We start from the raw sequence: 72,089 nt of genomic DNA, 5'->3' as shown, positions 1-72,089 counted from the left end.
GCTCTGAAAAACAAAACACACAAAACTTGACAATGTGGCACCTTCCCGTGTGGGTGTGGTCATTTGTGCTTTAGAAAGTAACCACCGTGAAATAATCAGGAAATAACGTTTTATTCCTCTGATTCACGGCTTTGTTCTCGCTGATGGAGCTCCCTCTCTTCATTCAATCTGTAGCTCGCTCGACCACCGCTGCTCTCTCAATCTCTCTCTGGCTCGTTGAGCCGGGTAAGAGAGGCCAACTTTGAACACTGTGTTATAAAAACACCAACCAACATATTATACCTTTAAGTTGTGGCCACTGGTGATTTGGCCAAAGCAGGAAGTGTAAACTGAACACTAGAGCATGGCTCGAGGGTTCAATTCCCACCGAGTCCACACATCATTATATTTTCAGAAAATGTTTCTACTTACAGCACCGGGGGAAGCATTGCATTCATGCCAAATAGTAATAGCATGTAGTTCTGTCATGTTTTCCTCAGACATGATGACGGATATTGCAGCAAAATGCACTTCCTCAAGCTACAGAAATGAGAGCAGACGATATTAAATAAGACACGCATTAGAAACGGCTCTGATATTCCACATTGTAGATTTCTGTGTTTACATTTGATCTTATTGGAATGCTTCTTCTACTCTCATTGTGTCTGTGTGTGTGTTGGCCTGCTTGTATATCTGAGTGTATCCCTCAGGCCTTTTTTCCAGATCAAGGCCTTCAGTATCAGCTCGATGAAGAGGTTGTGACAGCCAATTAGCTCACACTAAATTGATCCAACCATATATGTGTGTGTGTGTGTGTGTGTGTGTGTGTTTGTGTATGTGTGTTTGTGTGGGTGTGTGTGTGTGTGTGTGTGTTTGTGTGTGTGTGTGTGTGTGTGTGTGTGTGTGTGTGTGTGTGTGTGTGTGTGTGTGTGTGTGTGTGTGTGTGTGTGTGTTTCCCAATCAATGCTCATGCTTTATTGGCGAAGCCATTACTCATTTTATTGAGTGATGGTGCATTCAAAAACAGGGAAATGTGTAATGTATGTTGAAGTGAAATCTATCAGAGTATAAACACTTTTTAATTGACACTCAGAAACAGAAGTAAAACAAAATCGGGAATTTTAACTAATAATTGATGTATGTCATGTTTTTATAATGGTTAAAATCTAAATTCCAATGCAAGCTATATTAAATCTAATAGCAGTTGCTCCAGGCATAGATTGCACATTATTGCATACATTATTGGTGATCTACTTTATAACAAAAGAATGTGACCCATTTCTTGGTCAACTTTAATGCAGTGCCCAATTTTTTTTATTGTTTTTTTTTTTTTTTTTTTTCTGTAATTGGTGGAACACATTTTGCTAAACAAATACATTTTAGCTGGGTGGATAATATGGTGGCATCTTTTTTTTTGCTCTTTGGTTTCCTGAGATGTCTGGTCTATATCTGGAGTAAAAGTTAGTGCAATTTATTTAATCAATACAATCTTAAGCCTTAAGTCATTTTATAGAGCCTGTTCATGGAAAGGGTCAAGTTATTTAACAGGGAAGTACGTTTTCTGAGGGAAAGGGTTTGAATCTGACTGGGCCTAGGGCAGCTTCCAAGAGTTTTTTTTCTCCTCAGTAAGTGCACAGACATGTGTTAATCTGCCAAACTCAGGCCTGAATTCCAGATTAGAGGAGGTTCTGTTGATATGGGAAATATACTTGTAGAACTCAAGATGCAGCTGGAATTTAATCCAGAAGGAAAGCTAAATCTCAGGGGAGCAGAGCAAAGTCTTGCCTGAGCACTAACAAACTTATAAAAATATATTGGAATGCCAGCAAAATGAGTGCAAATGTAGTAAAATAATCATGTTGGTAAAGTGAGTTACACTGAGGGTTACAGTATCACTGGATCACTGGATTATGTAAATATCCAAATAGCAAAAAAGGTTCTGGATGTTTAGGTGTCTTTTGTCTGTGATTTCTAAGCGGATTCATGGACGTTTTATTTGTCATTGACTGAGATACTAATATATTATAAAGTGTAAGTCACATTGAATCTGAAAAATACAGAATGTGTCTTGTCTGTGTGCCCAGATATGACTCCAAGAAGGAGTACCATTTTTGACATAAAAAAGTGTGCCAATCAGGCACTAGGGACCTTAACTGCCTCCATAAGCTGTGTTACATAAACTGCTGCTGCTGCAGCAACTGTTGACCATGTTGGTTAGCGGGCCAAACTACAATAACTAATAACTAAGCATCGTTTTTAGAACACCGGCATGCACCTGTCCCTTTCATCTCACGCTGTATCCACCCCTTCAACTCTCTCATGCTCCCTGTTGAGTGCGTCTCACAGTTTCGAAACCTCGGTCTTTATCAATTTCATATTAATTTATCAATTTGAAATTATTGATTATTATGTATTATATTTTTGAGTGGTTGAGATGCAGAAGCAGAAAATAAAAATGTAAATTACAGGCTACAGCCAAATCACACAACACAGTCTCACGGCAGTTCGTGTAAATGTCACGGTATCATCTATTAATACGTGTTCACGGAGACGTTTTTCTCGTTTTTTACGTGTAAATGTCACGTTATTTTCTTGGGGAAAGGACGCCGGGAGACGGCTGAAAAAGACGCTCCATAAGCCGGGAGGCGGCCCGCTGGGGACGTGCCACAATAACGGGTTGGCGGAGGTTGGGTTTAGGAAAAACCTTATGGGAAAAGGGTGCCTTACACGCCGGGAGACAAAGCGCCACTATCCCCGGAAAACAAAGCGCCACACACGGGACGCGATCCCTGCTCGCCCGGGTGAAAGTCCTGTGTTGTTTGACCCATCCACCACCCCGACCAACCTCCCTACGCGGATTTTGGCTTTTTATATTACTCCCTACCATTTTCATGCTGTGGCCACGAAATATGCTTTAAACATTACTTCACATTTTCGTGCTGGCCACCATGTAAAAACCGACAAAAACGTCTCCGTGAACACGTATCAATAGATTAAAATAACGTCACATTTACTCGAACTGCCATGAGACCGGGCTGAATCACAATGCTGAGACTGTGAGAATTATATAATATTTTTTAGCTGCATTGTACGGATGAAAAGCAGATGCTTCATGTATCCCTTCTTTGATTTTTATCTTCATAATCATGGACATACACTGATATATTTTAAACTGTATGCTAGACAGTCTTAATCTCACCTTATTTTTGTGAAAGATTTGGAGTGGAGTTTTCCAATCGTTTTTGTATGCTGTTTATGTCAGATCCGATTCACTTCAGTGATGCTGTTTTAATGCAATCAACATGATCATCATTAGTTAAAAACTCAACTTTGTCCTAAATATGTGTCGGTTAAAAAAAATCTAATGTTTCCCCTGAGGGCAAATAGGTTTTTGCTCCCCTGTGATTTGTATTTCCTTCATAAAATCATGATTTATGGTTTATCTATAACTACTTTCAGCACCAAGGGGTAAAGTGACTCAGAGGTCAGTTTATCATATTGGTAAAATAGTTGGGTGGAGTGAATGACAAATCCATCACCCTTCCTTTATTATGTAGTAAATCCCTTGATTAAGACACTTAACCCAAGCAGAGATGCTCAGCAGCAACACCCCAAAACAAATTGTGATAGTGGAACTTTTAAAGATGATTTGTGAAAAGTGCATTTTTTGGGTCACACGACAAAAATACATGGGACACGGACACAACGCATCACATAGGTGGGGCTGAGTGGGGTTTTTACCTGCTACACAGACTCCGTCTTTGTAGCATGTTGTTGCATGTCAGATTCACTGGTTATCAAGTGACAATCCACGCGTGTAGAGAAGAAAAAATACACCCGCCGTGCAAAAGAGGAGACGATGCCTGCTTCCGTGGTCAGTGTAGCAGCTTCAGTTGATTATTACTATTCACTTTTGATTGACATGTTGGAAAGCAGTGTAGTAAAAACTGGAGTTTTCAGCTGCTCCTTTAACATGGCAAAAAATAAGGTGACAAGCACCATATGCACGTAGGTGGGTTATTTAGTCTAAACATTTCCCCAAAACTCTAGGGCATTAAGTTAGAGCAGACATCTGGCCAATGTTTGCTAAGAATCTGAGACCATGGCACACTATTTTGTTCACTGCCCCAGTTTTTAGTTGTTTTGTGGGGAGTGGTTCCACAGTCTGAGGAAGTGCTCATCCCTTAATTTGTTTATCTTTAAAATGCACTTCCTTTATGTATCTTTGGGGAATTAAAATGACGACATATGTGCGCAAGATGACTGAAGGTTGGCACTTGGCTTTTATGCTACATAAAATGTGTGTGCATGTGTTATTTTCAAAAAGCGTCAACATGTGTGTCTGATTTGTTTCTATCTTGAAGGTGAGATGCTAAGGGATTTTTTAGTTGAATTTTTATAACTTCCCAAACTCCTGTCTTTGTCTCTACATGTCCACCTCATTCTCACTACCCCCCATTTTTCTCTTTCTACCCCCCCAACACAACACACCACACACACACACACACACACACACACACACACACACACACACGTTCCTGTCACTGTTTCATCTTGAACTCCACGATTCAGTTGATGATGCTTTCCACTGAAAGAGCTGCAGTAAATAAAAGTAAAATGAACCACGGGATGAATAAAATATGAGCATAATAATGAATAAATAAAGGTGTGAGTGTATTAATAAAAGCGAGTCAGAGATATCAGACGAATAGAAACCAACACACGCCACCATCGCCTACGCATTCAGCACTGATGAAAGGCTAAGGTGTGTGGGTTAGCAGACAGCCCTTCTACCTACCTCTGTTCTTGCTATCTCTGTTTCTCTACCTTTCATTTACAGTTCTCTCCATAACTTTATCTGCTTAACAGAAAGAGCACTGGTTAAGCAATATATACAGGTGTAGGTTGCAAACTACTTCTAAATTAGTTTATTTCTTCTACTATTTAAAAAAAAAAAGTTTAATAATACAATACAATTCGACATAATGTTCTATTTTGCTTTGCCAACATAGTTTAACACAGGTGATTACCCTACTGAGGACATACCTGTTCTCCTCAATTCCCTGTTATAGTGCTTAATTGCCCATTTGTATGTTCTGTCATTTGGGTAGCTACACCAGTCAGAGGGGTTTAGCTTTTGAAGCTTTCACTGCATCTCACGGTCTTCATTCAGTGAATAAAGCGGGCTCAAATGAAGACTGTAAGATGCAGTTGAAAATACTGGAAACTAGTGTATAATCTTACTTTTTTACACACAGTTCAACAATTAACAATTTAATATCAACAATATTACAATATATGTTTATAAAAATAATAGGTGTGAAATCTTAAGTCCTTTATATCTGTGAAACATTGTTTTTCACCAATTTGTTGATGAAATGAGAGCTATACAGTATATAATGGGGGGGGCTGTAGGCTCTCAAAAGACAGCACACCAGCAGCTCACAGGTTACACTTAGGACTTTAGCCCAAATGTGAAATTAAAGGAAGTCTTCCTCTTTTCAAACTGACTCCGTTCACACAGCTATGTAATGCAAAGCCACTCCTCATAAGCCACTGTGGGCATTCCAAAACAGGCTGATCACCGTGGCAACGGAACAGAGCGGTGGTGATTGGCCACAGTCCTTATCATTCCTGTCAGGACAGGTGCAAGCGCTCTAAGTTAAACTAGCTCTTGATTGGTTCAAACTGCCGGGAGGCCAACAAATCCCTAATCAGACTGTTAGCATATGAAAGAGAGAGGAGAGATAGAGGGAGCAGGGAAATGAGAATGATATCAATGTATTTGCAGTTAGAATGATTGGGAAACATCTCCCATGCCACATCAGCATGCAGACACACACACACACACACACACACACACAAAGATGCAACAGTGATGCAAACCCATGAACTTGTATGCATACATGTACACACATATATTCAAGTACTGCTTTGCCACACAGATGGACGTGTGTGTGTGTGGGTGTGTGTGTTGGTGTGCGTGCGTGTGTCTGTGGGTTGGGACAAAGGCAGATGGTGCTGTTAACACCCTATGGCACCTTTCCATCCCACGCACACAAACAGATGCACATGATGAACAGTTACATAAATAGTTGTGTCTACCTGCACATACTCTCACATAAATAAACTGCAGACAACTCTACATCACACACCACAAATATATAATCATTTATTTATACATCTGCATCAGTCTAATATGAACAACCGATGATTATTTCCATCTAGCTTCCCTTGTGTGTGTAAGGTCTGCACTGGTGTGCGTGTTTATTTTGGGCCATGAGGAGTTTGTGACGCAGCGACGCAGCAGGATTTACATGCAAAAGAGGAAGCAATGTCTGCGGTCTGGACATTGTTCACAGTGAAAAAAACTAAAAGGTGAATTGCAGTAAGCAATACTTGCAAGGTCGAAATAATGCTTCCTTGTCAAATCCTTCAACACCAACAATGATATGAAGACCCGCCATCCAGAAGTTCACAAACAATATCAGGAGCAAGCTACTAGCAGGCAGCCGAAATGCAAATGGCTGCATTCCACACTTTAGCCACTGTGGTGAAGAGAGAGAGAAAAAGAGAGAGGGAGGTGTGTTTATGTCAGTGAACATGAAGTTAGCAGAAACGTTATAGCTGTGAGCGTAGCAGTGCAGTGTGTGCACAATTTATCTGTCAGGGAATAAATGCTACAACTTCTCAAGACCCAAGCCAAGTTCCCAGGGGTCCGTTTCAGGAAGGAGGTTTAACAAACTCTGAGTCTAACCCTGATCTTTGAGTTGATTTACCTTGAGATGGGAAACTCTGAGTTTTTGGTTCCAGAACAGCTGATGGTAGTTGGTTCAATCAACTCAGAGTAGGTTGACTCAAAGTTAAGCGCGTGCACCACCACAATAAAAAGGCAGCATGAATGGAGCCATGATACTACGATTCACCATGGTAACAAGCACAAACAAACTGGTCGGCGGAAATACTCATGCGCACATACAGCGAGTTTGAACATGTATTTCGTTAAAAAGCAACATAGCGGCTGCTGCAAAAGAGAGAATTTGCGTGGGAGAAAATTGCTGCTAAAGTAAATGTGTAAGTTCCAATATAGTGTATTAATATCATATTTAATCCTAAGTATAATATTACTGGTGAAATGGTATTGAACCTATAATCTATTTCATTTAGGTGCAATCCTGCGGGCGAAAAGTACTAGGCCTACTAATCCCATTCTGAGGCTGCAGCACCATCATTAACAGAATTATAATTCATAATCTTTTATTTCAAAGGGTTTACATCATTCACCTGCAATACTGTGGAACTCCTTTTTAATGGCTCTTACTGGTTTGTGTCCAGGGAACACTACAAAAACGTTTAAAACACGTTTCAGAGCGAGTCACACTCTTCTGATGGCGCTTTGCTACAGTGGCTTTACTAAAATGCTCCGCATCACCATTGTTGTGAGGAAAACTGCCTTTTGCAAAAAAACGTAATGCGACACATCTGCTGGGATGTAGAGCATGTCCACAATGGGTGACGTTAGTGATACGAGGACGGATAAGGTTATGTAGGCTACATAATTATGTAACTGATAGACTGGGAAGAAAAACGATACCGCTCAAGTAGGTAGGCTAGTATCTGGAAATGAAAACGCATCTATAGTCGGGGCCTCAATATCATCTCCTGACGTATGTTTAACGCCCTGCAAAGTAATACAGCTTCTTCATCAACGGGATCATTGACAAAAGGAAATGCCATGTTTTGACAAAAAAAAACATGTTATAGTCTGCCTAAGATGGTCAATAAACCAACACTGTTTTTTTATTCATTCAGATGACAAACTGCGCTAAAATGCACCTGATACAGACTGAATGAATGAATGAATGAATAAGGAAATGAAAGAGCGTAAATAGAGATTTATTGAAGAAAACCTGCTCCCGACCAGGTTAGGTTCACAGGCTCAGTTACCATAGTAACTGACTCTGAGGTATAGAGCTCAACAGTCACTGAACAGCGGGTTCCGGAAGTAAAAATACAATGCAATTTCTCCATTGACAATTGGAGTATACAGTGCCTTGCAAAAGTATTCACCCCCCTTGGCATTTTTCGTGTTTTGTTGCCTCACAACCTGGAATCAACATAGATTGTTTGAGGATTTGCATCATTTAATTTACAGAACATGCCCACAACTTTGAAGATGTTTTTTTTTTTTTTTTTATTATTGTGAAGCAAATAACAAATAGGACAAAATAACAGAAAAAGTCAATGTGCATAACTATTCACCCCCCTAAAGTCAATACTTTGTAGAGCCACCTTTTGCGGCAATCACAGCTCCAAGTCGCTTTGGATGAGTCCGTATGAGCTTGCCACATCTTACCACTGGGATTTTTGCCCATTCCTCCTTGCAAAACTGCTCTAGCAGTGTCTTTGGGGTCATTGTCCTGCTGGAAGGTGAACCTCCGTCCTAGCCTCAAATCACGCACAGAGTGGTACAGGTTTTGCTCAAGAATATCCCTGTATTTAGCACCATCCATCTTTCCCTCAACTCTGACCAGTTTCCCAGTCCCGGCTGCTGAAAAACATCCCCACAGCATGATGCTGCCACTACCATGTTTCACTGTGGGGATGGTGTTCTTTTTGTTGATGTGTTGGGTTTGCGCCAGACATAGCGTTTTCTTTGATGGCCGAAAAGTTCAATTTTAGTCTCATCAGACCAGAGCACCTTCCTCCATACATTTTGGGAGTCTCCCACATGTATTTTCGCAAACTCAAAACGTGCCATTTTGTTTTTTGCTGAAAGTAATGGCTTTCTTCTGGCCACTCTGCCATAAAGCGTACGGCTTATTGTCGTCCTATGTACAGATACTCCAGTCTCTGCTGTGGAACTCTGCAGCTCCTCCAGGGTTACCTTAGGTCTCTGTGCTGCCTCTGTGATTAATGCCCTCCTTGCCCAGTCTGTGAGTTTTGGTGGGCGGCCGTCTCTTGGCAGGTTTGCTGTTGTGCCATGTTCTTTCCATTTGGTTATGATAGATTTGATGGTGCTCCTGGGGATCATCAAAGGTTTGGATATTTTTTTATAACCTAACCCTGACTTGTACTTCTCAACAACATTGTCCCTTACTTGTTTGGAGAGTTCCTTGGTCTTCATGGCAGTGTTTGGTTAGTGGTGCCTCTTGCTTAGGTGTTGCAACCTCTGGGGCCTTTCAAAGGTGTGTGTATATGTAATGACAGATCATGTGACACTTAGATTGCACACAGGTGGACATCATTTCACTAATTGTGACTTCTGAAGGTAATTGGTTGCACCAGAGCTTTTTATGGGCTCCATAACAAAGGGGGTGAATACATACGCACATGCCAATTTTCAGTTTTTTATTTCTAAAAAATAGTTTTATGTATATATTTTTCTCATTTCACTTCACCAACTTAGACTATTGTGTTCTGATCCATCACATAAAATTCAGATTAAAAAAACATTGAACTAAAGGCTGTAAATCAGCTGCCTTCAACCTCCTACCTAACAGTCGGCTCTATCGCCTAGTTTTTATTATACTAATAAAGTGTTTTTAAAACCAAAGATACATTTTTACGTGTAAGTAAGTATTAGCCTCACGCTAATTTATCAAGACTAGGCCTACCGGCTAAACTAACGCTAGCTTCATGGCAACCTCTACACCTGGCGAGTCCCCACTCCCCCTCAGGATTTCCTCATTGTTCAATAATACAAACAAAGAAATTGCAGACCTCAGGGAAGATGTTCGTCGGCTTTCCGAGGACTTAAAAACCAAAGATGCTTTGTTAACCGCCTGCTTGGACGTGGCTCATAATCAGTCGCTCCGGATCTCATCTCTCTCGGCGGCCTTCCAGGATACCGCACCATGGGACCCAGCTGCCTGCCCACGCCCATCGTCCTGCTCGACACCGGTTATCAAGCCACCCTGGACTGAGGTGGTTTGCGGCCGAAAGAGAGCCTCGGGTAGGGCTCCATCGCCTCCTGCCCTCAGCCTCTCCAACCGCTTCAATGCTTTGTCGGAGTCGGAGCCGGTGGTGGCCAGTGCGGCTCACCGGGCTCGCCCCGCTTCAAAGCAGACTGACCAGCCGTCGTCACGGAAGACGATTGCTACCGCGCGGCGAAAGCTTCTGAGGGATGCGGTAGTCAGACGGTCCGGTGGCCTACACTGCCTGGATCGGCCAAATGACAACGTTCCTCAAAAACAATCTCCACAACCGAACGGTAAGCAATCTTCCTCTTCTTTTCCCTGCCCATCTGAAACCGACACTGACTGTTTTGCTCCCGTCACCGGCTATCCACACCCCCCCACTCCTCGTCCGCTCTTCCCCCTAACCACAGTAATTATTGGGGACTCCATCACTAGAGACCTACGGTTTCATAATGCTGTCACACACTGTTTTCCCGGAGCCAAAGTTGCAGACATCCTGGCTAAAGTTATGGACCTGATACCCTCATTTCCGACCTCTATCAAACGCATCGTAGTCCATTGTGGACATAACGACATGTCCACTCGGATTCAGGAGTGTGAGCGCACAAGGCGAGACTTTACCACTCTCATTGAGGCTTTAAAAAGCACTGGGAAGTCGGTTTTTATTTCGGGCCCACTTCCATCTCTAGGTCGCGGATCATGCCTCTTTAGTAGACTACTCTCCCTTAACACCTGGCTCCAGCTCACATGCAGCATTCACAAGATAGGTTTTATTGACAACTTCAATCTGTTTAGGGAACGTGGCTCCCTGTTCAGCAGGGATGGGATTCATCCCAATACACGCGGAAGCCAGATGCTACGTGGAAATTTGCACCACGCCCTGCATACCCAGACCTCTGATTGACTGTTTACATCCCGTAAACACTCCCACAAGCACACTGACCAGACACACTCTCCCAAAGTCAATAATCAGAGATACAGCGCTACACGCCCCTCTGTGCTCCCTTCAGAGCAATCACCCATTCATAATCCCATAACCACCGTGTCTGTCCCCCGACTGAGACCGTTTAAACCAAACGCTAACAAAAGAGGTGCTATACTAAACAACCTAATTGGAATTAAAACAACCACTGCAACGATAGAACAGAATAGGAAAATCAAATGTGGACTATTAAATATTAGATCTCTGTCATCGAAAGCATTATTGGTAAACGAATTGATATCAGATAACCACATTGATTTATTCTGCCTCACCGAAACCTGGCTGGACGAATATGTTAGTTTAAACGAAGCCACTCCTCCCAGTCATAATAATACCCAAATTCCACGAGGCTCAGGCCGAGGAGGGGGAGTTGCAGCCATATTTGACTCGAGCCTGTTAATTAATCCTAAACCTAAACTAAATTATAACTCGTTTGAAAGCCTTGTTCTTAATCTTCAACACCCAACATGGAAAACAGTACAGCCTATTATATTTGTTGTTGTTTACCGAGCACCAGGTCCATATTCTGAGTTTTTATCTGAATTCTCAGAGTTTTATCATGCGTAGTCCTTCAATCAGACAAAGTACTTATTGTAGGTGATTTTAATATCCATGTGGACGTTGACAGCAATAGCCTTAGTACTGCTTTCAATTCACTGCTAGATTCTATTGGTTTCAGTCAGAGGGTGCATAAGGCCACGCACTGTTTTAACCACACCCTCGACCTTGTGCTAGAATATGGCATCAAAATTGACGATTTAATAGTATTTCCGCAGAATCCTTTATTATCAGACCATTTTTTAATAACTTTCGAATTCCTACTACCAGACTATACGAAATTAAGTAAAAGTTTCTACACTAGATGCTTATCTGACAGCGCTATAGCTAAATTTAAGGAAGATATTCCAACAGCACTTAACTCAATGTCATGCCTTAATATAACAGAGGACTGTTACGTTAACTCTAGTCCCTCCCAACTTGATAACTTTGTAGACGCTGCTACGGCCTGCCTACGGACTACTTTAGACTTGGTTGCTCCTATCAAAAAGAAGATGATGAAGGAAAGGAAACTAGCACCTTGGTATAACTCCCAAACTCGCAAATTAAAACAAATCTCACGAAAACTTGAAAGTAAATGGCGTTCCACCAAACTGGAAGAATCTCGTGTGGATTGGCAAGATAGTCTAAAAAATTATAGGAGGGCCCTCAGAAATGCCAGATCAGACTATTACTCAATACTAATAGAAGAAAATAAGAACAACCCAAGGTTTCTTTTCAGCACTGTAGCCAGGCTGACAAAGAGTCATAGCTCTGTTGAGCCATCTATTCCTATAGCTCTGAGCAGTGATGACTTCATGACCTTTTTTAATGATAAAATTATAACAATTAGAGAAAAAATTCATCACCTTCTGCCCACAGCTTCTAACGGCTCACCATTGGGCGCAGGAGGGCTAGAGAGAACGATAAGACCTGATACTTATTTAGACGGCTTTTATCCTTTAGACCTCCAACAATTAATGTTAAGGGTCTCTTCAGCTAAGCCAACTACCTGTCTCTTAGACCCCATTCCAACGAGGCTACTTAAAGAAGCACTACCCGTGGTCAATACCACATTACTAGATACGATCAATATGTCCTTATTAACGGGTCACGTACCGCAGTCTTTTAAAGTAGCTGTGATAAAACCTATTCTGAAAAAACCCACCCTCGACCCTGAGGTCTTAGCCAACTATAGACCTATATCTAACCTCCCGTTTCTCTCCAAAATCCTTGAGAAGGTAGTCGCTAATCAATTGTGTGACTTTCTGCATAGAAATAGTCTATTTGAAGACTTTCAGTCAGGATTTAGAAAGCATCATAGCACAGAGACGGCACTGTTGAAAATCACTAACGACCTTCTAACTGCTGCTGACAAAGGACTTGTCTCCGTACTTGTCTTATTAGATCTTAGTGCTGCATTCGACACTATTGACCATACCATCCTCTTACAGAGACTGGAACATTTAGTTGGCATTAAAGGAATCGCACTAAGCTGGTTTAAGTCCTATTTTTCTGAGCGATCCCAATTTGTTAATATTAACGATAAACCATCCAAATACGCTAAAGTTAGCCATGGCGTTCCTCAAGGCTCAGTGCTTGGACCAATTCTACTCTCTTTATATATGCTTCCTCTAGGCAATATTATTAGGAAACACTCAATTAACTTTCACTGTTACGCAGACGACACCCAATTATATCTGTCAATCAAGCCAGACGAAAGCGGTCAGTTAGCTAAACTTCAAGCGTGCATTAAAGATATAAAATCCTGGATGACCCACAATTTTCTGATGTTAAACTCAAACAAAACGGAAGTTATTGTGCTGGGACCCAAGCACCACCGAACTTCATTATCTAAATATATAGCTACCCTAGATGGTATTGCCGTGGCCTCCAGCACTACTGTCAGAAATCTAGGAGTCATTTTTGACCAGGATCTATCCTTTAACGCCCACTTAAAACAAACCTCAAGAACAGCCTTTTTCCATCTTCGTAACATTGCCAAAATCAGGAACATCCTGTCTCAAAACAATGCTGAAAAACTAGTCCATGCATTCGTAACTTCCCGGCTGGACTACTGTAATTCTTTACTATCAGGCTGCTCAAATAAGTCCCTCAAGACCCTCCAGCTGATCCAGAATGCTGCAGCACGTGTTCTGACAAGAACTAACAAAAGAGATCACATTTCTCCTGTATTAGCTTCTCTGCATTGGCTTCCTGTAAAATCCAGGATTGAATTTAAAATCCTTCTCCTGACCTACAAAGCACTAAATGGTCAAGCACCATCATACATAGAAGAGCTCTTAGTACCTTATTGTCCCACTAGAGCACTGCGCTCCCAGAACTCAGAGCTACTTGTGGTTCCTAGAGTCTCTAAAAGTAGAATGGGAGCCAGAGCCTTCAGCTACCAGGCTCCTCTCCTGTGGAACCAGCTCCCAACTTGGGTTCGGGGGGCTGACACCGTCGCCACATTTAAGAATAAACTGAAAACCATCATCTTTGATAAAGCTTATAGTTAGGGAGTGAGGAGTTGCAGCATAGTAGAGTAGAGTAGAGGGAGGCAGGAAGTACAAGCCCGTTCCGGCAGGGGAGAGTACGAGCCCGGTCCAGGGCCCCTCTCTTTAGCCTGCTTCTCTTAGTTATGCTATTATAACTCTAGACTGCTGTGGGAAGCTCCTTCCAAGGACACAATGAGCCGCTCCCTCTTCTCTCTTTTCACTTGTCTCCTTTTGTGTGCATCTTAGTCCCAGAAATGCCTGTTACTAACCTAGCTCTGGGGAGTTTTCTCCCCGGAGTCCCTTTGCTTCTTCTTCACCCAGAACATCGCCTTGGAATTGGGTGGCACCTACACCGGGGTCCTGGGTGCAGCTGACGCTATGGACTTACTATACCCTGCTACGCTCTGCGTTTCCCCGCAGTGTCCGACTGCGTCCTGCCGCGTCCAACCGCGTCCACCCAGGCTGCTGTGCCACACTACACCCCGTAACGCCCTGCTGTGCCCTACTATGACATGAACTACTATGACTACCATTGTGATCACTGTTTCACTATCTTTATTATGACTATTATTGCCACCATTCACCACTCCCCCAACTGGTGCCGTCAGACACCGCCTACCAAGAGTCTGGGTCTGTCCGAGGTTTCTTCCTAACAAAAAAGGGAGTTTTTCCTTGCCACTGTCGCAATAGCTACTGCTAATGCTTGCTCTTGAGGCAACCACTGTAATAGTTGGGGCTTCGTAAAGTACAGAGTTTGGTCTAGACCTACTCTATCTGTAAAGTGTCTCGAGATAACTCTTGTTATGATTTGATACTATAAATAAAATTGAATTGAAATGAATTGAATTGTAATGTAACAAAATAGGTAAATAGCCAAGGGGGTGAATACTTTTGCAAGGCACTGTAAGTCATAAAATCGTAACCGTTGATGGTAGACTTAAAACCAGCTACGACATGACTAAGCGATTGTATATGCTCATATAGGCCTTGCTTTGAGATAAATGTCTTTTATTCGCGATTTCTTGGATAAGTACTCCCTTTACCCACAATCCTGAACAATCCCACAATCCCACAGTGATGCCTCTGATTGGTGGAACTCATGCTGGTGAGGAGCGGGAGCTGCCTGCACGATCCGTCATGCGCAAGATGCTAATCCTGTCTTACGAGGCTTTACGACACTGCACAAATCACGATCTGTTCCACGCTTCTGCCATTAGCCTCCACCGGAAAGCTAACGTTAGTTTAGCTAACAGCTAATTCGGCTAACCGCTAGCTGACAGCTTGATTCAGTCTAAAATAACGTTAACTCAAACTAAACACTGGGAAAAGCAGGCTACAGCTGACATAACAGCTGTTATATATTTTAACGGTGGTTAATGGTTAATGGTTATTTTCAGGTTTTATTTTGAGGGTCTATAAAAGGCTCCATTACCTTGTATCTCACGTTATGGCTCCGTAGCAGACATTTTTGTAAAATTAAGGCTAACAATTGTATCATAACCACACAACTTACTGTCGCATAGTAGAGGAATTACCGTATAGTACAGGAGAAGCTCGCAGGCAGTTTTGTCTTACATTAGCTGTTTAAGTTTAATTACTAATATTAACTAGCATTTTAGTTAGCAATAATTAGCCTGTGCCTATGTTATCTCCTTACATATACCTACTCTCTCCGTCTCTGCAAGATTCGGAATAATTGAGATTTCTCTTGGCACAGCTACCAGAAGACTTCCAACTTTCAGACAGGTTGCTCACGTCACATCTACGTCTTCAAGCTCAGTTGGAGGCTACGCAGTAACACTTAGCCTTCACCGGAAAAGTGCTTCTAATAGACTTCACTGGTCTCCGTCCAGAGCAACGGGATCTGTTGGTCCATTTAATGTCTATGGAAGTAACCCCTCTTTCTCAGGTTTGATTAACCTCCCTTTCTGAAACAGAAAACCCAGAGTTCCCCTCATCTCAATGTTAACAAACTCAGAGTTTTCACTAAACCTGCTTTCTGAAATGCACCCCTGGTCTTGCTTGCTACCTGCTGCTTAAAGAATGTAAAGGTTAGGAGCCACTAGTTAGCAACAACTTCAGCACATGTGGCTCACTTACTTAAGGTAGGCTGGCTTTAAGGTGGACCAGCGATTTATCATTTAGTGACAAGCTGCACTTCCAAGTTTTGCTTAAGCGATCTCTCCCTCGCCAACCCAGGGAAAACCCTGATTAGTCACAAAACCTAAACAGGATATTTTGTTTTATGATCCCTACTTATTGCTTTATAAACCACACTTACTTTTACAGATAAACTGGATTTTCATTAAGTTATATTCTTGCTACAACTTATAAAAGTAGCCTAAAACTAACACTGTTAGTTACTTGTGTTTTTCATGGTGGCCCTTTAACTTGTTGAGAGAAAACAATGTGGTAAATCAATGAATAATTTTTTCCAAACTCCAAACTTTTGCAAATAAAGAAAGACATTACTTTTTCAAATTCACAGTGTTTGCATATGTTTTTGAGTATGTTCAAAATATGATTATCATAGAAACTTGTTTTATACAGATCATATCAACAATGTTAATATTGATTATCAGTATTGGCCAAAATTAATTTAATTATCGGTGCATCCCGACAAATATACAGGGGACAAAGTGAAAATGAAATATAGTTCTTGTCATCAGATAACTTCTCGCATGGATGTCACCGGTTAATGCCTTTCTCTCTATTTCCATTTCTTTCCCCTCTTTCTTCCTCTGTGTCTCTATCTCTGGCTTTCAGGCTGCCAGCGCTGACACCCAGAGTAATATCAAGAAAAACAATTTTTACTTTGATGTGTGTGTTTGTACGCTACCTGTTGTGTGTGTGTGTGTGTGTGTGTGTGTGTGGAGAATTTCTGCGTGGGTGCATGAAAGGTGTGAGGTATGTATGCATATGCTGCGTGTTATGCGAGTACATCAATAAGCAATGCATGTGTTGTATTTGTCCATGCACATATTCCATGTTCACATGTATGCAGATGTGAATTTTTAATATGCCTGAGACAGAAAGCGGGAACCCTCATGGGAACCTGTTATTTGTATCTTGCAGACCCGAAAAACTATTTCTGCAGCAAAAGCTACAAGAAGAACAAGCATAAACTTTGTCTAATTTAGGGGCTGGATCATCAGAAGGATGTGGCCCGTGAAGTCAGGTGTATCTGAGAACCTGAAGGCCATGCTGAACCTATATTTTCTTCCCCAAAAGAGATGGCCGAACCTCACAGGCACCAAAACTAAAGGTAGAGAGAGAGAAATCGGGACAAAAGAGGGGGAAAAGATGGAGATAAATAAATATGGTTCTAAAACGAAGAGCAGAGAACACAACAATAAGAAATATGGGAGAATTTTTTTTTCTTTCTGATTGGCATAAAGATTTACACAGAAACGCAGAGTATGGCTGGTTTCGTTCCTAAATACAGATCCTGAATACATGGCAGACAGATGACATACGAAAGTGTGTGTGTGTGTGTGTGAGAGAGAGAGATACGCTCTTGGTGTCAAAGAAGCCCTTTAAACTGAAATTGTTGTATCGTATGTGTGTCAAACAGTGCGTGTCAGCTGTGTGCTTGTGTGTTTCCCAGTGAGCACAGTGTGTGTGAGCAACAACATCCATCCATCACACTTACCAGCTGGCCCTCTGCATGTCTCTTTTTTTTCACAAAAGCACACACACACAGTTTTGAAAACAGACTTTCATCTATTCCCTGGGTGTCTAACTTCATTTTGGTGTCCCTGTTATTCAACCAGGGTTTCAAAGAATTTGAGCATTGTTTGTTATTTCCTCCAAATTTGGGATGGCAAACTATGTGCCACAGAAAGCAAACAGTCTGCAGGTTGTGGCATACTGAGATTAATCTGTGCGTCTTTGTGAAATAGGTGTTGCGAGAGCCTTAGTGATGCAGGGGCTAATCACAGGGCTAGTTAGTGAACTACTGTACAGTAGCTGGCAAGCTAACGACTAACATGCTAGAAAGTCAGTCACAACACAGCTGCTTCCCAAAGTCTATACTGTGCTGGCATTTGGACGAATCATTTCATTCAATAAATAATCATTTAATGATGAAATAAAGCTCTCAGAACTATCTACACCCTAACTGACACTCAACCTGTTTATATATTCACTGAGTTTATTCAGGAGATCTTGTTTGTGAGGCAGTTTGTACTCCAGCAGAGTATTGTTGAATAAAAGTGGACGGTGCAACACAGCTAATGCGCTACTAAAGCTTCCTGTCTTAGACTTTTGGACTCTCTGGCTGTCTGTTCTCTCAAAGGTCAGCGCTGTCATGACCGTTTGCTATTTGTCAATGGCACACATTTGCATGTTGAAGTTCACCAAAGTGAAAATTTGAAAAATTCATGCCCTCACAAGTAGAATGGGTCGATTTTTGTTTTCACCGGTCCGGTCCAGTGGACGAGGCTCAACCGGTTTGATTTCATACCAGCCGGTTGAAACAGCAAAAGTAGCCTCTATTAGCAACCTGTACCGACGCAGTCACGACGCTGAATCTAACTTGTATTGCAAGCAGTGTTGGGCAGTAGCGGTACTAGTTTAACTAACGTTACTTCTCAATAGAGTTGCTGTTCAAAAAGCTTTTCACTAGCTTAGCTCTTTTACTGATCAAGTAATGTTAGTGCGGTAGTGTCCACACAAGCTACATTTTCCAGAGCATTCTGAAGATCAAGCACAGCAAAGCTTTCTGCTGTAGTCTAAAATAAAACTGCTGAGGATCACTGACGCCACAGCCAAACACAGACAAGTGGTGTACATGGACGTATAACAAAATAGCTCTGATGTAGTAAACTACTTTTGCCATGTTGCTAGTGTAGTGAAGCTTCATTTAATGTGAAGTAACTGGTAGCTTAGCGCTCTACGCTTTACAAAGTAGCTTGCCTTACACTGGTAATAAACAATATGACAACGTAATTAACATAATGTTATGTTTGTTTATAAACAAACTAACGGAGTGTCTGACTGTCTGACAGCACTTTACTGCAGAGAGCCAGAGATCTGTAGGAGGGGAAACAGCGCATGCTCTGTTTGTTTACTAGAAAGGTCATGTGTTTTATTGCGGTGACAAGATGATATATGGCAGAGTGAATCTCAAATAAAATTAAAACTGCACTGCGGATATGGAAACATTTTGGATTTCAAGCCGAGGAAAGAGGTGAGCTGAAAAAGATGAGGCAAAGTGTAAACACCTAAATAAAAGAGGTTATTATAAGTTTACTGCAGGTAAAAAGTCATGGCTTAGAGGCACATTACCGCCGCCATGTGACTGTTGGCTATGGTTATTCATTGCCTTGCAAAAGGTTTTGTTTCCTTTTTATGTAAGCACATGGCTTTGACACTGGACATTGTAATTCACTTCTTGCATCCAATCTGATGCTTAGTTTAGAGGCTTCATGGTCTTGGTTGCATCGTCAACTTATTTGCTAAAGCAAATTAGTTGTCTATGAAAATATTTTTTTTTAATCCCTACCATTTGACACAGATGTGGCTAAGAGAGACCACCTTAAACTCCTCTATACAGTAGGCTACATTGTAACTGTAGATGCCTCATCATCTGTTTCACTGTCACTAACCACTTGGATCTAATTATGTCTTCTATCAGTCACATTCTCAGAGTCTGACATGCTTCAAGTTAGAATTTGTCGCAAGAAATCAGTTTCCAAGATAAATCCAGAATATTGTCAGCAAGCCAAAGACTAATAAGTTTCTTTTTGGTAAAGTCTCATTTAGAAAAACGGGTTCTCTTGCAGGAGTGCACAGACCCACACCTCAGTTATTTATGAAATGTGGCCGTCTATAAGAAACATGTCTGGAATCTCTTTACTGCAAGTTAACCTTCTCTGTCTTCTGTCCCCGACCCTGCAGAATAATTAGGGAGACACCAGTAACTCTGGAGCTGGTGAAAAAGAGACAACACTTGACAGAGGGAAAGTCGGAGAATGAGAGAGAGCGAAAGAAAGAAGGGTGAACGGATAACTCTTCAATAGCTGTGTCACAGCCAGTCAAACCTGTAATTGATGGGATCAGTTTAACTGAGCTAATCAAGCTCTTTTAATCTGGAGATGAATCTCCACACCAGCAATAGTTTCACTGGATGAGAGGACTCATTTGTATAATGCTGAAATGTATTTGGACTTTCAGGAAAAGCTAATTCATTAAATAACAGGAATTACAAAAAAAGGAATCAATGGAAACAGTCAATTACAGCAACTATTGGTAATCATCATTGTTCTTTTAACCTCATTTTATTGCTAATCTGGTGTTGCACTTTGACTCTTTAAGAGAAGATGCATTGAAATATCTACAGTTATGTCAGGTTGACAAATTATAAAATGTCAAAAGGTCATTGGTCAACTTTTAACTCTTTTTTTTTTTTTTCTAATTTCCTCTGAGATAGACGTTTGCAGGCATGAGACACCAACAATACTGTTTGAAATTATTGAAATTGTTATAAATGACCTCATCAGATAAGCATAGTAGTTTAATAATTTGTGGAGGTGTAATAATAGATATGTTAATAATGTAAATTTGGGTCAAGCCAAGTTGGCAAGTGCATGAAAAAGTAGAGATTAATTGAAGTCACTTTGTGTCAGTTGTATTTATTCTCCAGCTTTTTTTAAATAACTATTTGTGAGTTTAGTAGGCATTACATGCTTTTCTGCAACTATTCATTGACGACTAACTATATTCATCTGTCATGCACGCCTGTGTGGCGTTGGCGCTGGTTTCCTATCAATCTCACAGTGACAACAAGACTGGGAAGTCACTCCGCCCAGCTAAGAAATTGTTGCAGCACTCGCTGTTACATTTCTGTTTGTGGATTAAACAAATATGATACAACTTCGCCAACTAGCTGTTTAACCCAGCTTCCAGTCTTTATGCTAAGCTAAGATAATAATCTCCTCTCTCCAGCTCCATACGTACTGTAGAGGTTAAGATTGATTTCCAAAAATATCAAAGTTTCACCTGTAGTGTGTGTGTGTGTGTGTGTGTGTGTGTGTGTGTGTGTGTGTGTGTGTGTGTCTGTGTGTGTGTGTCTGTGTGTGCGTGTAAAATGATGCATTTACAGTATGCAGGAGTGGCACCAGCATGTGCATGTCAATGTTCTTGGCATGTACTTTTACGCTCACTCATTTGTGTGTATGTGCGAGACGCTCACTGGGTATTGGTAGAGGGTTCAAGCTGTGAGTCTGTAGCTTGATCTGCCACAGTGAAGGTGTTTCATTATCATTGGTTAGCACACACAGCAGGTGAGATGGAGATTGAGAGAGGGACAGAAGTGAATGAGATGAATCGTGAAGGATAAGACCAGTATATTATTTAATTTTAATCGTCTCGACCCACCACTTCACTTTCTGGTGATGTCTGCACACAGTCACCAGAGTTGAAGATCATCAGATGTTTTTTTTTTCTTTTTTTCTTTTTTTTTGTTACTGGATAAACATGAAGCCTGTTTTATCATTATGACCAATCATTTTGATATCTGTGTGTGTGTGTGTGTGTGTGTGTGTGTGTGTGCGCGCGTATGTGTGTGTGTTTGTATTATGTTCTCATTGGCAGGAAAAAATTGAAGTTTCCCATGATAAAATTAGATTTTAGCCCATGATACAGTGTGTTTTTACATTGTCAAGGTTTGTTCAAAAAAACTGTGTACAAGCAAAAATAAAAATATCTAAAAACAGACAGAAGTATCGCTCTGGGAATGTGCACTAGTCATGTGCAATACATTTAAATGACAATGGTTTTCCTCCAACACTGTCTTAACATTTAACATTTCACATCAGTATTCAAAATTGCCTGTGGACTGCATGAGGTACCCAATTTCAAAAAGGGAAAAAAACGAACCAAAATAAAAAAGACCAATGGTTGGACACGACAAGTACATTTTAACAGACACTTTTCTCTTGTTTAAATTCCACGCCACATTTGCAAAGTATTGAATACAACTAATGGTTTAGCAGGAATTGTACAAGCTGGCCAAGAAATGTCAATTAGGACGGACCTTTGGATTTGACATCTCTTGCAAGTAGCTGATCCTGATCTTATTCAGAGAGAGAGGCACTGAGCTTTAGTGAAATGCGGATCAAAGACATTAGTTAACATTTTTGGAAAATAGGCGTATTTGCTTTCTTGCCAAGAGATTGATGAGAAGATCGATGCCACCATCATGTCTTTGCATATGGAACTGAAGGCAGTAGGCAATTAGCTTAACTTAGCATAAAGACTGGAAGCTATGGCAAACAGCTAGCCTGTCTCTACAAAGTTTAAAAAAGCACACCTCTAAAGCTCCCTAAATAACATGTCATATATCCTTTGTAAAAATGACAGTATTTGATTTTCAGGGAATAATGCACTGTAACTATTTTTTGGTCAACAACAACCAGATGCAGTGACTTCCATCATTTTATTAACATAGACTGAACATTGTTCTTGGAGGAAAGGTTTAAAAAAGAAAGGGTTGCAGAATTTATTACAGAAGCCCAAATCACATTTTTTAACCTACGTGTGTCCAAGGTTACAGACTTTGCCCTTCATACGGAAATGACCTTGTAGCATTGTGTGTCAAGTGTATTTTAACTGTGAGGTGCCCACACTTGAAAAGGACCAGACTTGGGATTTCACTCAGAAGAATATTTATTTTGATCAGTTGAAGTAGCAATGTAATAGGATCAGGATTCGAAGTAATAGGTGAAAAACCTTTAAAGAGAAAAAAAACAAAAGAAATCACAAAAAGCATTTTAAATAAACAGGTATATTCCCAACACAGGAAAGGTCAAATGCATTTTTTCCTACAGGCAACAGCTTAGTTTTTTACCCTGCATTTTACTAGATTTTCCATATAAACTATACCAATCTAAACATTTGAACTTATCAGTTTAACACCTCTTTAAACCATGCAGTAATAATTTCTTTCAAACTAACATTGTAACATTTAACACATTTACCACATTAAATACAAAACAGACAAAGGATCCAAATGAAAATATATATATGAAACAAAAGTCCACATGAGCTTACCGATAGCCTGTTATAATCAGAATGTCCCAATTCCTCACAGTGAATGCGTTTGTGCCTCTGCTGACCTCTTTGTCCGTCGCACTCCAGTCAAAAGAATGATACGCGTATTTGAAACACTGTTTTAACTGGGCGCGAGCTACTAATCACCCCAATTCAATTCACCTGGTTGAGCCGGCACCAGAGCGCGCACACAGTCACGTGCGGGCTGGCATGCAGAGCGCGCGCAGGGGAGGCGGCACGCAGGAGGAAAAGAAATAGAAGACAGCCACACCTCCACCGAGTTAGCGCGACACCTCCCACTCGATCTTTACGTGGCGATGCCCGGAAAGATCGCACTCTCAAGTGGGCTGGTCTCCAACCTGATCTTCCACCGGTACGAGGACCACAAGGCGCCGGACGTCCCGATGCAAAATGGTACTCGATTCGGGATCTCTGGCACCCGGTTTCGGATCTCTCACCGAAATGCTGGAGCTTACAGAGACCACCCTCACATAAACATCTCGAACAACACTTCTGGAATCAGGATTCACACCGATGACTCTTGCAAGTCTGAACTGCCCTCTCAGTGCGTTTTGGTCGCAGAGCCAAACTATGTCTCCAACGGCAACATTCCTTTCAGCAGTATGCCACTTACTGCGAATGAACAGGTTCGGACCAGCGAGTTGGCTCCAGGATCTCCAGAAGTTGTTGACTATAGTTTGTACTTCTTTGAGTCTTTTGAATGGATAAATGGTGTAGTCAACAGTTTTGAAGTCTCCACTTTGTGTGGCTCGACCAAGCAACAGACTGTTCGGCGTGATGTACTGGATGCGCTCTTCTTGGCTCTGAACTCTGGCGTCAATGGGTCTCTCATTAGCAAGATTGGCAGCTAGCTGGAGCACAGTCAGGAACTCACTGAAGGTAAGGCCTTCTACATTTCCAAGACTTTGGAGAGCTCTCTTAGTGACTGACAGCAGCTTCGGCGGCCCCGTTCCGGTGAGGTGAATCGGCCGGGAGGATTTTCCACGTCCAGGTGGTCTCATTTCTGGCTGCATACTCTTCAAGTGACTCTTTGTTCTGTTGATTCAGGTAAGTGTACATCTCTTTTAAGACAGATTTTGCTCCGACAAAGTTTGTACCAGGATCAGACCAGATTTTCCGGGGATGGCCTCGGACAGCGGTGAACCTCTGGTAGGTAAGCAGAAAGCTTTCTGTTGACAATGTATTTGCTAGCTCGACATGGATGGCTCGGCTGGACATACAGCAAAATACGACGCCCCATACTTTCATAGTTACTCTCTTCTTGACATCGTCCTTGACATGGTAAGGTCCAAACAGGTCAACGGACGTGAACTCGAATGGTGCAGCAGGACTTGACCTTTCTTCAGGTAAGCTTCCCATTATCTGCTTGCAGGTTCTTGCTTTTGCTTTCCTGCAGACGATACACTTGTCAACGACTTTTCGGGCAATAATTCTTCCTCTTATGACCCACGCCTTCTTTCTCATCCGTAGTAGAGTTCCCGCCACTCCATCATGTCCCTCGCTATGTGCTTCTCTGGCTAGCAGGGTGGATAACCAACTTTGGAATGGTAGAAGAGGAACAGCTCTGCGGTCTTCTCCGAAGGTCTGGATTCTGCCACCACAAACCAGAAGTCCACTTATCTGGTCCCTGTAGACGACTAGTCTGTCTATTGTGGCACTTGGGAAGTCGACGCCCTCCTGTGCTGCTAGACAAAGGTCCTGGAACACGTCTCGTCTTTCGCTGACTGTAAGGACACCCGAGGATGGTACTGCCTCCCACTTTTCTTGGTCCCTGATCTTGGCACTCAGGAACTTTTTAGCTGTTCTCCAGATCTACGCCACGGTCCCGACCAGCCTTCTCAGATTGCTGAAGCGCCTTATATCGATGAGCTGTTGAATTGCTGCTCCTGCTGGTGGTCTTCTGGACTCTACCCAGGCTGGATTGTATGCTGGATCGTGTGCAGTCTTCTGGTGACTTCTGGTAAGTACTGCTACAAATGTCTTTTTCTGGATCTTTGTGACTTTGTCTCGAGCTTGGGCTGCAACATCTCTAGCGGATTTCATTGGCCATTCATCGTCAGGAAGTTGGAGGAACTTTGGACCTGACTGCCACTCAGAGTCCTCAATTAGGGCATCTGGATTGGCCCCTCTGGTGATGATGTCTGCGATGTTTACTAGCCCTGGAATCCACCACCAATCCTGAACGTCGGTGCAGCTCTGAATCTCGCCAACACGGTTTGCGAAGAAGGTCTGGTAGCCATAACTCTCACGCTGTATTTCGCCCAGGATGGTTTGACTGTCGACAAGATGGTACCATTTCTCGACCTGGAGTCGGCAGTGTCTCAGGAAGTAGGTCTTGAGGCGGGCTGCAAATATGGCTCCACACATCTCAGCTTTTACAGGATCTCCTCTGTGGTCGAGAGGTGTCAATTTGGCTTTGGATTCGACCAGTCTCACAATGACACCATGGCTACAGCTCCATCGTAGATACATCACCGCGCCGTATGCATGTTCACTGCCATCAGAAAACGTGATGGCGCTGGGCTTTGCGCAGTGATCTGGCGGAGTCAGGGATCTGGCGAAGCGAAGTTGGCTCAAGTCAGCATATTCTTCTAATAGCTTTATGGCGTCTTCTCGGAGGCCTTCAGACAAGGCAGCGTCCCACGTGTCTTCTAAGCAGTACTTTACTTTGGCTTCCTGGAAAGCTCTCCTGACCAGAATGGCACCTTTTTGCTTGACAGGGGTCACAAAGCCGAGTGGGTCGTACAGACCAGAGACTTGGCTTAGCAGCTCTCTTCTAGTAAGTGGATCAGGAGTCTGACTCCTAACTTCTTCTCTTAACAGGTTTTGACCAAGGCGCATCTTCCTCTTCTTCTTTGAAAAGTTCACTGCAACCATGACATGAAGCTTGTCATCATTGATGGTGTAACCAAGGCCAAGGGCTTTGTTGTCGTCTTCCATCAGCTGGTTTGGCAGGATCATAGTCTTTGGCTCTGTTTTGGGTATCTTACTCTTGGGATCTTTCCTCCCATTCCGAAAAGAGTAGACCCAGGGTTTCATGTAGAATCCTTCAGCTTTCAGGATGTGCTTGATGTTGGCTGTGAGGCGTTTCAGATGGTCAAGGTCGTTGTGTGAAGTCAGAATGTCGTCGACGTAGGCATCCTCCTCCAGCACGCGTCTCTCTTCTTTGAAGTGACTGAATGAAGGCAAGTTTGCTGTCTCTCGCATGGCGACTTGGGCTATGCAACCGGCAGGTTTGTCTCCGATGTTGACTCTTGTGATAGCATAATCTTTTATTTCAGTATCTTCACGGTCACGCCACAAGAATCTGTGCAGGTGGACCTCTCGATCTTCCAGCCAGACGGAGTTATACATCTTGCGGATGTCACCAAGGGCAGCATAGACACCGGCTCGGAACCTCAGCAGAACAGCTCTGATTGGGTTCAGGACGTCAGGACCTTTGATGAGGATGTCGTTCAAACTGAGACCTCTGTACTTTTGGCTGCTGTTCCACACTAGTCTGACTGGGGTGGAGACTGAGTGTGGATTCGGCGCAATGAGATGGCTTATGTACCACACTGGCCCGGTCCAACTCTGCAGGACGTCTTCGTATAGCTTTATTGCAGCTCTGTGGTTAACCATCTCATGGACTTGCGCAGTATAAGCCATCTTCCACTCAGATTCTTTCGACAGTTGCTTCTCAGTTCTGAGGAATGTTGCTTCTACTGCTTTCTTGTTGTTTGGCAGAGTTGCTGGGTCTTCTGCCCACGGATACTTAGCGTGCCAGTGTGGTTCTGTGCTGTGATCATCTCCAGTTGTGTACGTCAAGCCATTTCTCACGATCTCCATCTCCCTTTCTTCTGCAAGCGTCATTTCTTTTCCCCCTGGCTGGCAGTTCCCACAGCGACACCCTCCACATCTCGGCTGGCAGGCGGCTCCAATACTTTCCCACCTCCACCACTTCAGAAAGTCTCTGCTGCTGATAGCTGTGCTAGACTGGGCTTCGGTATGGTCTCGATACTGGCAGGAAGCTGAGTTTGTTGCAAGCTCTCGATATTTGACTGCTGCAGTTCTCATAGATCTCGCAAAGTGAGTCTTGGACGTGTGAGCCATCAGGGTGACTTTCTCGAAGAGATCTGGATGCGTGCCCCCGATTGTCTTGCCGAGTGGACCATCCCAGAGCACCAGGTCGCCAATAGAGCGGACTTTTTGGGGCACCAGCTGGCCTTCTTTGTGGCTGATCAGAAGCTGGATCTCTCTGGGTCTAATGAGGTCTTTGAGGGGAACATCAGGGAAGATCTCCTGCAACTTTGTAGGTGGAACATGCCTGTGTACTTCTGCAATTTTGTCAAGTCCGTAGCAGATCAGTTGGTGAGACTTGAGGGTCCCTCTTGAAGTGCTGATACGGATCTTGAGGAGATAGCGCTTGGTTTCAACAGACACCTTCATCCCTCCAACGCCATGGACGACCAATGTGACATCTTCACTGCGGAGGTTCAGTTTGCTTGCAGCTTTATGAGTTATATAATTGGTGTCAGACGCCAGGTCAATAAGTGTCCCTATTCTTCGCCCGTCATTTGCGATGACGTCAAGAAGCATCAGGATCACGGGATACTCGTGCAGACCATCCTCCTCCAGAAGGCCCCTCTTTGCTGCAGTGGAGTTGTATGCTCGGGATGCGGTGTTGCAGAAGGCATCGCGACCCTGCTGCGCTAGCTCAGGAGGAAGTTTAGAGAGGAACTCTTCCTGGGCCTCGGTGCATCTTCTCCCCTCAGCTCTCACCGGGCCGAACTTGGGTCTTTGGGACAGATGTCTGGGCAAGGGACAGAGAAGGTAGTGGTGTTGTTCTCTGCACTCTGGATTTCCGCACAGGTAAGTAGTTTTTCTGCAGGGTTCATCGTGGACTTCGAGGCACCTCTTGCAGGCTCCGAGCTGTTGCACTGCGTCCCTCTTCTCCTGAAGCTTTGTGGTGGTTCTAAACCTTCTGCAAATGTAGAGTTTTCTCTTGTGCTTTGGGTCTCCACAGATAATGCAGCCTGCTGATCCACTGCTGGAGCTGGTTGTCTTTGTTCGGGCGTGCTTTGCTTGAAACCTGATTTTCTCCTTGGCAGGGTCAATGTCTCTCAACTGATCCAACTGCTCATAGATGGACTCTTGGGATTGGAGATATGCGAGTAACTTGTCAAAGCGGTTCTTGTGGTTCACAGCGTTGTTCAGGTCAGCAGTGTGGGTTAGCCAGTCTTTCTTCAGGGACTCCGGCAATTTGCTTTCTATAGATTTTATTACTAGTGGGTTTTTTATGGCATCTGCATTGTTCAATTCATTCAAATCATAGAGGGCTTTTCCAATTGCCTGGATGAGCTCTACGATTCTTCTCGGCTGGTTACCACGGACAGGTGGGATAGCGTTTAGCTCTTCGACAATCTCGATGGCAATAGTGGCTTGGTTCCCATAACGGTTCTCCAGGACTCTGAAGATCTCGTCTGCTGAGGTGTAAGTAGACAGGCGTAGATCTTTGGCCACTCTTTCATCGAGGCTATCAAGCAGTTGGAATTTCTTCACCTCCCTGGACCCGGTTGGTTCGCCTTGCTTCTGCAGAGCCTCCCATTCCTTCCTCCATCTGTAGTACTCACGCTGGCTGCCGGTAAACTTTGGTAAAGCAGTGGCTCTGAGCTTTATGGCAGCGACAGGGGCTGCGCTGTGGGCTGTGACAGGTACTCTGTTGGTGTCCTCTTTAACTTTTTCTGCTCTAATCAGGGTGGCCTTCCCCGACACCAGCTTGGGAAAGAGGGTTTCTAGCTTCGTTAGGCGATGATTGAAGTCTTGCTTCTCGGGTAGTGGTGCCCAACGACTCCAGGTCTGGTGCGCTTTCTTGGCTTTATGTACCAACCCCTCTAAATGGTGGAGCATAAAATCATATGCCTCCAGGGGCATGTCAGGCTGAATGGAAGAGACATTCTCACACTCTGCCTCTGCAGCTTCTAGAGCGATGGTCAGTTCCCTCTCACCAAATGAGGTCCATAGTGTCTCTTGGATTAGGTGCTTTCCCTCTTTTAACTTCTGCTCACACTCTTTCTCCGTCTTCTCGAGGTCGGCTCTCTGCTGGTCGCTTAACTCAGGTGCATCCTCTCCATCAGTCTCCTCGCACTGCGCAATGTAAGCAGCCTCAATCTCCTCATTTACATCCATCACTTTGGTGCCCTCCGCTGTGAGCCTTTTGAAGCTAGTTTGAAGCTCCTCTACAGACATTTCCATGTGGGTCCTCATTATATGGTTGGTAAGTCGGGAAAAAAGTCTCTTTGCTATGGTTCGCTCTGTTTTCAGCTCTTCGAGTGACTTGGACTCGGCCATGTTGCTTTTCTGGCTGTTGGACGAACAGGTGGACGCAGATAGTTAGTTTTCCTCCAGGCCCCCAGATGGAGTCTTCCCCTCTTTGTGGCGGGCTTTTTTGTGGAGTCTTCACTGGTCAAGGCGGTTTTTCACTGTCAAGTGTATTTTAACTGTGAGGTGCCCACACTTGAAAAGGACCAGACTTGGGTTTTCACTCAGAAGAATATTTATTTTGATCAGTTGAAGCAGCAATGTAATAGGATCAGGATTCGAAGTAATAGGTGAAAAACCTTTAAAGAGAAAAAAAAACAAAAGAAATCACAAAAAGCATTTTAAATAAACAGGTATATTCCCCACACAGGAAAGGTCAAATGCATTTTTTCCTACAGGCAACAGCTTAGTTTTTTACCCTGCATTTTACTAGATTTTCCATATAAACTATACCAATCTAAACATTTGAACTTATCAGTTTAACACCTCTTTAAACCATGCAGTAATAATTTCTTTCAAACTAACATTGTAACATTTAACACATTTACCACATTAAATACAAAACAGACAAAGGATCCAAATGAAAATATATATATGAAACAAAAGTCCACATGAGCTTACCGATAGCCTGTTATAATCAGAATGTCCCAATTCCTCACAGTGAATGCGTTTGTGCCTCTGCTGACCTCTTTGTCCGTCGCACTCCAGTCAAAAGAATGATACGCGTATTTGAAACACTGTTTTAACTGGGCGCGAGCTACTAATCACCCCAATTCAATTCACCTGGTTGAGCCGGCACCAGAGCGCGCACACAGTCACGTGCGGGCTGGCATGCAGAGCGCGCGCAGGGGAGGCGGCACGCAGGAGGAAAAGAAAATGACAGATACACGGTAGAAGACAGCCACACCTCCACCGAGTTAGCGCGACATTGTGCGTGTGTGTGTTTTTTGCGTATGTGTGTGTGTGCGCGCACTCACCTTTCTGGTGTACGGCTCCCAGTATCCACGGAGACCTGAGTAACACAGAGGAACACTTTACAATAGGGGTGTGATGATACACTCAGCTCACGAGACATAAGATTGGGTTCACGAGAACGAGACAAGATGAGATTTTGACACTATTTTAAAGAAAAAGTCAATTAAGAAATGTCTTTTATTCAATCGAAAGTCACAAAATGAAAATCGAGCACTGTGAAAGGTTATGCCAAATCCAAATGACTGGCTTCCCTCCTGTATATCTCCTCTTCAGATCCAATAACGGTAGCGTGAGCTTCTAACTTCTAATTGAAGCTGTGTGACCTTCTAACTGAACTACTTTAGTCTCCTCAAATAAAACCAAAAATAAAAACAGTAAAAGATACAAAAATTAATGAATATGTTTTTTTTGTCTTATTGTTAAAAGGGCAAACCATAATCAAAGCAGTACTCTCAATAATCAAAGTGCAAACAGCATGATACACTGCTGAGCCTAAGATACGGTCATGTTCTTTTTCAGGAATATGAGCATGTCCACGTTCTCTATCGTACGTCGTTCCATATGTACAGTGGAGAGATTTCTCTTTACTCAGAGAACCAAGCGTTTCATTGCAGCAGTAAACAAGGAAGTAGTTTTTTTAAGACGAGGGGAGAACATTTCTCTTTGTATAATATCATTAAAAGTAAAGTAAGGTTTTGCTTTCTGCTTCCGACTTATTTTAAAAAAGACAAAGTTCAGAGTTCAGAGTTCTTTATTGTCCCTCGAGGGGAAATTTGATTTGCAGTTGGAGGTACAAAAAACAACAACTCAAACAAGGCACAAAATATCCTAGCAGCTCACAACCAACAGATTAATTGAAAACAATTTTGAACCCTTAATACGTGGACTGTGTCAAATGAAATCCCTTGAGATTGTCTGGAGAACCCTTAGAAATCACTTCAAAAGAGAGTGATCTACACGAGTCAGCGCCACAGTGAACTGCAGTCCGTGTGTCTCGGGCGAGAGAGAGAGAGATTCATCATAAGACCAACCAGGCCAGACTCTGCCTACTGGTTGCTCCTCTGTACTTTTGACCGATATCGCGAGACAACTTTTTACCTCGCCGAGAAGTCCTCACACCATTACTGTACAATATCCTGTTGGCTGCACACAGCTAATATCCAATCTTGAGTGTGTGTGTGTGTGTGTGTGTGTGTGTGTGTGTGTGTGTGTGTGTGTGTAGCTTGGCATCCACCTGTGACTGGATGTAAGCATGCCTTTGTGGCTTTGGATGAGCATCTGTGTGTGTTTGCGTGTACACTCCATATTTGTGAATGTTTGTGCATGTACACACACCATGCGACTTCACTGCCAAATTCATTAAATTTGCATTACTCAGCCCGATTAGAAAATGCGCCCTTTCTACTGTGGAGAGATGAAAAGATGAGCAGAGTACCGCAAAATACCAGTGAGGCATAAGGAAATGAGGATAGAGGATGAAGAGACCTGTCCTACTGGTTAAACATCCATATTCCATACATTTCCTTTCTTTTCTGTAAGTGTACGAGTTTAGTCATTTTGCTTTATGTTTTGTATGTTGTTTGACTACTTACTGCACTAGCAGTACATTATTATTTACCTACAGATAGTCTATATCCACGACATTCTTCTTCCAGGATTGCTCCGGTGCCACAGGAAATTCCGGATGTCACGCTTTTTGGCCGTATGTCCGTTACATTCTGCTTTCTTTGTGTTGTAATGTTAAACTCCGGTGGATTTATGAGGACTATGGATAACTGCTCCTCAGATCTTTGCAGGGTAAATCCAGACAGCTAGCTATACTATCTGTCCAATCTGAGTTTTCTGTTGTACGACTTAAACAACTTTTGAACGTACACGTTCCACCAAAACACCATGGCTCTGTCTGGCGCTTAGCAACACCCAAGACGATTGTGATTGGTTTAAAGAAATGCCAATAAACCAGAGCACATTTCTCCCATCCCGGAATGCTGTGTGGACTAGCGAGACCCTCCTCCGCAGCGCTGGTGAGGAAGGTCTGGCAATGCGAGACTAACCTACAGACAATACTGCACCTGAACGCAGCCTGTGTAGACATTTTGCAACCCTGACCATACCTTCACAATAATTAATTTGCCATAACGATGATCTTTTTCTGACCTTAACCAGTACAATAGTTGCCATGCACAGATATTGTTGAAACATTTTTTTTTAAACATTGGCATCAGACATTCATAAACATCGTCATTAAATGTAATTGGGAGTTTGCAGAATTGTCTCATATTGACATATTGTGGTTGCACGTCATGTGATTGAGAGCAGGGATGTTTTGGAAGATTCTTCTTGTTGGTATGTTCAAATTTGTGAAAAGTTGTCAGTAGTTATGTACAGTATACATGGTTCAAAATGTGCAACAGTATGGCCCTTTAGGTACAGCAATGTTTTGTGTGCAACTCTCTACTCATGTAATTACTTAGAGCACTTTCACACCTGCCTCGTTTAGTTCGGTTGAATCGAACTAGAGTTTGTTTGCAGCGCTGGTGTGGTTTGTTTTGGCAGGTGAGAACGCGGCAATCGAACTCTGGAGCGCGCCAAAAGCGGACCAAACAAGCGTACCGAGACCTTTTAATCGAACTCTGGAGAGGTTCGTTTGTGGTGAGAACGTGATCCGTACTCGAACAGCATCAACTATACTCCGCAAGTCCAAGCTGATGTCTCCTGTAGTCAGGTGTGTTTAGCAATATGTGATGCAGCAGAGCAGCAAACTGTAGCAGTTTGCAGTGTTTCTATCACAGAAATACTGTAGACTGCGGTCAATCTTGCCGTCCGTCACTTGCATCTCCGTGGTCAAACCAGCTGCCGCTAAAGTTGCTGGCGGATGCCAGCAGAGCAGAGTAAAGTCTCAGAGACCAGAGCAGACGTAGTAACGTCTCTCGTGAAACAATGTCTGATCATTTTATTGAAATGAGCTGATTTGACCATGGAGATGCAAGAAATGTGCACTAGTCCAGAACACACATAGACAGTTAAAGAAATGGACAATGTGACGCCGTAGATTTCCACGGAGACCAGTGAAGTCCATTAGAAGCACTTTTCCGGTGATGGCTGAGCATTACTGCGCAGCCTCCAACTGAGCTTGGTGATGTAGATGTGACGTGAGCAACGTGTCTGAAAGTTGTAAGTCTTCTGTTAGCTGTGCCAAGAGAAATCTCAATCATTCCAAATCTTGCAGAGACGAAGAGCTAGAGGTATATGTAAGGAGATAACATAGGTACAGGCTAATTAGTGGTAACTAAAATGCTAGTCAACATTAGTTATTAAACTTAAACAGCTAATGTAAGTCGAAACTGCCTGCAAGCTTCTCCTGTACTGTACGGTAATTCCTCTACTATGCGACAGTAAGTCGCGTGGTTTGACACAATCGTTAGCCTGTTTTTACAAAAACGCCTGCAACGGAGCCATAACGTGAGATGCAAGGTAATGTTAACTTAATGTAAACTTTTATACATTGTTGTGTTTCTTTAGAAATAAACAATGGACAAATACAGTCTTTAAACGCTTCAGATGTAAAGTTATTCTCTGTCAAAGTGGCGCCAAAATGAATGGCAGTCAATGGAATGCTAACGGTGGGTGATGGCTTGTTAGCAACAAAATGGCTCCATAGGAGGTACGCTTTGTGGAGGCTGGCTTAACCCCTTGAGAACACAGGACCTTCTTCCTGTATTTACTTTCTTCCTCCCGCCCCCAGACACATCGACCAATAAGAGGAGTGGACGTTCCCGCATGATTTGTAATGATGCATTTTGATACGCTTGGATTTTTCAAGGTGTGAAACCAAACCAAACCGATCCAAACCAAGGGCAAATCGCTCAAAGTTTACAAACTCACCAACTGATTGAGACCAAAGCAAACGAACTACAGGTGTGAAAATGCCCTTAGTGTATCTGTGTATACATATTTGTTTAAAGGACAACTATTAGTAGCCCAATTAGTTATGACTTTGTTCAGAGTCATTTAGTCTGCTCAAATAAGACTGTGTTCATAGTCGCAGACAGTTTCTATAACAACAGTAAGCAAATAGGTTAAGTCAAATAAAAGGAACTCCACTGTTCTATGATCACCCTCTTGGATCAACGTTTTTTTACTGGCTTGCTTAAAATACAAATTTAGTCTTTGTTAAAAGGTTTGTCAATTTGAGAATGGATCCTTTTCCAGGTCACTTGGTGGAAGAGGAAAAAGAGGCATGAAAAAAGAGAAACAAAACAGAAAAGACAAGAATTAAGGCAAGGGAAAGAAGTAAAGCAAATAAGGCAGGGAGTACAGGAAAATAATCTAAACAGGAAAAATATATGACAGTAGAGATGAAAAGGGAAAGCAAGCAAATCAAAGAAGAATACACAGGAAAATGACAGAAAAGCAAAGTGAGAAACATGGCGAAGATGGGTGAGGAGAAAGAGGAGGGGGAGAGAGGAAACCAGGAGGCTCCAGATGGAGGGTTTGCGTTGCCGGGATAGGTTGCCGAGGAAGTCATTAAGCAGCCATTTCATCTGCGTCTGCTTGGCTAGTGAGGAATCTAATTGCATCTGAGGAGAGGAGAGGAGAAATGCCAAAGTACATTTAGATCAAAGATAGAAGACACCAGAGATCCTGTATTCACCAGACCCCTCCCCTCCTCATCTCATCCTCTCATACTTTGGCTCACTTTCTCACTTTCCTCCCTTTTTCCTCCCACTCTCTCCCCAATCTTTCTTACTTTGTCCCAAATTTTTCTTCACATTCTTCATGCTTTTACTTCTCCACTTTATTTTCACTACTTCTCTGATTCCCTCTTTCACCCTCATCTCTAAATGCCCCCCCTCGAATCCCTCGCCCTCCTTGGCTCTCGCAGTAGTGGAGAGTATGTGAGTGGTGCATTGTGGGATTTTTTCTGTCTAATATCCCCCTCTAATGGCTCTAAATACTGTCACACATCACACTCATTAGGAATACAAGTGATTCTTTATTTTACACACTCCAAAGAGCTAAGAAGCCGTATCACGACCTCACCCTTTATCTCCTCCTCTCATCCATCTCTTTTTTCGCTTTCTCTTTTCCTCTCACATCCCTAAATTCCTGTATCTCCCGGACACTTTATCCTTTCAATTGCCCATTTTAGCTGTCTTTATTTGGGTGCTGCTGATTATGTGCCACGGGAGAAAAAAGGCTCTGACTGTATTTCGTGCTTGTGTGGTAGTTGGCTTGCAAGGTTTGTTGTTTTTCGTGTGTGTGTGTGTGTGTGTGTGTGTGTTGATGTGACATATAGTGTGTTGTTAGGGTTTCTTTACTTTCCCTCTTTCTTACACAGTGTCTCTTTAAAAATGTTGAGACGTTTCTGAGTAGTAAAGGCAATTAGAGGCCGCTTGTTAATTTAAGAAGGCTTGAAGGTAGTGAATGTAATACTCTGTGTACTTTTTATCCTCTGTGTGTGTGTGTGTGTGTGTGTGTGTGTGTGTGTGTGTGTGTGTGTGTGTGTGTGTGTGTGTGTGTGTGTGTGTGTGTGTGTGTGCGTGCGTGCGTGCCCGCGTGTGTGTGAACAAGAACTTGCAGTAATTGCTTTGTGCGGTATTGGCCTTCCACTTTCACCCTAAAAAGAGAAATTGCTTCTTGCTTTTAACCACTAGAGAGGGGATGTGGTGGATGGGGATGTTAGAAGAGGGCTGGGGGAAGGAAGGGGGGGATATTGTGTCCAAAATGGTTTCAGCCTCTCCTTAGGAACCATTAGAACCATTTATTCATTGAAGTGGCAAAGCCAGAGTGCAGTAGTATTTTTAGCACTTCTGCAGTGACATCTAGCTCAGCATGAACAAAACTCTGTAGAGGAGTATAGATGTAAACAGAAGTACTACTTTGTAATGTTAAACTTCTCTGCTGCAATGACATGCAACTAAAGTACATCTACATTGAAAGCAACACAATCAGAAAATCATGCCAAGTCTGTTCCTTTCCTGAATCAGTGCACCACTTCACCAACAGGAATTTGTTTGACGTGACATAGATGCAATAACATGCTGGCAGCTAACTTCATATTCATTAAAAAAAGAACAATGTAATAAAAAAAAAACATTGAACTAACACTATTGAATTGAATTCCTATAGTTCTGCAAGCGGAAGGGCAGACAGAGCAAACCGTATTTTAATATAATATTGAATACATATATATATTTAGCCTCATATATTATATGCATATGTATGTGTGTGTATATATATATATATATATAGGGCTGGGCTATATGGAGAAAATCAAATATCACGATATGTTTGACCAGATACATCGATGTCGATGTTGCGGCGATATTGTCGGGTTGACAATTTGGTGCTTTCACAAAATATTTACACAATGAGATTTTAGATAAATAAACACCAATAATGTAGATACAATGATTAAGTGGGTAAAGACAAATAATAAAACCGCTAGCTACAGTCTGTTGAGTTCAGAAAATGACATCACTTGTGTCATATCACGATATTACGATATCCAAAATTGAAGACAATATTTAGCCTCATATATTATATGCATATGTATGTGTATGTATGTATATATATATATATATATATATATTGTAATAGTTCATGAAATGTTATTTCTTTGCTGGTAATACACATAAAGAGCAATGATTTATACCGTTTTTGTTCCCTAAAGGGTAAATAGCTGGCATTAAAATGTAGGATGAGTGTCTCTTACTATACATAACCTACCTGTAAAGATTTGCTCATTTCAATCTTTTTCTGACACATGAAGACTAATGAATACATAGACAGCAGGAGTTCCCAAAAATGGGGGACGTGCCATCCCTGGAGGAATGTTGAGTCATTGTAGGGGGTAAAACAAAAGTTGAATAGACCTTTTTTCACAGCAGATATTTTAAATGGCAAACAAACAAAGGTGTAACATATAACATTATCAATTGCTGCATTGCACTGCAGTAGTTGCTGGAATAGAGCTGCTCGTTAATTACTACCACCTGCGTTTTTAGTCAAAATGCTGTGAAAAGGGGTTGTCTGATTCATATTCTGATTCTGAAGGATAATAACATAAAAGGACTCTGATGCTAGAAAGGCTATCAAGATTCAGGTCAGTATTTGGAGATTTGGTTTTTAAGTATTTATTTATTTTTATCTGATTTTGTATGAATACATTTAGCACTACATGGATTTAGCATGTTCTGCATTAGATTTGCATCATTAGCTGAATTTGTGTTTTATAATCTGGATGTATTAATCTATATAATTATGAAAGCAATTAAAAACATTATTTAAAAAAAAGGTGTTCACAGCACTCATGACATAATGCAAGAAGACCAAATATATAACATGTATTATATAGAATATAATAAGAAGAAGGCTCCTCACACTTATGTCTGATGCAAATAATACAGTCTTGATCACGTGGCAATCATCAGGCAATATTTGACAAAGAATACCATAATTTACATTGACATCAAACAGAGCCTTTGCTTTGTCAAGTGCACAAATTAGTTTTCAGAATAAACTGGATTGAACTTAGTCTTAAAATATTTTTTTTACAATATCTAGACAAACAACAGAGGTGATGAAGTGTTTTTGTCTTAGCGCCTGCTGACTGTGACAGAACTGAGGAAGGTAATCAGGAACTAATGTGTCAGAGGAAAGAACAAAGAAGCGAGTATGTTTATTAGAGTGTGAAAGACAGTCTTGGCGTGTGTGTGTGTGTGTGTGTGTGTGTGTGTGTGTGCCCAACTGTGTGCAACTGTGCAAGTGAGAAAGCCTGAAAATGGCTAACAAGCCTGAGAGAGGTGTTATCTTCCTCTGTAAAATCAGGTTAACACATTATGCTGCAGAGACAGAGATCAACCTCCCAGCATTGCAGAATTCGAACAGCAACTACTCATTAACAAACACATTGTTCACTGTGATTACAGGCAGGATACAGGAGGAGAGTAGCATCACTGGTGGGAGGGGTGGGTCAAATGAAGCAGAGAAGGATAATGCAAAGGGGGTAAGAAAGTGTGCAGATGTGGATAAAAGAGAGATGGTTGGAGAGGGAAAATTGGTTGGGTGAAAACCAGAAAGCGTGTATAAATGAGATGACATATGACAAGATAACAGGAGTGGAGGAGGAGAACACGTGATAACCAAACTTTTCCACCTGCGCAATAATGAAAGATATGCTGGCTTATCATTTTCCCTCTCCATTTTCCCTCCTCTTCGTCTCTTTTGTTCCGTTTTTCCTACGGAGTGTTGCCAGGAGGCAGAGGAGCGGTGCTTTTAATGTGGCTCCTATCAGTTAGTGCTATGATGTCTTTGTCCTTTTTACCTTCTACTCTATCTCCCTGTCCCACTTTGTCACAACGAATATTAACTTCTAAAAAAAGTTCATCCAACCCACTGAGAAAGTTAAGGGAAAAAACAAGGGCTGAAACTCCAATCTAGTTAAAAAAGTATTTTTTTGCAGGTGATTCTTAAGATAAAAAAAGTTTTTTAAATCCTGAAAAAAGGATGGTTAATGTACAAAGTAGGTGTTGTGGAGGAACAAATTGGGTAGTAAAAAACATTTAATGGCTCTTATAATGTGACTATAAAAAGGTTATTTTTGGTTTGAAATGCCTAGATTTCATACATATACATGTTTTACACACATTTCCAATAAATGCTAAGTTTGTGTTTTTCTTTTCTACAATCAGTTTAATGTGAGCCAATATAAGTAGAAGCTGAGGCTAATGTGTTGCCATTGTAGTACTAACTGTTTATTAACTTTTTGACTCTTCTTTTTTTAAATCTAGTTTCCTTGTTACTGTACTCTTTTTTTATTTTCAGATTACTTTTGTGTCTATTTTATTCTGATTTGCAATTGCTATCTTTTCCATAATTACTTCATTTATTGCAAGAGTGTTTGGCTCACTGCATACAGTAACTGTGTACCTACAGGCAACGGGAAGGCAGAAGACTCCTTGCAATTAGTTTCACAGTTACTTAAAATTAGTTTTCAATACATATTCACCAAGTTACAACAACCATTCATGTTTTTCCATATGCCAATCTAAGATGAATGTCCTCTTAGCCTAGAATATAATACAGTATGTAATTCATGCATATTTAGAGTGTCCTATAATCCAAACAATTGTGTGGGACTCCATGACTGTAACAGAGTTGCAGCCTGCAGGTTAATCTTTAGGATTCATGTTGTTCTCGCTTCTCTCAGCTGTGAAGTGCTGAAAGCTAATATGTAATAAAATATCACGCAGAGTGTCATCAAAGTGAGATATTCTACGAGAGTCAAATGGTTGCTGATAACAGCCAGAAGGAACAAACAGGGAACATGACTGCCATGGAAAATAGCTGCCATGGAAGATTGCAAGGACTAAATACCATCTGTTAACAAAACTGCTCCGGAGGACCAAGAGAATTACATTGACATTTCTCCTGGAAATATTATTTGCTCACTCCACAGTTATAGAGCCTAACAAAACTAGCTGCTATCTTCTCCACATAGAGCCCTGATTCTTCCATAGGGTCTACTTGTATAAATGTAACATTCTTTCACTGTATTTAATTAATTTATCTGGGAATATGTTTTGCATGACCTTTTTAAAATCTCAGATACTGTTTCTAACACACCTTTTGTATGGCATCTATAAAGGTTTCGTGATAGAAGCTATTTTAAGTTCCAGGGCTGTAGACATCGTTTGTTTCCATGTGCTCAATACAGACAGTGTTACTTTTGCTGCATTCCCAAGATTATGTGTATGGAAAATCCGATCTCAGTTTTTAAAAGATCCAAGGAATAGCTTGCAACATGCTGGTGTTTTTAAATACATATATGACAACCTTTTCTTTTAAAGGGTACAGCTTCCTCATCGTAGCAGTTCTTTTTTTCCCCTCTCTTGACCGCACTACCATCGTTCCTGTGACACACACTGTATATTTTAAAACTAATCCCCGTATACCATCAAAGAGAGAAGGAGGTGTGATTGTTACAGTAATCCCCCGGGATCCTTAATGGGCGAAAGTGAATGAGAGCAGAGGATTAGGGGGCTGTGACGGCCAATATATACCGTAATTAGCTAGTTAACAGCCTCAGTGATGGCAGGATTTCCCGGGTCTTAGCTGAAAACTTGACAGAGGCTACACATGACTGACAGATTGCACAGTGCTGGTGGAGAGGGAGCCGGTAGGATGCAAGGGGGAGAATAAAAAAAGAAGTGGAGAGAAAAAGAAGGGCAATGGAGTGAGAAATTGGAGAAAGAATGAACATTTTTCTATGAACTTGTAATTTAGCCAGGACATTTGAGATGTCAGTCTCTGAATTCTGACTGAGCGTGAGGTTTGAGAGGCTCCAGCTGCATCTATTTCTTTGCAATTACACATTTGAAAAAAATTAAAATAAAGTCATCCTCCATCATATGTTTTCTCTCTGTTGTAGTGGTATTGTCTGCTTTGATATAATACAACGTTTGAATTAAAGATGACCAGAAAAACAAATGAATACCACTTTTAGGCATAGCATCAACGTCTGTGATGGATTGAACTGTTTTCCAGTAAGGTTTGGGAATGTCTGAATTGCTGTAATGAGTTTTCTATCTGTTTCACATCTTGTAGAGATGTACTGTAGTTCTCGTTATGACACAACATGCAAACTGGATTGGGTGTTTCTGGATAAAACACCCAATACTTTCATCCATAAAACACTTTCAATGTTCAAATGTTTTAAATTACCTAATGTTAAATGACAGGGACTTCTAGTGGTCAAGTCAAGTCAATTTATTTATAGAAGCACATTTAAAACCAACCTAAGCTGAACAAAGTGCTGTACAAAACACTGTAGAGATGCAAAACCTCTTATGCCAAGATGAGGTTGTATGATATTAGCCCAGTAATTGCCAACGCAGAAGACGAAAGTGTTGTGTGTGAAAATTGCCCATTTTATCCCTTGTAGACTGTCATAGTGGAACAACTAATGCAGCATTAGGGATCACATCCTTTAGCCTCACAACATCCTAAAAATAAGATTACCCTGTATTCTGAAGATAGAGAAGCAATGGCAGAATTATATTTTATTTCATTTTAGTTAAGATGTAACTATTTGAAAGTCAAAATTTGATGAAAGTCAAAATTAATTTTATACTGCCTACTTTATTCTGCCCACCGACACATTCACCCTGTTTTTTACTGACTGGAAAGAAAAATACAGAGCCTGTCACGGTTTAGGGATATTTCTGTTACCAGTTTGTTCATTTCTGTTGCCTTTATTGTTTTATTGTGTATTATTCCTGTGTTCTGTGTTCTGTGTTGTCAAGTTTCTGTGTTTAGTTGTGATTTCAGGTTTCTGTTAGTGTTCCTGTTTCCTGTTTTATTTTGTCTGTTTTCTGTCCCGTCATGTCTAGTTTTACCTTTTGTGTTCCAGCCTTTGTTGATTGTCCTGCCCCGCCCTGATGTGTTTCACCTGTCGTGTCACCTGTCCCTCATTTGTTCATTACCTCATGTATTTAACCCCTGTGTTCCCTTTGTCTCTTGTCAGATCGTTTTTGTATTCCCCCGTGTCAGTGTGTGTGTGTGTGTGTGTGTGTGTGTGTGTCTGCGTCAGTCTCTCCTTTTTTCTCCCTGGTATTAGTTTTTGCCTGCAGCTCACAGGACTCCTTGTTTTGTTTTTGTTTTTTGGAAGAAATAAATCTTTGAGTTTCTACACTGCTCCTGCCTGCCTCTCTCTCTCTGCGTTTGGGTCCTCTACCTTCCGCCATCACAACAGAGCCCACCTTTACCGCATTACATATGTAAATGTCCATTGTTGGCGCTGTCAGGTGGAACAGTGAAGCCGGTCCCTTTCCGATCACCAATGCACATCACAGCTTGCAAAAGACTGCATGCTATGATTGGTCAGGGTTCAAAGTGTAGTCTGCCAATTTATGAGTCTATGATCACCTCTAATCTGACACATTGACCATATCGAAAGACAAAGATATTGTATAACTTGGTCCCGACATAATAAATTGATCAAAAAAACAACTGCTGTTCATATCTTAATAACTTCCAACAGTCAATGTTGGTCTCTTTTAAACATGACCATGATTGTTCCCTTAACTGAGTAACTTTTTATTCCCCGAACCACGATCTCATCTCAATCTCATCCAAATAGTTTTTTAACAGTAGCAGATCAGAAAAAAACTCTTATCAATGATTAACAGTTTTGGAAAGCACTAATTAACAATATTGTCCTTGTTGGCTTTTCTTACCTTTAAACTCTGATCAAACAGCATTAGTTTTCTCTGTCTGGTATGTGTGTAGGTCTTGTTATCCTGTGGTTGTTTTTATTTTAAAGTGCTCATATTATGCTCATTTTCAGGTTCATAATCGTATTAAGAGATTGTACCAGAATAGGTTTATGTGGTTTAATTTTCAAAAAACATATTTTTGTTGTACTGCACATTGCCGCAGCTCCTCTTTTCACCCTGTGTGTTGAGCTCTCTGTTTTAGCTACAGAGTGAGGCATCTCACTTCTGTTCCTTTGTTGGGAGTCACACAGTCAGTTGCAGAGCATGAGGTCGTGCCACGCTAGCAGCTAGGCGAGCATTATATATTATGTCATGGAAGTAAAGGCTGGACTACAATCAGGGTTCGAATTACGTTGGAGCCAGTGGGAGCTGAGCTCCCATAGAGAGAGGATGAGCTGCCATGAAAGCAGTAAAACCATACACCTGTGGGGGTCTCTAAAAATCATCAGCACCATTATTTAAATCACAAATAAAGCACTTTTCCCAAACACACGGAGCTCTGCAGACCTGTGCGTCGCTTAGTGGCCACTCTCGCTGTAAAAATAGAGACGAGCAGCGCGCCTTCCGTCCGTAGTCTGTGCAGTTTCAGGTTTATCATGGACGCGGTCTGATGTCGACATGCTGCGTAGTTTCGGTTTTTCACCTCCGATGTAGAGCAGCGTACAGCCACTTCCCTAAACTTTGTCTCATTCAGAGACCAGAGTCTCAAACGGGGCTCTGAGTCTGTCAGGAGGTCTGAGATCTACTGCATCAGCAGAGCAATCACGTAGGCTAATGCACAGCAGACTATGGTGCAGGTAGATTATTTTCTGAAATATAGTGACTTTATTCTTGTAATAGCCTATTATCAGTTTATTTTTCTCAAAATATCACGACTCCTCCAAATCACAGAGAGTATAGATGGGATGAGTTATATTTTGAATGTGCACAAAGATTTGAACATGAGCAGTAATCTTTCTCAAACACATCTGAAATATTACATTACATTACATGTTATTTAGCTGACGCCTTTATCCAAAGCGACTTACAATTGCTATATATGTCAGAGGTTGCACGTCTCTGGAGCAACTAGGGTTTAAGTGTCTTGCTCAGGGACACGTTGGTTGATGTATCACAGTGGGAATCAAACCCAGGTCTCCCACACCAAAGGCATGTGTCATATCCACTGCACTATCACCACCCCTATATTACAGTCCAGGAGTTTATTAATTCATTAAACTGAATTCATGTATCATTGAGGTGAGGTGCACATTTAAGGAGGTTACTTCCTCAACAAAAGACGCAAAAGAGGAGGGAGGAGTAAATGATGCCTAGGCTACATGTGTGCTGACTCAGATATAATTAGAAAAGTTGATCTACAGGAGAAGAAATAGCAATACAAAATGCCTGAGAGCCTTACTGTAATATATTCCATTATGTTTTTATATTCGGATTGTAATCTATGTTTCCCTTTACATAAAGATATTTGGAGCATACATTGATTCAGAAAAAGGTAAATAGGTGCATAAAAATTCACCAGAATGCAGGAAATGAAATGTTTGATGCTCAAAATTTGCTGCTCATAGACTACTTTTTTTTTTTTTTAAGAGACCCCCACAAAGATGAAATCATAATTCGAACCCTGACTACAATAGAGCTGTTTGGAGCAGTTGGTGAACAGTGTTTTCTCTGGAAGGTGGTAAGTCCCTTTGGGGTAGACTTTTTTACTTTGTAAACCTATAACGTGCACAAAAAGATATATAACACAATAAAGGAAAGGGAAAAAGCACAATATGAGCACTTTAAGCTAAGTCTGGTCACCTAAAATTGCAACATACAGTAGCTCACACTCTGTTCATAAACTCTGATGTTTATTTAAGTAGCATACATATTTTACAGGGGAACATATTGTCACTGCTGCACTGTTGGCGTAGGTTCACTTGACCATCCTGCCGTTTGCAGGCATTCCAATTCATACTTCAGACAAAAACATGACAGTAGAAAAAAAATCTTTCCTCATATTTACAGAACAATCGGCTTTTGATCGTATTCACATGCAAAAAAAACGGTTTAACTTTTGAAGAACTGGTTTTTCTCTTAGCTTTTGTCTTTATTTATATGTTCTGTCCTTTAGCTGTTTTAGTCTCTTAAGTGATTTATGTTTTTCTTAATGATTCATTGAGACATCTGTTTCAAGCAAAGTAAGTTCCATAATACTGCTTTAATTGCCATCTACTGGGACAAATCTTTAAAACCATACGTTTTTCTTAAAATGTACTGAATGTAATAGAAGTACAGTTTGATTTTGTACTTCTGTGTGTCTACTGTAAACTTGTATGATCATCCTGCAGCAATTAGAAATATATAATTGACATTGTATAATAGGTAAAAGGTGTATAATAGGTGTGCCTAAAAGGCATTTAAATTTACCAGAGTAGTCATGGCCATGTAGTTCATTCATAACACATAGCCAGTGGTTTATTTATAACTTCATATAAGAACCAAAGTGGTATATTGTACAACGATAATTGCATGCCTTTGCACAAGATTAACTTTTTATATATATATATATATATATATATGTATATATGTGTATATATATATATATATATATATATATATATATATATATATATATATATATATGTGTGTGTGTGTGTATATATATATATATATATATATATATATATATATACACATATATATATGTCACACAGTTGTGTCCTTTGTTACCAGCAAAACAAGGCGTTTCCACTGTTAAAAAAACTTAAGTTCCACAGAATGGTTTCTTCAAGGTATTTATTTAAAATCAAACTGGTTACTAAATAAATACAAAGTGAAGGATGGAGTGTGATTACTGCATAATTGATTTAGTTTGAAAACTTTCCCAAACCTGCCTGCACTCATGAAGATCAAGGAAAATATGACTATATTAAACATTGTTCGGGAACCCTCTACAGGGCCCCTGGGAGGCCTTGGCCTCTGTTTGAGAGCGAGTACCCTGCCATCGCCAGCACCTGCTGTTTTCTAATCAGTGCTCCTCCAAAGAGTCTTCCCTTGAAGAGGCCCTTATCCTCTGTGGACCAATTATAAGTCTCCCTTGTCTGTTGTTTCCTGGTTCCTCTAAAACTCTGACCAATGACAGATGGCCAAACGTGGAAACAACAGCAGACAACAAGAGTACACTGGATGAAAAAAAGAAAAGAAAACTACATGGGTATGTGATGATTTACTGAAAGCAAGACTTGACCAGTCAACACTGACAGATAGTTATTTTTAAAAAAAGAGAGAAACCGCAAATTAAGTCATGTCTCTCTAATATGAAACATGCTGTCTATGTGATGAAGTTGCATTTCAACAGCGTTTTTAATGCTGAGTAAAGCTATAATCATTATCCACCAGAGATTGACAGCTCAAAATCAAAACTGCAAGAACCATCTTCTGTTCAAAAAAACATCTTTGAGTTGAAAAAGTTAAATTTTCAGAAGCAAAAACAAAACAGTGGAATGTTGTTTTCAAAATTCTACAATGTATCACTCATTCTTTAGAGAGCAAGAATTTGTTCAAGTCATTACAGGACAACAAAACATGTTAAAATTAGAGTAAGACACACTACTAAAACCTTACCATCTGTCTTATTCCCCCTCATGAGTGGTATCAGATACAAAAGCTCTGATTGTAGGGAATCTTTTCAGGTATTTGCCGGCTGCTCATTTTGTATCCTAATTGTCTCCCAGATGGGTGAGGTCATGTTGTTTAAGCTCTTCTTTGTTTAATGATCTTTATTAAAACATGAAAAAATACAACTTTTCAAGCTACTTGCTTCTATTGAGCCAAGTGAAAAACACACGAAAAACAGAGAGGGGATTATTTCCAATTAGCCCAACTGAGGAAGGCAGTATCTATCGAGTACAGATAGTATCTCAGAGGTATTTGAAGGGATAGATTCCATGTATGACCCAGATAAACATTTCCCTGCAGGACATAAAAACACAATCTGTAATGTATCTTTTTTTCCCTCCTGGATCTGTTTAACTGTTTTATTTGTGACTGTTTGTGTCTGTCTATCCTCTGGGCAATGACTCAGACCAGAATGTGGATGCTTCTTTTTACTTCCAATCCATTATATTCATATTGTGTTTTTTGTACAAAAAAAATCTTCTGTGATTATCGTAGATAACAGTCTAAAAATACGTATCTAAGTTTTGACAAGCTAAATTCAAAATGCTGCTTACACATTAATGTGTCAGTACTCGACGGATGTACATTGCTATCTATTTTGCAGTGGCACTGTTGCTGCATCCGAGGCTTAGAGCTGCCCAGGATGGTTGTGATTGGTGTAAAGAAATACAAACAAGCCAGAGCTTTCCCCCCACCCAGATTACATAAACGGGGTACCTTGACCATACTCCGGCGTAGACACAGCAGAGATATATATTTATAATGGTAGGGCTGAAAGGGTCTAAATTGCATAATGAGTACAACTACTTTATATATATATATATATATATTTATTATTATTATTTATTTTTTTAGGGCTTTTTCCTTTATTTAGAACAGCTGAAGAGAGACAGGAAATGGGGGAGAGAGGGGGGATGACATGCAGCAAAGGGCCTCGGGTTGGACTTGAACCCGCTGGCAAGGACTGAGCCTACATGGGGCGCACGCTCTACCAGGTAAGCTAGAGGCCGCCCCGATTACTACTACTTTTGATACAGAAAGTACATTTTGCTTGTAATGCTTGTGTACTTTGTGTAACAGTAACATTTTAAATGCAGAACAAGTAAAAATTTGTCATTTTTTATTTTGACATAGTGTTATTGGTACTTATACCGCTGGTCCATGACTTTTCTGCTGGTAGGTGTCGGTGGTACTGTACTTATTTCTTTCTCTTTTTGTCTGTGTTGGCTTTTACTGCTCATGATGATCATTGAGTTTGGCTTCTATTTTTTTCTGTCAGATCATTTTTTTCTCAGGAAAGGCCCCCCAGAGATTTTAACAGAAGCAAAAGAGCTTTCATGTAACTGAGTATCTTATTTGGTTTTATCACAGTCGGCAAACGAGAGCTGCAACCTGGACATTTGTTCAAATGAAAATATCACAGATTGCTTCTTTAATATTTACTCTAGTGTTTAGTCTCAGTGTGTCGTCTATGCTGGTGAGGCAGCTACCACTGTGTCTAAGAGGAGCTGCAATCATGTAATTTGTTGCTTGACAAATATTTAAGTTGAGCCAGCCAGGTATGCTGCCGCTTCTTTCTCTCTGTATGCAACAGAAGGGCTGCTCTCCCACAGTCACCTTGGATAAGAGCAGAAACCATATGAGCAGAATTGAGATAGAGAAAGAAAGAGAGGGAGGCAGTAGGCAGGAGAAGGAAATCAAATGTTGCTAGAAAGTAAGAGGAATGATAGATGCAGATGGGAAAAGCATGGAGAGGGAAATAGATAATATGTATGTCTGAGAGACCAACAGCAGAACAAGGGGGCAAAAGGACAGAAAGGGCAATATTGGTCCGAGCAATTTGCATCAGGGCAGCAAAAACCAATGTCACTTATGACAACACTGTCATGTCACACATGTTAAACAGAGCTGACTGACAAATAGAGAGACAGAGGGAAGAAGAAGTGAAGACAGAGAGTACTAACCAAAGATGTCAAGACTTGCATATCTGTCACACAAGAAGAAATGGAGCAAACAGCCCCTTGTTGACCAAATGAATAGTTAAGTTCATAAACATGCACTAAAGTGATCAATGATTCAAAGATGTGACACAATACATTAAAAACTAATAAAACAAACACATTCTAATCCACATGCAGTTGTCCTCGAGAATCTGCTCTTCACATCACCATTAAACGCTTATGTGTTTGTTTATAGGGAGCACACACATACTCACAAATATGCACATATAAAGTGCACATGCATAACATTTGACACACTTTTATATGCACTTACACCGTGCAGTTGACGTCAGTAGATAAGAGCAGACAGTTTGAAATCAAGCCTGGATTGTGGCTGCTGTGCATACAGTACTTCCCATATTGCACATCTCTGCAAATAATATATAAAAAAGAAAACTGTCAGTGTAATTTCTGATCTTCTACATAGAAGACAGCTGAGAGATAGATGGGAAATAATAGGCGAGAGAGAGAGAAGTTGACACGGAGGATATTTTTCAACCTATTAAATGACATCCTATTACAGTGGTAGCCATTACAGAAGTCACCATTCATGCATGTATCCTGCTTCCATTCTCCACTTTTGAAAATAATTACATAAACGTCACTCAGTAGATGCAAATTGGTATGGTGCAAGTTCAGGTGTAATCAGCCAAGTAGTTACCTGTTCCTTGAAACTTCTGACAGCTGAAAGAAGAACAAATCTAGATTTTTCATACAGCATATCAACATAAAACGTGATAACGGAATCACTACATGGTGAACAGGTTATTATTATCCATGTGGAACTATGAACTACTATATATCCATTTACGGATCCATTATGTTTCTCCTTTCTTAATTTCATCTTTTATGCTTCCTGCTCAACATACACTGGGTGGAAGTCAGGAAGACACACAAGGCTTCATTGCCTTTTAGTAGCTTTTATCAGTGGAGCTCTACTTACTGGTAACTGATAGCGCCATTGTCAGCTAAGCCGTCATATACGTTGCTTCCTCATCAAAGCTTATTAAAAGACAGCAAAATCTACAAACCACAATAATAATGTGATTACTGTTGGAAATAAGAGGCTTTTTAGAGGCTTATTAACCTGATAAAAGGTGCATGTATAGGCTAGTTGTGTACTGGGCTGAACCTAACAGCTTGAACCAGCAACAGACTAAACACACTAACTACTAAACTGAAGAATCAGTGCTGAACGTCGCAGCAGTATGTACTCAGTGTTGTACATACTGACGTGTGTTTCAACGGTGACGTGACTGCTTAGTTTGGAGAGAAAAAAGTGAACAAACTGCATGGTCGGTGAACTGAATGAAACTATTCTTCATCAAAGTCATTCGTAATTCAAACCTCTATTTCTTTTTTGGATCCAGATGTGGTGATGGCAAAAGATCAGGCTGTCAAAGCTCACAGCAACAGATGGATGAACACGCACTTATATGCATACTACAATCAATCAGAATCAGAAAACATGATGATGACCTCCTTACAACAAGGGGAAGAGCTCCCAATATTGTATTTGTCTGAACAACATAAAGCGCAGACCCTCACGGATGCTCACAGTCATGCGGAAGTGGAAACCATAAATTGACAGGTTAAAAAGTTATAAATTACAGTATATCACACAGCTTTTATGCATAATGTAAAATGCCACATTAGCACATGGGCAGCATTAAGTTAGCAGTCCCTTAGGAAACATAGACTGGCTGTAGCAGTTGCAGGTGTGCATGCGTGCGTGTGTGCATCCATGCGTGAGTGAGTATGTGTGTGTGTGTGTGTGTGTGTATATGTGTTTATTTATTTATGCATAGTGTGTTTATGTGGGCAGGTGTGAATGGTGTGTGTAGTCAATTATTTGTGTGTAGGTTTATGCCTGTAGGGCCCTATAACATTATAGTGGATGTCTGTGGTTAAAGGTGTGTATGCGTGTGTATCTCCTCTGATGAATACTGCCAACACAGATAACACAGGGAAACAGGGCATTTTGTAACTCACACACTTTTCAACAGCAATGAATTTGTTAATTTCTGCAATAAATGAGCTTGATCCTCACTAACGTTTTGCCTCAGGGCAGTCCAACAACCAGTACTGCACTGCACTGCACTGGAGTACCATGTATCACATAGCAATTTGCAAACTCCACAGTTTACTTTGAAAGTGTTGAGAAGGAGGAGGAAATTATTGCTGTTAGGAGAACTTACTGTACCAGAGCTGTAAAATCCTGCCTCAACAGAATTTAAACAGCTTTGCAGCGTCTTTAGTGGAAGGATATGTGGGAATATGTGGTTTTGGTTATTTACACCAAAATGAGTTGTAATGTAAAAACTGCACAGCCAAATGACTGAATATCTCTCAAGCAACAAAAGTATTTACCACACCACCATTTCTTGTGACCTCTGAAGGTAGAAAAGAAAGTGAATTGTTCATATCCCTCATTTCATGTTAAATTGATTAACATTCACACAAAAAAATATGTCCACGTTTAAGAGTGATGTGGCCTTTTCTCTTGCGGTCATAGATAATAAACGTATATTGAGTGGAAGTACTGTAGAAGAAAAGTGTACGATATACGATACGATACAACTTTATTGTCAGCCAAAGCTGAAATTCTTTGTGCATCCCTGGGTAGCTCGCACAGAAAAAAAGAGGACATACACATATATACAAACATACATGAGATTAATAACAACAACAGACATACATGAAACATTACCTCAAATGACATAAACTTCCAAGTAGGAAAAACAAAGAAAACATGTATAACAACAGAAAATAAAATATATATATAAATAAAACATACACACAGACAATGTCTTGGAGACGTATATCCCTGAAATAAGTATTGCACTGGATTTAATGTAGCTGGTTTAACAATAGGATAGTGTAGTTGCAGTTAATACTGGATCTACTGGCAGTGCTGGACTGGGACAAAAAAATGGCCCTGGCATTTTTGGCCCAGGCGGCCCACACCCACTGTGATTGGTCAGACACATTCCCTGCAGACAGTCCTCTTAAAATATGCGTGCATTCTATGATATGAGTTAGCTAGTGTTCTACATTCATGTAATAGTTTTGGATCCTTCAAGAGGGGTCTCAAGACTTATCTGTTGATCTTACACTTAAATAATTAATTAATTCTTAGAGTTATGATTTGTATATTTATGGTATTTGTTTATTTTTTTTATTATTGATATTTTATATTGTATTGCCATTATTGTTATTATTACTATTTTGCTTAATATTGGCTTAACAACTTTTAAAAGCAGTTTACTGTTAATTTTAACTATTGTAAGATTCATATTTTGTCGCTTTGGACAAAAGTGTCTGCTAAATACAATGGGCCTCATTCACCAATACCTTCCTAAGTTTTCTCTTAAATATGTTCTTAAGAAAGTCCCTAAGAAAAGTCTACGTCGGATTCATGACGTGTTCTTAAACAACAGAATTGTTCGCACCTGTGTTCTTAGGATTGATGAATCTCACGTCTTCGTAATTGAAAGCGCGTGCCAGTTGTTCCTAATTAGCATAATAAAACGCCCCACAAATTCCCATATAAGGACATAACACTTCCTGTGCACCTCCTGGGAAGCGGGAGACTGCGTTAAAGAGATTATTGTCGCAGATGACTTGTACATTGCAGTGGTGGACGAAGTACTGAATCTCAGTACTTAAGTAAAAAAGTTCCTATCCTAACCAGCATAAAACGGAAATATGTTGTTAGAATCGGAATGCGGTTGGTTTTATTCCTGGATGTATTTTATGTCAGTTTTATTTCCTTTAACCATGGGAGTGTAAGCAAATAAAGTGTGTGAAGCAGCGAAAATGGGGAGTACATGTGAAGAGGTCCAGTCAAATAAATAAGATATATATGAACGCGTCTTACGCTGCCTGGTGGAAGAGTAAACGACGCGGTGGAGAGAAATAGATGGCAACTATGATTTAAAAACGGGAATAATAAAAAAACAAACATTTTCATTTTCACTTTTACCGGAGGCTGTATTACCGAGGGTCAGTGGCGCTGCGCCCGAGCTCTGCAGCACCGGATGAAGGATCGGCGGTGCCCCATATCTATGGTAACAAAACTTCACTAGTGAGACAAACGTGTGACGGTCAGGAAGACATTTTGGCAGGGGGAAAAACTGATCAGAAAATGTAACGGAACGTTGTAGAAATGTAGTGGAGGAGAAAGTACGGAGAATTGCTGCAAAATGTAACGAAGATACGTGAAAAATGTAGGCTACTTAAGTACATTAACAAAGAATTTGTACTTTGTTACATTCCACCACTGCATTTTGGCCCTATAAATAGCACGATCAATCACCAAATAACGCAGGATTTAATTTAATACATTGCTGATGTAAATTGCAGTGTTAGTGTTTCTTTGCATACTATTATTTTTTTTTTCAACAAATTCAGAAATACATTTCAGTACAATACCATCATTGTAAATGACTGTAGAATTAAATAAAATGCAGTAACCAGTTATTTGGAGCAAATTGTCATGAATCAAATGTGCGTAAGAGTGCTCTTGAGTGTTCGTAGATTTTGTTCTTAGCTAAGAACAAATCCAAGATAAGAAAACATTAGTGAATGTCAGAATCTTCATAAAAAGTGCATAAGTGTGGTTTAAGAACACATTTCTTCGTAAGAACGGTTGATGAATGAGGCCCAATAACCATAACCCTTCCCAAAAGCTACAATAAAACTGAGAGTAGTATAGCAATTCATAGGAACACTGATGCTTGTATCAACACTGATTTTATAGATCACACAGACTTTTCAGCTACCCAACAGGCCAACCGCTAGCATTTTCAATGTAAGCTTAAACAGTTAGGTTACCTGACAGCCACTAACTTTAATGTTACAGCCAAACTGCTTGTTGTCGTTATGACGAGAGGCGCACATAATGCGCGCGCACACACATACTGCACACACACACACACACACACACATACACACACACACACACACACACACACACACAGCCTCCCTTCCTGAGAGTCCCTGTTAATTTGCCTACTCCTTACCACGTCGTCAACTACTCTCTCTTCCATCTTTTCCTCACTCGCTCCCATGGCCCTGTCATGGTCACTCTCCTCCTCCTCGGCTTCCCTGTCATGATGTTGTTTCTGCTTCTCTGTATAGCCAGCCACCTCTCCTCCTTCCTCTACTTCAGGTAATGCTGATGTTGAAGCAGCTACTACGCCCCCAATTCCCAAACATGTCAGAAATGTTGGTACATTTTGAGGCATTTAGATTCTTAATCTTTTTCTCCCATAATTTCTCTGCCCCTCCCTTGCGCATTGATGGTCGTTTGTCCATTTTAATGTGGATGATAAACTTCCAGCATAAGCTTAACTATTACAGCTCGTGTGTTGGGGCCGGGAGGTGTGGCCATAGTGGGATTCGTAAATTTGCGGCCGGGAGTAGGGAAGGGGGTTCCTGGATTTGATTGGGTCAGGCCAGTGCCAATAAAGAAAATGAATAAATGGGCTGCTATCAGTTCTTTATTGGCTGGCGCGGCCAAAAAAAAAAAGTCTATAAATTATATTGGCGATTCGGCCCAAAAGTGCGTCGGCCCACTGGGGAAATGCCCGGTATGCCAGATGGCCAGTCCAGCCCTGTCTACTGGCCACAGTGTACTGTTTGTGGGAATTGCAGTTGAGATGTAATGTAAAACAAAGAGGAAATATTAGCATGGTGTCATTACTGCTTCAGCAACTGTAGCCTGTGCAACTTTTGACATAAAATCCATCTTGCAGTGTAGATGGGACGGAAAAAAGATTTAACTTAAACTTCCAGTTCTTGTGTTATTGACCCACTTTGTAAGGCCTTTGTGAAAATGGATAGCAGGTTTTTACCCAAAGCCTTTGGATTCTGGTCTGTAATGATGACATAGCTCTTCCCTAATGGAGCTTCAGCCTTGACTTACTGTATGGTGCCTGATTTACTAATCAATTCATTGATCAGTGGGTTGATTGATGCCTATACGACCCTCCAGCTTTCTATTCTAAGCTCTGTGAAAGCTGTACAATGCTCACTCATGCTCATCTTTCTCTCTCTCTCTCTCTCTCTCTCTCTCTCTCTTTTTCCAGACTCCCTTCATTCTTTCCTGCCCAAAACGGTGGTGTCAGGCTTTTTCTTTTTCCCTTGAAGGGAATACAGCAGCCTATGTCGTTGCATCCCTGACACGATAAAATATTGCGCAACAGGGATCGAAAGCGCTCGCTCCTTCAAGTACCAACACGTAAATCTTTTTGCCTCGCTGATGGCAGCAGCCTAAACATACACGGCCATCACTCTGTGTGTAAAATGCCATTTGTTTTGTTTTTTCTTGCACGCGAGAATGCACGCTTACTAAACAGCTTCCAAATGGAATTGAACCTTGAACCCTTCTAAGGTTGGATGGAAGGGAGTTTGTCCGAGGGAGACTTGTAAATCTGGTCAGTGATGGCTCATCTCAAACCTCTAACCGCATCCCGCCATCCACGTCTCCCGCCTCGGCATGAATAGGGGTGTAAATCGCTGTGGCTTTGTGAAAAGGGAATAGAGTCAGGTACTTTAATAGACATGGCTGTAAAAATAAATAAAAATAATAAAAATACATAGATGGATGAGGGAGCTACAGGCCTGTCAGCCAGAGAGAGAAAGTTTGGAGCAAAGAGAAGAGACAAAACAGGGCAGAGATGTGGTATAAAAAGGAGCAAAAAGAGGATGAGAGGAGCAATGAAAGAAATGAAAAGTAGTAGAGAAAGGAGGAATTTGGAATCAGATAGATAAGAAGTATAGGAGAAACTAATATCAGGGAGGGTAAAAGAGTGAGGAGAAGATAAATTAGAAAGAAACCTGTACATTTGCGTCTGTAAACCATAAATCCTAAAATGACTCTTGAGGCTTCGTCAACATGCAAACTTAAGATGACTGACAGCTTAATGATTGGCACTTAGAGGGGAGGAGAGGAGGAGAGTATGGGGAGGGGGGCAGAGACGGATGGATTGATGAGGAAGAAGAGGAGTTAATGAGAGAGGGAACAGAATGGAGATGCTTAAGGGTGAAGGCACTTCAGGATGGGTGATGAATGAATCCATGGATCCACGGGTGCATATATGGATCTGCGGATGGATGAATGGAGGGAATGAGTCAACAGAGAAAGGAGTCAAAGTTGCTTCATATAGTAGTTTCAAACCCCTGAGTAACTCTAATATCTTTGAATAATTAAACTTAACAAGTAAGATCACGTCTAGGATGATTGACACATTCATCCCTTGTTTCTTTTTGTTGGATGTGGCGACCTTTTCCCTTTCTCAATCTTTTGGCTCTGTAATGTTTGTCTCTCTTGCTTGTTTCTAAGAAATTCTGTGAGGTTTAGCTCTCTTAAGATTGATTAAAATAGTCTAAAACACATTTTGTGCTCTTTCAAAAAACATTTTTTCAATGACCAAGCTCATTTTCTGTATGATAAAGTGCGGCTCAAAAGAAACACTAAAAGTGTTTTTATTTTTTATTTATCTATCTCCAATGGTGTCTAAGAGCATCTGAATGTTTGACATCAAATGAAATGAAAAATGTATGTTGAGGCTGCGTGTAATGGCAGCAATGGTCTAATTTGTTCATGTTGTTTATACCAAACATTGTTGTAAAAGTCATGCTAATTAAAAGAAAAACACCATTCTCTGTGTCATATACAGTAATTTTCTATTGGCTGTTGCAGCCAATCTTCTCCTTTCGCCACATTTCTTTAAATTAGCTCAGTGAAACAGCACCTTAGTTGCAATGTGTGGCAAATGACAGCTTGTGTGGTGAAAGGTGGCATGGTGCTGGTATAGAGGGAATCATGTCAAGCCTACAGAAGGGAAGGTGAAGTTGGGATCCCTTGATTAGTAACATCATGCCACAGAGAAACTGCGAGTGAAGCAGCCACTGTGTTTTTTTTCACACCAGTGAAACCATACGCAGTTAGCAACATCATTCAAATGAAAAAGGGATGATATCAGCTGACATGTTTTTGTAAGACGCCAACAGCAATGTAGGGTGGATATCTGGATATTTTTGTGATGAACAGCTGCTTAAAATGATTGACTGGGATGAGAAATTGATGGGAGGCCGAGCTGCAATGAGCCTGAGCCTGAGCCTGGGTAAAGATAATATGAGCTCAGAAAACCTGGGGACAGGAGAGTGTTGGACACTTAACCAAAACATACCTAACATAAGTTACCTGTGGGAGGACATTATACAAAGTGGTTGAACACTTTGGCACGATTTCTCTCTGCTCACTACTGTGATTGTATTGCTTACAGCAGCAGGCTCATAATGTGGTGTGAGGTGTTTGTGTTGTATTGTTATAATTAATTAATATTATTGTCAGACAACTATTGATTGTTGATATTGAATTGATGCATTTTGATTACACATTTAAAGTAACAGTCATGATAACAGCAAAGCGACTAAACTTGAAAATGAATTTCTTTTTTTTTTCCGGATATCAACAATCCGAGAGAGTCAGCCCCTCTATCTATTTGAACATTTTCTGAATGACTAGAAGAAAAAATGTTGTGACAACCAACTGTTAGAAACTGAAAGAAATTGCTCACAAGAAGGGAGGGCAAAGGACGACATAAGAAGACAAGAAAATAGAACAGTGACAGTAGAAAAGGGAATAACAGAAAATACAAAAAAAATTGCTGCACATTGGCAAATATATAACATATAAGAAGAATCTGCATTTTTTTCTTCCTGGGAATTTAAAATAGATAATATTACAATGCACAGTTGGACAGAATCCTGCGTGAAGCTGATTTATATTTTCACCTTTCTGCATGAAATGTATTTCTTAAACCATTATCTGCCTAGGTTTACAAGACCTAAATGTGTGCCTCCTTTCATGAACTTGCATGCACTTTTGTGTAGTGGCACACATGAGTCACATGCTGTCTTGAACCAACATGAACGCTTTCCTCAGTTCTCCGCTCTCCTTCAAAGCCTGCCAATGATTAGTGTGTGTGTTTGTGGATTATTTCATTATTATTCCAATTATTTAATTTTACTTTACTTAGTTAATCTTCTGTAATTTGATACATCACTATCAGGTAAAAAATATCAGATCTTTGTTTGTGTTTTAAAGTGATTGCAGAACATATTTTAAACTTCCTAGTTTATTATTATTATTATTATTATTATTATTATTATTATTATTATTATTATTATTATTATTATTATTATTATTATTATTATTATTATTATTATTATCATTATTATTATTATTATTATTATTATTATTATTATTATTATTATTATTATCATCATTATTATTATTATTATTATTATTATTATTATTATTATCATTATTATTATTATTATTATTATTATTATTATTATTACTATCATTATTATTATTATTATTATTATTATTATTATTATTATTATTATTATTATTATCAGTGCCAGCAATACTGTGTGGCTTTACATTAAAAAAAAGTAATATTAATAAGTAATAAAATAGTTTTCCAGGCAGGTGAAGTATGTTGCTGAAGTGTGGAGAACTGTGTGCACATTTTTTTCTCTATACACCTATTAGCTGGCTTGATACATATAGTCCTCTCTTTTTTCTATCTCTGGCTCTCTGACATGCACACACACACACACACACACACACACACACACACACACACACACACACACACACACACACACACACACACACACACACACACACACACAGCCACAGTGACACACATCCTCATACTCCCCTTTGTCCAACAGACACCATTACAAATATAATGCTCTTTCTCTTGGCAGAAAATGCACCTTACAAAGTTACACTTTCAATATGTGCACCTCACAGGTCACCTGTGAATGCAAAACCATACACAATGCGCAAACTCTTTCTCTCTCTCTATCTCTCTCTGACACACAATAACACATCACCTGAATGTCAAACACACACACACACACACACACACACACATAGGTTGGATGGAATGAGGAAGCTTGATATCACAGAGGGACCACCAGGGAACACTCAACTAAATCAATTCATATAATGAATGGCCCAACAGACTGTTGCTTTCTCTCTCTCTCTCTCTCTCTCTCTCTCTCTCTCTCTCTCTCTCTCTCTCTCTCTCTCTCTCTCTCTCTCGACCAGCACACTTTCATAAATATTGAACAGTTATCTTAATGCTTTCATTATAGCCCTGACTCACAATGGCCGAGCTTTGTCCTTTTGACTCTTTGTTAGAGGAAGCTGGCCCTCTCTCAATCTCATCTGCTTATATTATAGCTTGGTAGCCAGCTATACCTACTGCCCTGAATTAATGATAGGGACAGAGAGAAGTGTGTGTGTGTGTGTGTGTGTGTGTGTGTGTGTGTGTGTGTGTGTGTGTGTGTGTGTGTGTGTGTGTGTGTGTGTGCGTGTGTGTGTGCGTGTGTGTGTGTGTGTGTGTGTGTGTGAGTCTGTGTGTGCAGGGAAGGGTGAGAGCAGGGAATGGGAAAAGTACGGAAGAGGGAGAGAGACTGGGGTGGGTGTTGTGGTTGACTGGATGAGACATACACATCACAAACTATCTATGAATATATGTAAATATGATGGATGTGTTTGGGTTTAATTTCTCCAGCTGCCTCAGCTAACCCCATGTGAGGCGTATCGTGATGAAAACTGTGAAAACTTCTCTGTGATATCCGTCTTCCATCACAGGGTCGGTCCCTGCTGCTCTGTTATTGCAGCAACTTTAAAAATGAAACCATGAACGTTCCATGCATTCTACATGAGTTAAAGATCATCTACAACATGTTGGGATTCAAATCTGATTTCCTACTTTCTGTCGCCGATTGACAGCATGAAAGCTGATTCACCTTCAAGAACGTGTTCTAGTCGAAGCAGCAGTATACTCACTGCATTATTACAATCCCTATAATCAATTATTTGTATTTTATTGTATGTCTCACCAATGCAACCTCTGCAACAGACTTTTAACCAAAAGACATTACTAAATCAATGCTCATTAGCTTAGTTTTAAGTTCCTCTTTCAGTACAGTAGGTGTGCATCTTCCTGATACAAAACCTTATTTGAACCGCGTGTGGTGCTCCACCCAAAATTAATCTGCTAATGAAACTCTAAAAATAACTGTTGTATGAATGCAGGATATAGGCAGAATTATTGTATAAAAAAGCAATTCTGTTTCTGCACTGGATCCTCTCCTTCATTATTTCTCATCATTCTATCAAGTCAACAAATTTGCATTTCTGCATCACTGGCCATTTTTGTGTTTACTGCTACACTTTTGTAAGTCCAATGACGGTCGTGACAGCGTGGCCGCTTGAGGCGAGCTCATGCAAACGTGGTGTAAAATATTTTGTGTATCGGAATCAATTTCAGAAGATGCAAGTCAAGCATGATAACATATTTTCTTCTGTCTGCGTCCTGTGTCACTGCTAGCCAGTTGTCCTTGAGGCAACTGCCCATATTACTTGTATGCCAATCATCGTGTTTGTGTATGTCAGAATGGATAAGAATGTCAACATTTGTCATGTGTGGCACAGTGTTTGTTTGTACATGCTTAGTGAGAAAGAGGACAGAGTTGTGCGGTCGGTAAGAGTCAAACCTCAGAGGCTGCATTTAGTTTCTCACTCTCTCTCACATACACACAGACACCGACTCATACCCACTCACTCACACAAACTGCAATCAGTCAAACAGTGTCAACTTTAACATTTCTCTCCATTTTGTGAGTTCAGCTGCGTTTGTCTAATATTCTCCCAATAAACTGAGCACACTAGCACAGCAAGATTGTGTGTGACAGAGAGAGAGAGAGAGAGAGAGAGAGAGAGAGAGAGAGAGAGAGAGACAGAGGTAGAGAAATTGCTGCTGATACAAGAACAGAAAACCAGGTAGAGTTAGTTTCTGTGTTTTCTGCAGTTCTGTAAACGTAGCAATCAGTCTGCATTGATTTCCCAGCATCCCCTTGTGGTTTAGCACAAGCCAAATTAATGGCAGATTACAACTCTTCAGCTTGTTGTCACAACTTTCTTTTTGCTTTTTCCATTTCCTTAATGTTTGAATGTTTTCTTTCTTTTTTTTTTGTCCTCAGATACCACTTTCTTTCCTAGTCTCTAAATGAGTTGCCTTTCCATTTCTCTCGTTTTAACCACTGCACTCCACCTTTCCTCTTCCTATCTTTTTTTACATTCACTTTGGTAACAACCTTGTTTCTGCCATAACTAGTTGTGAAAAAAAGGTGTGAACAAAAAACAAGTTTGCCATAATAAATATTAAACATCAAACAATATGATACAATTTAAATGTGATTAATTTGGTTTTAATCTTTGTATGTCCTTTCCCCCAAAACCCTGCAGTATTAGTGCTAGAGGATGTACAATGTCTGTCCTTGTTTCCACATAAACATCTTTTTGTGCACATAAACATTTCTTTCCGAGTATTTTGTGGCGGAGCACCGAGTGATTTTTCAGTGCAACCTTTCTACAAAGTTCTTGTGTGCGATTGGGTTATGAATTCACATGACAGGCCTGAGACATAGCAAGGCCACTGCACACACACACACACACACACACACACACACACACACACACACACACACACACACACACACACACATTCTCTTTCTTTATCCGTCTGCCTGAGTCATATACACACAGCATGTAGAACCTAGAAGCATTATATGCTGATAGTGCAATCTCCAAACAGTGCAAACAACAATAACAATAGCTCTGGCTTTTCTGCAGCAGTAGTGGAGCACTTAGCCTGGTACACCTGTGTGTGTGTGTGTGTGTGTGTGTGTGGTGTTTATGTGTCTTCTTAGAGACAGAAGAAAAATGGGCAAACACAGACAATGGCAGGGAATACAACTTACATTGTGCTATCCTGCATGGGTCCCATAGGTGCAACTGTAGGAGCCGAGACATCCCCTGCATGTGTAGGTGTGTGTGTATAGATTAGGGCTGTTTGAACGAATTCCGAAAGTCGAAAACATATTCGAATACTAAAAAAAATCAATACTATTCGAATGCTGAAATTACTATTTGAATGTGATTTTTTTTATAAATATGTTGGCAAACGTTAGCTAATCTCCCTCTTCTCGCCTTGGCCTACCCACATGTGAAAACAAAATGCTTTTGTCATGTCACATCTGATGAACAATGAGTTAGCGCGAGTGGGAAACACAAGGCATTGTGAGGTCTTTAGATCACGGAGCTAACGTTATGTACCGAGTAACGTTAGTATGATAGTTACGTATTGTAACTCCAGATTCTATGAGTATAGGCATAGCCCTCTAAGAACTGTTGCTATTGGGTTTATCCCTTGTGCATGCGCAGTCGTGAAGATTTCTCTCGTGCCCTTGTGCCCTGCACGGGCCTCTCTTACGTCCGCAGTTACTGTATATTACAGCTGCGAGACCAGAGATCTGCTCCCAACATCAGCATTTTTCTTCAGCCAATGTTAGTGAAGCAGGTGGGCTGGATCTTAGAGGGCTGTGCCTATACTCATAGAATCTGGAGTTACAATACGTAACTATCGTTCTATTTTGTATAGGCTTCGCCCTCTAGAGCTGTTGCTATTGGGTTAAGGGCGAAGCTGATGTAGTCAATGCCACTTGTGACACCAAAATCCACAAGCAGATAGCATAGACTAGCTCCTCTTCCTTCTCACACTGTACATGTTTTTTTATGTAACAAAATTATATTGTTTGCTTAAAAACCTGATAGGCTATCTCTATGACTGGCCTGCTTAACGTTGTGAGGCCCTGCCGCATGGATTCTGAAGGTGCTCCATAATTAAGATTAAAATCATCATTAATTAATGCAAAGCACATTCCTCACGGCACTCTTTAATGATTATGCTATTCAAAATAAAACTTACCAGTTAGTTACTACAATTGCATTTAGTCTGAGTTTAATAATGAACTGTAGACAGTCAGGTTATGGATGCAGCGAACATCATGTTACGGGTGGTCCTGTTGTTGGCTCCACTTATGTGATCTGTCATAAATAACACTTCTGGGGTTGCTGATATACAGACATAAAAGTGCTGGTTGGCCAGTTGTCAGTGATGTCATCTCTAGCATTTCAATTCTCCCATTTCAAACTGATGGACTGCATGGTCTCTCCCATATTAATACTGACTGAATGACTCCCTTATCAGTCAATCTTGGTCACTTTGGATTCCTGGGATGGAAATAAAAGGCAAAATGTCCTGTGAACAGTTTTGACATGCAAGTCAGATTCACTGTGAATGAAAAGTCAGATTAATTTGTCATTTTGGAGATCTGTGTGTGTGTGTGTGTGTGTGTGTGTGTGTGTGTGTGTGTGTGTGTGTGTGTGTCTGTGTCTGTGTCTGTGTGTGTGTGTGTGTGTTGGAGTTGGAGTTTGTCTCTTTCACTCCCTGCAACAAATATAGTATAAATTTCCAGTGCACACATGCAGTCTCATCACAGCATACACACAGTATATGATTGTACTGTATGTGTGGTTGTTTCTGCAAACACTCCATCTGTGCTCTTTGGGTGGGTGTGTGTTTGTAGAAGCCTAATGAAGGGGAAGAAAAGTCTCAGAAGGATTTAAAAATCCACTTGGGAGCCTTAAAGACACATATACACACACAAACACACACACACAAACACACACACACACACACACACACACACACACACACACACACACACACACATATCTCCAAAATGATAAATTAATCTGACTTTTCATTCACAATGAATCTGACTTGCATGTCAAAACTGTTCACAGGACATTTTGCCTTTTATTTCCATCCCAGGAATCCAAAGTGACCAAGATTGACTGATAAGGGAGTCGTTCAGTCAGTATTAATATGGGAGAGACCATGCAGTCCATCAGTTTGAAATGGGAGAATTGAAATGCTAGAGATGACATCACTGACAACTGGCCAACCAGCACTTTTATGTCTGCATATCAGCAACCCCAGAAGTGTTATTTATGACAGATCACATAAGTGGAGCCAACAACAGGACCACCCGTAACATGATGTTCGCTGCATCCATAACCTGACTGTCTACAGTTCATTATTAAACTCAGACTAAATGCAATTGTAGTAACTAACTGGTAAGTTTTATTTTGAATAGCATAATCATTAAAGAGTGCCGTGAGGAATGTGCTTTGCATTAATTAATGATGATTTTAATCTTAATTATGGAGCACCTTCAGAATCCATGCGGCAGGGCCTCACAACATTAAGCAGGCCAGTCATGGAGATAGCCTATCAGGTTTTTAAGCAAACAATATAATTTTGTTACATAAAAAAACCTGTACAGTGTGAGAAGGAAGAGGAGCTAGTCTATGCTATCTGCTTGTGGATTTTGGTGTCACAAGTGGCATTGACTACATCAGCTTCGCCCTTAACCCAATAGCAACAGCTCTAGAGGGCGAAGCCTATACAAAATACAACGATAGTTACGTATTGTAACTCCAGATTCTATGAGTATAGGCACAGCCCTCTAAGATCCAGCCCACCTGCTTCACTAACATTGGCTGAAGAAAAATGCTGATGTTGGGAGCAGATCTCTGGTCTCATAGCAGTACTACTGTCAGAAATCTAGGAGTTATTTTTGATCAGGATCTATCCTTTAACGCCCATCTAAAACAAACCTCTAGAACAGCCTTTTTTCATCTTCGTAACATTGCTAAAATTAGGAACATCCTATCTCAAAACGATGCAGAAAAACTAGTCCATGCATTCGTTACTTCCAGGCTGGACTACTGTAATTCCTTATTATCAGGATGCTCAAATAAGTCCCTTAGGACTCTCCAGCTGATCCAGAATGCTGCAGCGCGTGTTCTGACAAGAACTAAGAAAAGAGATCATATTTCTCCTGTATTAGCTTCTCTCCATTGGCTTCCTGTAAAATCCAGGATTGAATTTAAAATCCTTCTTCTGACCTATAAAGCTCTAAATGGTCAAGCTCCTTCATATCTTGAGGACCTCTTAGTACCTTATTGTCCCACTAGAGCACTACGCTCCCAGAATGCAGAGTTACTTGTGGTTCCTAGAGTCTCTAAAAGTAGAATGGGAGGCAGAGCCTTCAGCTATCAGGCTCCTCTCCTGTGGAACCAGCTCCCAATCTGGGTTCGGGGGGCAGACACCGTCGCTACATTTAAGACTAAACTGAAAACTCTCCTCTTTGATAAAGCTTATAGTTAGGGAGTGAGGAGTTGCAGTGAACGCCTAGACCGGCGGGGCAGGGTGTATAGCTGCAGACACAGCACCCCTGCTTCTCTCTGCTTCTCTTTACCGTCATCAGATTTACCTATCGTATAATCAATAATATAGTGCCTCTCCTAGTTATGCTATTATAATTCTAGACTGCCGAGGAAGTTCCTTCTTATGACACGCTCTTTTCATTTGTTTCCTTTTATGCACATCCTGTCTCAGAAGTGCTTGTTACTCACCTAGCTCTGGGGAGTTTACTCCCCGGAGTCCTTATGTTTCTTCTTCGCCCAGAACATCGCCTCGGATTAGGGCGACACCAAGACCTGGGTCTTGGGTGCAGCTGTGGCTATGGACCTGCTACACCCTGCTACGCTCTGCGATTCCCTGCAATGCCCGACTACGTCCTGCTGCGTCCACCGTGTCCACCCATGCTCTGCTGTGCCACGCTACATCCTGTACCGTCATAACCCCAATCGTCAGACACCGCCCACCAAGAGTTTGGGTCTGCCGAGGTTTCTTCCTAAAAGGGAGTTTTTCCTCGCCACTGTCGCAAAAGCCACTGCTAATGCTTGCTCTTGGGGGAACTATTGGAATTGTTGGGGCTTTATAGAGTGTGGTCTAGACCTACTCTATCTGTAAAGTGTCTCGAGATAACTCTTGTTATGATTTGATACTATAAATAAATTGAATTGAATTGAATTGAATTAATATACAAATCTTCACGACTGCGCATGCACGAGGGATAAACCCAATAGCAACAGTTCTTAGAGGGCTATGCCTATACTCATAGAATCTGGAGTTACAATACGTAACTATCGTACTAATGTTACACGGTAATTAACGTTAGCTCCGTGATCTAAAGACCTCACCTGTGTGTGTGTGTGTGTGTGTGTGTGTGTGTGTGTGTGTGTGTGTTGGAGTTGGAGTTTGTCTCTTTCACTCCCTGCAACAAATATAGTATACATTTCAAGTGCACACATGTAGTCTCATCACAGCATACACACAGTATATGAATGTACTGTATGTGTGCTTGTTTCTGAAAACACTCCATCTGTGCTCTTTGGGTGGGTGTGTGTTTGTAGAAGCCTAATGAAGGGGAAGAAAAGTCTCAGAAGGATTTAAAAATCCACTTGGGAGCCTTAAAGACGGCTTGTTAGCTAAGTAACAATGCCTGAACACACATACACACACATTTGGGCATGCGTAAAAAGTGAGACTCAATCTCTCTTTCTCACACACACACACACACACACACACACACACACACACACACACACACACACACACACACACACACACACACACACAGAGATGCAAAATATTTGATAGATTGAAGATTTTCTTATCTCATTCTGTGAATTAAGCTCATATTATATATATTATATATCTTTGTCTCGCTCAGATTCACTTATTGTAAGAAAAGAGAAGAGAGAAAAGCAAAGAATTAGAAACAGAGTGAAATGACAAAGCAAATTATTTTGTGTAAATAATTCTTAAGTTTAAAACACATAAAGTAAAAATGTTATTGTCCAATAAATCTGGCAGAGTGGAGCAACGGAGGTCTGCCATGGAGGGAAGCCAAACACCGTTCATCTAAACACACTGCCCACACAAAGATGACACAGCTGGTTTAAAATTGACAAAATATCCCTTTAAGTGCAGAAGAGAAACATGTGAGGTAAAGGAAAATAACTTTACTCAACCACAGGAACTCAGCAAACTTTTGAGATACCTAGGTATGTTAACTGATTTTCTAGCTAGGAACCTCGGTACAATTTTAGGTTCTGGGCTGTAGTTCTTGTCCTGTGGTAGGACTCGAATACCAGGGACCTATCAGGGTGGAGTTGGCATTATGCGATTTTGCTGATTGGTAAAACACACACCTTAAGACTCCAAGGCTACATCGTGACTGCTTCATTCATTCAGACTGTAAGCAAAGAATGGTTGCCACTAAAAAAAGACTATAGGTAGTCTGGCTATCACCAGACCAAGCTCAATCTTTTAAGATTGAACATTAGTCTGGGGAGTCTGCTCTGTATTTTCTCTGCACAAGAGGTGTGATCAACGGGTATAGTTCAAATGACTCTGTGCGCAATTGGATAGTCCTTCAACCAATCAGACCAACGATCAGGGTGTCGTAGCAGTGACAGCGGCATCATCTGGTTGTTGCCATGGAGTGCTGCGCTTCGGTGGCCGGCTTGTTGAATGTAAACAAAAAGCTGCTTGGTCGCTTCTCTATTGTCATCGTGTTAAACCTGCCAATAGCGCGCCAGGTGGATAAGCCAGTTTGTCATTGGTTCCCGCAAATTTGTAACAGAAGCAGGATAGATAAACTTACAGGTTTCCAGCCTGAGCTGCAGGGCGAAATCAAATCGCCGGCAGACAGCGGTTTACCCAGTCTAGACAATAGGTAAAACGAAAACAAGAATGGGTTTGCAAAAGACGGTGACTGTTTGATATCTTTTGCATAATAAAATAATTGAAAACACTTATTACTTTCCTCATTGTTAGAGACTGACCTCTTACCTATCAGGAATCTGCAAATTACAAAGAACAACACAATGTGTGGTTGTCCTCTTGCATACAAAACTTTTGTCTCAAATAATATTCTCGAAGCGTTTTAATACATCGCTGTAAATAGCCAAATCTTCACATTTGTTGAAATGTCGTAAAAGCGAAACACAAATGCACTAAAGGAAATTTTACATCATATTAGTCGCTGACTTTATGTCCTGTCACTTATAGTTCCTGAATCTGTTTGGCAAAAAAGCATGGTGTCTGTGTGAAATTAGTCTATATCCTTGACCTTACACTTCTGGGATTGCTCCATGCCGATGGAAATTCCGTCGGATGTCACTCATTTAGGCCGGATATCCATTGCCTTGGGCTTCCTTTGTGTTGGCATTTTAAACTCCGGTCAATCCGGTTTATAAGGACTATGGTCAACCTTTTCTCAGATCTCTGCAAGGTAAATCCAGACAGCTAGCTAGACTATTTGTCCAATCTGAGTTTTCTGTTGCATGACTAAAACAACTTTTGAACATAAACATGTTCCACCAAAACAAGTTCCGCCCCAAAGCTATTTAGCAGTGGCACCGTGGCTAGCACCACCCAAGACGATTGTGATTGGTTTAAAGAAATGCCAATAAACCAGAGCACGTTTTTCTCCCATCCCGGAACACTGTGTGGACTAGCCAGACCCTCCTCCGCAGCGCCGCGGTGGAGGAAGGTCTGGCAAAGCGAGACTAGTGTGAAATTGACCTGCATGTAAATCAGCGGAATACATTTAAGGAGACTTCAAAAGCAGGAGAGTGACACAGCAAAGAGAGAGACTGCAGTGAAATGAAAGGAGCAGATGGGAAAACATGTTAAGATGAGGATGTGGGGACAAACAGGGAAATTACTTGTTAAGCTTGAAGATAATTGACCTCTCTGATTAGCATAAATAAACCTCAGAAATAGATAATTGATATATTTGTTCAATACTAATAATCCAGTGTCCAGGGGTGTGGTCAAATTACCACCTGCTCTTGTTTTGTGATAGTTGATGAATAATATTAAATATAAAAATGTTTAATTATATCCAAAAGTGTTAAATTATGGCTAATGACAATTTTGAGATTCCGTAATGTATGATTGGTGATTACACTGCCATAATTAATGTTAAATTGCCATTAGGGACAACTTTAATACGTCTTGTATGACTAGTAAGACCCAGAGAGTTGCTGATAACCAGTATGTTGTGTCAGTGGTTCCCAGCCTTTTTGCAGTGTGACCCTTGAATTGAACCAATGTCTATTTAAGAACCCTTGTCATAGGTTTGTGTAGTCCAACCAAAGAAAGGTGTGTCATTTTGGATTGTTTTGTTTCAATAGTTTTTAGAGGCCTGAAGAGGCAAAACTCACCAGTAGTTCACAATAAAAAGACAAGTTTATAGAAAAGCCAGAAAGAGCAGGGATTTCTTCCATCTCTACCATATTAAAAATGATCTCACGACCCCTCAAATTTGTTTAAAATAATACAAAATCATAATTATATCTCACCCAGCCAGTGAAGGCAATTTAACAACAGATTTTTTACTCCTATAAGTAACCACACGGGGACAATAAACAGGGATCCAACTTTTTCTCTCCAGATACTGATTCCAATACCTAAATTCAGGTCCCAATCCAATAGCATTGCTCCAGTTGTTCGTGGAACTCGTAGGGATAAATTATGTTCATTATAATTATATCATGTACCACGGATTGCTGAGACACTGAAACTGGCTGAATTGATGTTTAAGAACAGTGAATTGTATTGACATTGATGAAAAGGTTCTGTATTTAATATGAATCAGTCACGCATGGCTGATACCTGATCTGCTTGAAAAGGTCAGTATCAGGGCCAATACCGATTCAGTGCATCCCCAACACCAAACATGAAGTTGTTCAGCAATAATGGGGTTAAAATGTGATACTCCAACAATATACATCTGCTTGACTCTAACATCCACTGGCTGGTATGTAACACATAAACTGCTGATATTACCATATTTCCTATCTTCCTGTGAAGGAGACTAGAACTGCAGTAATCCTACTGGGTGTTGCAACTTCTCGCTAAAATGACAGTATAGTAAACACACCAACACACTCACATATGTTTCTACTCCAAACTCAATTTTCTTTTTTATGTAAGACCCCTCATCAAAATAAATACAGCTTTTACTTTTCTTTTTCTCTGGATATTAACATCACTCTTCTGATCCTAGCCTAATCCTCATATCTGTTTTTGTCACTTGTTCTTTCTCTCTGTTTTAACTCACATTCTACTTTCTTGCTCCTCTGTTTCTCATACATTTACATCCCCTGTTCCCTCTTTTTATTAATTCTGTTTTCTTATGTTTCCTCTCCTTCTGTTATTTCTCATCTCTTCAGCCCTCTGAGCACTTTTATTTTCTCTCAAAAAACTACAACAATAAAAGAAACAGAAAAATCACACCTAGGCTGTAAGTTTTTTCTTTTCTTCCCCTAATAGCCGTCTGTCTTCCCAAACAATATTACAAAAGCAATTCCACACCAGTCAATAGGCTCCAGGATTGGCTCTCATCTGCCTTGTCCCATAGGGGCTGCCACATCATCAATACAGATTTATACTGTAGCATGGTAGCTAATATACACAAATGCCAATACGCTGGCTCTCTCTTGCTGGTAAAAATACATGGAGCAATCTGGGCCAATTTTATGAAAAGTACTAAAAGATTGGCAGTGGAAAGAAAACAAGCGAGAGACGGTAGTGAGGGGGAAAAGAGAGATAAATTAACGCAGAAAAGTTGCAGGCAGGCACCAAAAAAAAGACTGATAGACACAATCAGCTGAACTGTCGGTCAGTCTGGTCATCTGTGGCCTTGACCAACTGCCACTTTGGGCATGGGCGGGCCAAATTCTCTGGGAAGAGAAAGGGGAGGTAACCTTGCTCCTTATGACCTCATAAGGGGCAGATTCCAGATCAGCCCATCTGAGCTTTCATTTTTTCAAAGGCAGAGCAGGATACCCAGGGTTCAGTTTACACCTATCACCATTTCTAGCCACTGGGGGACCATAGGCAGGCTAGGGGAACTCATATTAATGTTTAAAACCTCATAAAGTGACATTTTCATGCCATGGGACATTTAAGTGCACTGGATAGTCACTAATTATGATCAGGTTTCCATTATAATGTAGACAAGACTAGGTTGAAGCCTAGTATATTATGACTGGACTGTGTATGGTCAGTGTGCTTAATTGTGGCCAAATTGTTACACAGATAGTCAGTGGTAGTGTCTATAATGTGAATTCATTGATTTTAAAAGTACATCTGTAGTAGTCCCAGTGATATTTGTGTGTTGTGTACTGAAGTAGCATATTACATGACATGGTTAAGCTATGTATGCTTGAGTCAAATAATAGAGGACTGCTTTAATTTCATAAATTCAACAATAGGCTATTTTTTTTCTGTTTTATTTACAGTGTGTTGTTTTGGATTATTTATCTAAAGGGTTCTTGAGTAATGTTACTTTTTAAAACAAACCAGACCTAGGTTACATCCCTAGAGCTGCAGCATCATGGACAAACTGAAACCTACACTGTACCACCTGACAACTTTGCTGTTTATTTCTTCTCTGCTCCCATCGAGCTTTGCAGATAAACTAATAAACGTGCTGCGGTCCAGCTAAAAAAAAGCAGAGGGTGTATCCAGCTGTTATGATGGCCTAGAATTGTGATTTAAGACATGAAGACACACACATGTGACAGGAAATTATTGACGCTGCAGACTGAGACCAGATGCTTGTAACGTGTGTGTGTGTGTGTGTGTTCTTGTTTAACTATATTCGTGGGGTCCAAAAACCGTGAATACAGTATACATGTGGGGTCCGGGTAGCTTTGTGGGGTCAAAATGCTGGACTCCACAACTTTAAAGGGCTGTTTGAGGGTTAAGACTTGGTTTTAGGATTAGGGTTAGAATTAGGTTATGGTTAGGGTGAGGGTAAGGGTTACGGTTAGGCATTTAGTTTTGATGGTTAAGGTTAGGGTAAGGGGCTAGGGAATGCATTATGTCAATGACGGGTCCCCACAAAGATAGTGAAACGCACTATGTGTGTGTGTGTGTGTGTGTGTGTGTGTGTGTGTGTGTGTGTGTGTGTGTGTGTGTGTGTGTGTGTGTGTGTGTGTGTGTGTGTGTGCGCGTAAGAGGTAGGGAGTAGTTCCTTTGCAGGAATATCACCTTGTCCAAATGGACCATTTTCAGATTTCTCTCTCTCCTACACACACACACACACACACACACACACACACACACACACACACACAGTGAGCCTTTCTCCTTAGATGCGCAGCTAACAACAGCAGGATCACAGTAGGAAAACATAACTGGGATCTAAAGAAGGAAGAGAAACAGATGGAGGGAAACATTACACATCACACCCACATACATGCACACACACACACGCACACAAAAGCAGACGTTAATAGACACCGACAGACACCCACGCCTACACATGAACACACACATACTGAGCCCCTTCTGACTACCTCACTGTTCCAAAACTTGCTGCTTTGTCACCGGCTTTAGCTGATAATTGACCTTCTTGTAAGTGTGTGTACTGTATGGGTGTGTGTGTTTACAACCTGCATACAGCCGTCATTGTGCTACAAGATGAGTTACATCCCATAACCCCTCCATATGTGAGCTCACAGCTCATTGTCTCATAGTGTGTGACAACGTGTGGACAGTAATGTGTCATGTGAAAATCATGTACAGATGTAGCTGTTATAGCCTCATTTTGCTGCCTTCTTGCTGGATTGCTGCTACTCTTAGAAAGCATTATTTATTTTTTTGCTGTTAATGCTAATAATGTGACTGAGAGACGTTTTTAGTGAAAAATGTCTGAATGTATTCTAATTTATAAATCTTAGTTGGACTGAATTAAAAAGTATCTCTTTTCTGCTGCATAGTTGGTGTAGCAGTTAAGGTGTCCTTGAGAAACAGACCTGAAAAGATCTTCAGGAAAAAAGAAAAAAAAAGTCTCCATTTCTTTTGTGGTTGTTGAACAATACTGCTCCCAAGGAATAACTCTTGGAGTCAAGAGGGGAATAAACTTCAAGACGTGACATGACCTGTCCTCTGGAGGACATAGCCACACCGCCGCCGCTCCGTGGGTTGTTATTGGGATGATTA

Source organism: Sander lucioperca, chromosome 2 (genome assembly GCF_008315115.2).
Source record: "Sander lucioperca isolate FBNREF2018 chromosome 2, SLUC_FBN_1.2, whole genome shotgun sequence".
NCBI lineage: Eukaryota > Metazoa > Chordata > Actinopteri > Perciformes > Percidae > Sander > Sander lucioperca.
The sequence above is the reverse complement of the archived record's forward strand: the minus strand, read 5'-3'. Positions refer to the sequence as shown.